This window comes from Cnephaeus nilssonii (assembly GCF_951640355.1).
Source record: "Cnephaeus nilssonii genome assembly, chromosome: 6".
Classification (NCBI taxonomy): domain Eukaryota; kingdom Metazoa; phylum Chordata; class Mammalia; order Chiroptera; family Vespertilionidae; genus Cnephaeus; species Cnephaeus nilssonii.
Genome location: NC_137077.1, coordinates 69,318,113 through 69,390,201, shown reverse-complemented (window position 1 = coordinate 69,390,201; position 72,089 = coordinate 69,318,113). Strand labels below are relative to the sequence as shown.

The following is a 72,089-nucleotide window of genomic DNA, read 5'->3' as shown; positions in this document are numbered from 1 at the left end:
ACCCACCTGAGGGTCGGGGTAGCAGAGGGACGTGGTGACCATATACAGACTTAGGAGTCACACAGACTCTGCCAGTTAGAGCTGTGTAACCTCTCTGAGCCTCGGTTTCTTCATCTATAAAATGGGTTTGATAAAGCACCAGCCTCATTGGAATGTTACTGGTGTGCATAAGATTATGCACGTAAGGCTCTCAGCCCGGTTCTTGACAGGTTCTAAGCGCTCACTGTGGCCACTGTGATTATCTGCCCTCTGCCCTCACTGGGCTTAGGAACCCCAGTGCTTAACTGGCAATGTAGGCAGGTGTGGAAATTGGCTGCTCTGTGTCCTGGAGCCCCTGGGAGAACTCGGATTCCGGATTCCGGATTCCCAGGCTAGATGGCTCTGCAATATGAATCCCCTGTGGGTCAAGAGTCCAGCCAGGTCCCAGCATGAGCTCCCTGGGTCTCCGGGGAAATAGCCGCTGCCTCCCTCTCTTCCTGGCACTGCCCTGTCCTGCCTCAGTTGTCACTCACATCGGGAATCTCTGTGTCATCTGTGTGCACATCTGTCCCCAGCAGCCCCCACTCCGTGTGCCTCCCAGCTCTGCCCTGCACTTGGGCAAATCACTTCACCACTCCTCGCCTTTGCTTTCTCATCTGAAAGCTGGGAATAATGGTGCCGGCCTCCTGGGGCTGTGGATCAAACCAGATCACCAGGTGAAGCACTTAGAAGAGTGCTGGGGCTGTTTTAAGTGGCCATTCAGTGTCAGCTGTTCTGTTACTACTGTTGAAAGGCTTGTCTCCTAGGAGTAGGGGTTCTGAGAGGTGCCCCTGTCCTGTGAAAACCCTGAATGACAATCTTCAGCCTCTTTCAGAAACTAGGAGCTCATTAGCATAAGAAACCACCTGTGAAGGACCTTTTGACTCCTATAAGCATTAACAACAAAGGGTAAAAAGCCTGAGGCCAGGGACTGGATGTCTCTCCTGTATACCAATAGGTTGCTGCTTAGGTTCCCTGTCAGGGCACATGCCCCAATTGTGGGCTCAATGTTTCTCTTTGTCTCTTTCTTCCTCTCTCTCTCTCTCAAATAAATGAAAACATATATTAAAAAATAAAGTGAGAAGTGAAGCCATTATGGTCCCATAGCTGCAAACTCTAGAAGAAAACATAACTCAACAAGAATAAGAGACTCTTAAAAAAGAAAATTATAGCAATAAAAATAACATAGACTTCCAACAAGGAAGAAAACGGGCATCTAAAGGAATCCATGTGGCTACAGGGGAAATCACTAGTGAGCCTAGATTTTAAAAGTCAAACTGGGAAAAATGTATTTGCAGCAAATAGTCAATAAATGGTTAGTATCTTTAACATATAAAGAGCTCACACAAATCCTATCTAATAAAAGCCTAATACGAAAAACAACCAAACTGTGGAACTATGGGTGGAACAACTGGTCACTATGACATGCACAACCACCAGGGGGCAGATGCTCAATTCAGGAGCTGCCCCCTGGTGGTCAGTGCCCTCCCACAGGGGGAGCACCGCTCAGCCAGAATCCAGGCTCACAGCTGGCACACGGAGGGGTGGTGGTGGAAGCCTCTCCTGCCTCTGTGGCAGCGCTAAGGAGCAGTGAGCTGAGAGGTAAGGAGCAGCGAGCAGGTGGACAGGAAGGAGTGAGGGGGTCCCGGACTGTGAGAGGGAACAGGCCGCGCTGAGGGACCCTCCCCCCACAGTGCACAAATTTCGTGCACTGGGCCTCCAGTATCTAATAAAAGAAGGAGAATGGAGGCAAATGCCAATAAACATTTCAACTAGTAGTTCTTTGTATAGCAGCAAATATCTACTGTATAGCAGCACACTGGATCACAGTTATACCTCACTTCCACCTGTCCTTTAGCCTCAGAGGGAAAATAATCAGTGAAGAAGGGAGGGATTATCTGAGTTTAAGTATGATTTATGACAAATAAGTTATATCATCATATACAGCAATGGAATCTTCTTCATAAATTCTCTATAAATTTGAGGGAAGCTAAATTTGAAAATTAATGAATTTATGGAAACTTTGCTCTCCAAATAGGAAGTTACAATTTACTTTTCCCTTTTTGCTTACTGCAGAGGTTGTTTTCACAAGTGTCTTCTTTTCCACACGTAGAGCAGGATGCTCCTTCAGTGTAAGGGCGGGCCCCTACATAATTTCCTCTGGAAAAAAGGGAAACATTGAGTAGCCAAATGGCTATTTACTCCTCTAATTTACTTATTTTATTGGTTGCTCATTAAGTCATGAATGTTGAAAGAAAAATGACTTTTGTCCCAATTTTATGCTAATTTCTTTTGTAAAAAGATAGTTTAAAACTGATCTCTACAGCGTGTTCTCAATATGTCAAAGTTAAATCTTTTAAAATAAAATTTTTATTAATTGTTTAGAGAGGAAGGAAGAGAGAGAGAAAGAGAGAGAGAGAGTGAGAGAGATTAATTTGCTGTTTTACTTATATATTCATTCCTTGGTTGGTTGATTCTTATATTAAAACTGCAACCTTGATGAGCAAGACCAACATTCTAACCAACTGAGCCACCCAGCCAAGGAGTTATATTCTTTAATATGTAATAAAACATAAATTAGATATGAAACCAGTGTAGTTATGTATGTAATAGCCAAAATTATTTTTTGCTTGTTGGTTGTTGAACACTAAAATTATCTTTTCATTTTGTAAATGGAATAAGCAAACTTTATTTATTTATTCATTCATTTATTTATTTATTTAATATATTTTATTGGTTTTTCACAGAGAGGAAGAGAGAGGGATAGAGAGTTAGAAACATCGATGAGAGAGAAATATTGATCAGCTGCCTCCTGCACACCCCCCTACTGGGGATGTGCCCGCAACCAAGGTACATGCCCCCAACCGGAATCAAACCTGCGACCCTTGAGTCCGCAGCCGACGCTCTATCCATCGAGCCAAACCGGTTTCGGCGGAATAAACAAACTTTAAATAGCAAATGGAAACATATGCTTATGGCTTATTTTAAAAGTATAAAGTCATCATCCTTATCTAGTCCTGCTTGATGATATACCAAAATAATGGTACCATTTGGACGACCATTTGACAAATATTATTATACCTGCTTTTTAATAATATAAGCTGATACATTCTAACAAACCTGCTTTTTTCCATCTCAGTGTTTGTGGTAGACTTTAAAAATGTTACTTAGAGTATCCAAAGAAAAAATTAATTACATTAAGTATTTCATTAAAGAATAAGCCACAATTCATTTATCCATGCATATGTTTATGGACTTTTGTGTTGTTCAAGTTTTTTACTATTACATATTAAATAACTATGCACATTTTGAACATTCATATATGTGTCTTTATGGGCATACATTTCCTTGACTACATTTCTAGGAGTGAAATAAATAGATTATATGGTCCGTGCATATTTAACTTTTTAAGAAAGTTCTACACTGTGTGCAAAATATTTGTGACACTTTATATTCCCACCAGCTGTGGTTGAGAACGCCAGTCCCTTCACATCTTCCTCTGGATTTAGAATGGCCAGTCTTTAGCCAAATTGTTGTGTAGCGATATTCATTGTGGTTTTCATTTGTATTTCCCTAATGATTAATGATACTGAGGTTTTTCTCATTGCTTTTCTGCCATCTGCAAATTTTCTTTATTAACCTTTTATTCATTTTTTATTGTTTTAAGTATTGTTGATATTGAATTGTAACAGCTCTCCCTATATTCTTGGTACAAATCTTTTATCTGATAGGTTTTGCAAAGACTTTCCTTTACTCTGTAGCTTCTTTTCATTCTCTTAACAATGTCTTTGAATAGTTGTAATTTTAATGCAATCCAACATGTCAATTTGTTCTTTTATGGATCATGCTTTTGGTGTGTTAGCTAAAAGGTGTTGGCTATGTTAAGGGTACAAAGTTTTTATAGTTTACATTTTACATTTAGGTCTTAGATTAGTTTTGAGTTATTTTTATAGGTTTTATTTTGTGCAGATTCAAGTTCACTATATATATATATATATATATATATATATATATATATATACACTAGAGGCCCGATGCATGAAATTTGTGCAAGGGGCTCGGCCCTCGCAGCCCCGGCTCCATCTGGAAGGTTGTCTGGATGGTTGTTTTGCTGTTCGGCTATTGGGGCAATTTGCATATTATGCTTTTATTATTATATATATACTAGAGGCCCGGTGCATGGAATTCATGCATGTGGGGGGTTCCCTCAGCTCAGCCTGCACCCTCTCCAATCTGAGAACCCTCAGGGGATGTCTGACCACCAGTTTAGGCCTGATCCTGGGGATCAGGCCTAAACCAGCAGTCGGACATCTTTCTCACAGTCCTGGACCACTGGCTCCTAACTGTTCACCTGCCTGCCTGCCTGATCGACCCTAACTGCTCCCCCTGCTGGCCTGGTCACCCTCTACTGCCCCCCGTTGGTCTAGTCACCCCCAACTGCCTCCCCCACCGCCAACCTGGTTGTCTCATATGCCCCCCCACTGGCCTGGTCAACACTTACTGCCCCCCATATCAGCCTGGTTGCCTCCAACTGCACGCCCCCCAGCCAGGTCACCCCTCAATTCTCCCCTCTGCCAGCCTGGTTGCCTCTCACTGCCCCCCTCCCCCTGCTGGCCTGGTCACCTCCAACTGCCTGCCCTGTAGGCTTGGTTACCCCACGCAGCTTGCTGCTCAGTTGTTTGGCCACCCAAGATAGTGGCACCCAATCCCCTCAGCCCCCCAGCCACCCAGGGCAGGCCCAAGGTTCAGGCAAGTCTTGGATGGTGGCTTCCCAGCTGCCCAGGGCCACCCGAGGCTCAGGTAACCAGGGCCTGCTGAGGCTTGGGTTGCCAGCAGTGGCAGCAGCAGAGGTGTGATGGGGCATCGCCTTCCCCTGATCGCCGGGTTGCCTCCCACCCCTGAGGGCTCCCAGACTGTGAGAGGGGGCAGGCCGGGCTGAGGAACCCCCCTCCAGTGCATGAATTTTCATGCACAAGGCCTCTAGTGTTTTTTTATTTAAAGTGGTAGAAGCCCGGTGCACAAATTCATGCACAGGAGTCCAGCTGGCCCACCCCTATTGAGGCTGATTGGGGCAGGCCAGCTTGGGGGAGGGGCCCCATGTGGTTGGTGGGCCGGCCCAGCCCCGATAGGGATGGGGCTGGCCCAGGGGAGGGGCTGCAGGTGGTTGGCCGGCTGGACCTGCCCCATATTGGGGTAGGGGGAGCCAATTGGGGTGTGGCTGGCTGGAGGGAGGCACCTGGGGCAGTTGGTGGGCTGTCCCCGCTCCCTGGTCAAACTCCCAGTCAAGGGGACAATTTTTATATTAGCATATATAGGATGCTTCTTGTAGGCAGCATACAATTGGTTCTTGTTTTTTTATCTAATCTCACAATCTCTGCCTTTTCATTTGGGTGTTTGTAGCATTTATATTTGATATAATTATTGACATAGTAAAGATTGAGGCTATCATCTTCTTATTTATTGTTGTTGCATCTGTCATTTGTTTTTCTTTTTAAGTTATGCATGTATCATACTCATTTCTGTTGGTAACTGAGAAGTAGTAGAATAAATACAGGAGGAGATATACACATTTGGCCTCTTCTTAGCAATTTTGACATATCGCAGCTTCTTTTTACCAATCCTGTATATTTATTCTATGCTTGGATTTTCATCTTTTGTATGTTTTATTTTAATATTTTTGTTAGTTAAATGGTTGGGTCTTGGGTAGATTTTAACTTCTTTCTTGTACAGATCAATGGGATTAGAGTTCCAGAATTTTATTTTTGTAGCCTTCCATTAGGCTTATGTTATATTTCCATTTAGATGAACAATAATAAAAAAGGCAATAAAACTTATGGTATTTTTTTCTCAGAAAGATGTGCTTTTCACTATCATTCAGAATCACTTGCTCATTCCAGATTTGTTCTGATATATTAGGAAAGCATCTGCCAGTCTATTTTGTGTTCTAGTACTTAGCGTGGCGATGCATTTTATGTTATCTGTTATTTTATTAAATAAAGAATGTCCAGCCCTGCCGAAACCGGTTTGGCTCAGTGGATAGAGCATCGGTCTGCGGACTGAAGGGTCCCAGGTTCGATTCTGGTCAGGGGCATGCACATTGGTTTCGGGCACATCCCCGGTGGGGGGTGTGCTGGAGGCAGCTGGTCGATGTTTCTCTCTCATCGATGTTTCTAGCTCTCTATCCCTCTCCCTTCCTCTCTGTAAAAAAAAAATCAATAATAAAAAAAAAAAGAATGTCCAGCCCTAACCAGTTTGACTCAGTAGATAGAGCGTCGGCCTGTGGACTGAAGGGTCTCAGGTTCGATTTCGGTCAAGGGCATGTACCTCTATTGTGGGCACATCCCCAGTAGGGGGTGTGCAAGAGGCAGCTGATCAATGTTTCTCTCTCATTGATGTCTCTAACTCTCTATCCCTCTCTCTTCCACTCTGTAAAAAAAAAAAAAAAAAGAATGTCCACCATTTTTAGTCTGAACTTTAAATATTTCATGGTAGGTATAATTCTTTAAACAAGGTAATATTCTCTCACCACTTTCTATTTTCATCTGTTTCTTTTATTATCATTATACAGGGAGACTTTGTTTAGTAAATATACTTCATTTATTAAATATATAAATAAATATAACGTTTATTTCAATATAAAATATTTTTAAAAGCAAAATAACTTACGCAGGTCCATAGTTACATACGAACATTACAGGGTCACCTTTCCCAAGTTTAGGACAAATTGTCATTGCACAACCAACTTTGTATGAATCAGCCCAAGCTACCTATAAGGAAAGGAATTCTTAATTAAAATATGCAAAACACCTCTATGCCACAATGCACTATGGGAATACCTATAATCTTAGTCATGTGATAAAAATGAATAGACATAAATTCTTATTGGCTATTTTAATTTGTAATATTTAGTTTAAAACAATTTTTTACATGAGTTCTTATTCCCCAAAAGGCTGCCTTCTTGAAGGCTACCTAACTAGATTTTCCTCTCTGATAATTCTCATAAATCAAAGAATATAATATATAGTCAAAATGATATTTTTTCTAGATGGTTTATGAAAAAAAATTATTTTCTCCATGGGTATATAATACATATAATATTAAAATCACAGTGTAAATACAAACAATTATAGACTTTTATTTCTTTTTCTCTAAAACCTTCTTTTAGTACTTAATTTATGATCACATTTTAAAAGTTGTGGTCTTAACCTTAATCTCACCTTTGTCAATTTATAAGACACAGAGACAGAGACTAAGAATATATTGAGTTTATTGCAAAAAAACAAACAAACCCATGCTTGCCATAGGATGGTGAATATTTTTGTTTCATTGTAAAGAAAAGCAGTGATTCAAAAGAAGAAGATTCCTATGGAAAACTAACCATGGGTTGGGGGGAGAAGAGAGACAAAGAAATAAAAAATAAAATCGGTATTCTTTTGTGACAATGATAGAGTGGAAATTTTTCCCATTTCCTAAATAAACGAAAAGGAAAATACTAATTTACTCCACTTGGAAAACAAAATAATGAAGGAAAATGGATATAGATAACACTAATAAATTTTCTAAACCCATTTATTTTACAATTCAATTAATACAATGTGTTGATACATTTTATAAACTTGTGTATTAGTTACTATTTCCCATGACCTGGGTATAGTAGCTGTAATCAACAGTTTTGCAAAATATGTTTTAATGGGTGTTTGCCTGAGAGGCAGCAAAGTGCAATGAAAGCACAGTGAACAGAAAAGATATGAGTTTTGGTTCTAACCATGTGTGTGTCTTTGGAGAGTGACAGATCAATTCTGACCTAGTTTACCACTTAATCAAATGAGATTAAGCTAGTTCCTTAAAATACCTATTCCTTTGGAATGTTTTAGAAAGTTAATCAACTATACAACTACAGGTATGTATATATTTAAAGAAATTCATGTCTAAAAATCCGGTTAATGAGTAACTGACTACACCATGAAATTTTATTTTCTTAATATATCTGAATTGTGACCTTTTTTGATTTTTGGAATGGTAAGGATAAATATTGAACATGTATAGTTTTTAAAATGTTTACTTTCATAAAGGAACTAAATGTAACATTAATATGAACATTGGTTGTAACTTCAGTACAAATATCTTCAGATGGTAACAGTAAGAACATTTTACCTTATTTTCTTTAGAACACTACGCAAGATACAGTTGTTGAGCCAATATGAAGAATGCACCTATTCCTAGCTTTTTACACATCTGTGTACATCATCCAATGTGGAGTGAGCTCACGGTTCTGCTGTGTAATGCTAAGGGACTAGGGGTATTTGAAAACAGGTTCCTTTCCCCTGACAGTAAAAGAGGAGACAAAGGATTGTGTAAAGGCTGTGACTCAGCCTTGATGCCATATTAGGAATATTGCATTCTTCTTGTTACCAGGACACCTGGCAATTGATCCCATTCTCTCAATTTTCCTAGCAGTAGCCAAACCATAATCATTGAATACAAAAGCTATTCTGAGAAGGATTTCTAAATTTATAGCATCCTGTTGTCAGACAAAGTTTAAATGGAGTAGGAGCATGAAAGCTGCTATTTTCTGTGTTCAGTGATCAGGAACAAGACAGGGATGCCCGCTTTCACCACTCCTGTTCAACATAGTACTGGAAGTGCTAGACAATGCAATCAGACAAGAAGAAGAAATAAAAGGTATCCAAATTGGAAAAGAAGTAAAATTGTCATTATTCGCAGATGACATGATACTGTACATAGAAAACCCTAAAGACTCCATCAAAAAATTATTAGACTTAATAAATGAATTCAGCAATGTAGCAACTTACAGAATTAATGCCAAGAAATCATAGGTAATGTTTATACACCAACAGTGACTTACAGAAAGAGAGATTAAAATAACAATCCCATTTAACATTGCACAAAAAATTAAGATACCTAGGAATAAACTTAATTAAGAGGTAAAAGACATCTACTCAGAAAAATACAGGATGTTGAAAAAAGAGCTAGAGGAAGACATAAACAGATGGAAGAACATACTGTGTTCATGGATTGGATGAATCAACATCATTAAAATGTCCATACTACCCAAAGAAATCTATAAATTCAATGCACTCCCCATTAAAATACCAAGGACATATTGCACAGATCTAGAACGAACTCTCCGAAAATTCATCTGGAATAAAAAAAGACCCCGAATAGCTGCAGCGATCCTGAGAATAAAGAACAAAGTAGGTGGGATCTCAATACCAGATTTCAAGCTGTATTACAAAGCCATTGTTTTCAAAACTGCCTGGTACTGACACAAGAACAGACATATAGACCAATGGAATAGGATAGAGAACCCAGATATCGACCCAAACCACTATGCTCAATTACTATTTGACAAAGGAGGCATGAACATACAATGGAGTCAAGACAGTCTCTTCAATAAATGGTGTTGGGAAAATTGGACAGATACATGCAAAAAAATGAAACTAGACCACCAACTTACACCATACACAAAAATAAACTCAAAATGTATAAAGGACTTAAATGTAAGATGGGAAACCATAAAAATACTAGAGGAATCCAAAGGCAACAAAATCTCGGACATAAGCAGCAGCAATTTATTTACCGATACATCTCCTAGGAGGCATTGGAAACTAAAGAAAAAATAAACAAATGGGACTACATCAAAATAAAAAGCTTTTGCACAGCAAAAGAAACCATCAACAAAACAACTAGAAAGCCCACTGCATGGGAGAACATATTTGACAATGTTATTACCAATAAGGGTTAATCTCCAACATTTACAGGGCACTCATACAACTTAACAAAAGGAAGATAAACAACCCAATCAAAAAATGAGCAACAAACTTAAATACTTTTCAAAAGAAGGCATAAGGAAGGCCAAGAGACATATGAAAACATGTTCAAAGTCACTATTCATCCGAGAAATGCAAATCGAAACGACAATGAGGTACCATCTCACATCTGTCAGAATGGCTGTCATCAACAAATCAACAAACGACAAGTGCTGGCGAGGATGCGGAGAAAAAGGAACCCTTGTGCGCTGCTGGTGGGAATGCAGACTGGTGCAGCCACTGTGGAGAACAGTGTGGAGTTTCCTCAAAAAGCTAAAAATGGAACTCCCTTTTGACTCAGCAATCCTCCTTCTAGGAATATATCCCAAGAAACTAGAAACACCAATGAGAAAGGATATATGCACCCCTATGTTCATAGCAGCACAATTTACCATAGCTAATATTTGGAATCAGTCTAAGTGCCCATCAGCAGACGAGTTGATTAGAAAACTATGGTACATCTACACAATGGAACACTACGCTGTGGTAAAAAAGAAGGAACTCCTACTATTTGCAACAGCTTGGATGGAGCTGGACAGCATTATACTAAGTGAAATAAGTCAGTCAGAGAAAGATAAATATCACATGATCTCACTCATTTGTGGATTATAATGAACAACATAAACTAATGAACAAAAACAGATCCAGAGACGGAGAAACATCGATCAGATGCTCAAACCTCAGAGGGAAGGAAAGGGAGGATAGGGGTACGGGGGCGGGGGGGGGGGCGGGGAGATCAACCAAGAGACTTGTATGCATGCATATAAGCCTAACCAATGGACACAGACAACAGAAGGTGAGGGTGAGGGCAGGATTGGGGGGGATGAAGGGACAATGAGGGGATAACCACACATTTGTAATACCTTAATCCATCATAATAATAAAAAAGACAGTGAGATATTACCTCACACCTGTAAGAATGGCTATCATAAAAAAATCAATAAACAACACGTGCTGATGAGGATGTAGAGAAAAGGGAACAGTAGTTCACTGCTGGTGGGTATGCAGATTGGTGTATCCACTATGGGAAACAGTATAGATTTTCCTCAAAAAATTAAAAAAGGAACTTCTGTTTGACCTAGTGATCCTATTTCTGGGAATATATCCTAAAAACCCCAAAACACCAATCAGAAAGAATCGATGCACCCCTATGTTTATAGTACCGTTATTTACAATAGCTAATATTTGGAAACATTCAAAATGCCCATCAGTAGATGAATGGATAAAAAATCTCTGGGACATATACACTATGGAACACTATGCAGCTGTATAAAAGAGGGATCCCTTGCCCTAACTGGTTTGGCTCAGTGTATACAGCGTCGGCCTTCGGACTGAAGGGTCCCAGGTTCCATTCCAGTCAAGGGCATGTACCTTGGTTGTAGGCACATCCCCAGTAGGGGGTGTGCAGGAGGCAGCCGACTGATGTTTCTCTCTCATTGATATTTCTAACTCTCTCTCCCTCTCACTTCCTCTCTTTAAAAAAATCAATAATTTTTTTTTTAAAAGAGGGATCTCTTACTCTTTGGGAGAGCATGAATGGACCTGAAAACTATTATGCTAAGTGAAATAAGCCAAATGGAGAAAGACAAGTATCACATGATCTCACTTATTTGTGGAATCTAATGAATAAAACGAACTGATCAACAAAATAATATCCGAAGCAGGGAGGCATGGAGTTGACTGACATACCTCGATGTGGGGTTGGGGGGCAACAGGAGATAAATCAAAGAATTTATATACTTATATGCATAGCCCATGGACATGGGCAATAGGGTAGAGAAGACCTGGGGGAGGTGGGTAGGGATTGGGAGGCTTGGGGGGGTGGAGGGAGAGAGGGAATTGGAGATATCTGTAATACTATCAACTATAAGAAATATGAAGCAAAAATAAAAATTATAAAGCTAATCAGAGAAACAAAAGCATATTACATACATGGGAATAAATACAAGGTTGATAGTAGATTTCTTATTGGAATTAATGCATTGAGATGACAGTAGAGTAACCATTAAAGTCCAGAAAACAAAAGATCTAGAGAATTCTATATCCAGTAAACCTATCTTCCAAATGAAATTGAGTTTTCAAGATACCCAAGAGTACCTCAAAGAAAATGCTAAAAAACATGTCTTGTGATTGAAATGTGCATAAATAAGAACTAATGAATAAAATATCAAATATTTACCTGTGTATAATGGCCACAAACTTTGGTACAACGTTGGCTGCTATAAGTATAAAATTGTCTTTCATTATACCAAGAACGAATAGCAATTGCTGGTTTAAATTGAAATACTCCACCTAACCAAATATTTTCTCCCACATATGCAAAAGTTGGATGACACCGATTTGCTGGACAGTTGTTGTGTTCAAATTTGCACTGGTTTGCCCATGATTTTGCGGTCTTCGCTAAACCTTCATCCCACGTCTGAAAGACAAAAATAATTTCAAATGCATTGTGCATATTCGTTTGCATTTAAGTTATTCTAATGATGGCAATCAGTGAAATTTTGTTTAAGTTTTTCATTGTAATAAAATACAGTTTTTCTTTGGCATTTATTATTTTCACCATTAGTCAGTTTTGTTTTTAAGTTGTGCTTCAGAAACAGTCTACGACCTAGTCTGTGGCCGTTCATATTTGTAGGTGGTCAAAATGTACAAACTTCCAGTTATAAGGTAAACAAGTTTTGGGCTGTAGAATACAGTATTGTGAGAATAGTTAACCATTCTGTATTGCATATTTGAAAGTTGTTCAGATATTAAAAATATTAAAAATTCTCATTAAAAAATGTAACTAAGAGGTAATGGATCTTAACTAAACTTATTGTGGTAATTATTTTGCAATATATACATATATCAAATACTTATCTTTTATATTTTAAACTATTGCAATATTATATATCAATACAACATTTTAAAAAGTTTGCTTGATTTCAGGGCTGATCTGTTAACACATCATGCTCTATCTTTTCTGACATTTATAGAAATTGACATGAGAAATGGGATGCCTGGTTTTTCAGGATTATGCAGTAGTGAATGATGGGAGAAACTCCAGTTGAAGTCTTAGCCAACAGTTGTCACTTCTACTTTTGGCCAAGATGGAGTAACTTTCTGACTTGAAACAATAAAAACAATATACGTATGTGTAAAAGCAAGACACCTGAAACCAGGCAACAAGGACCACGATCCCTGAAAGGAGGGAACCCAGTAAGGTGAGTCCTATCATGGCCTTACCTACTGCCTTGGGAGAATGTCCAGGCCATGAATGAATACCAGAAAGCACAGACGTGCACAGAGGCAGAGCTCTAAAGAGGGTTGATTAACACACACATATGAAGAACATATGCACCGCCAGGGAATGAATCACTCAAAATGATAGGAGAGCATATTACCTAATGCTTACACAGCACTGGGAATATTGCTTCTTCCTGCTAGTGAGATTGGAAAACCTCATAATCTTGGGAATTGTGTAGAGTAGTCAGGAGGATCTCTCCTTAATAGAGGGAGATAATTATCCCTAGCCTCAGTCACTTCTTTTGTTCTGCCTTACAAATCTTAAACACAAGACTCAAAAGGATCAAAATGCCAAGTAACATAACTCCATGCCAGAAAAAACTGTCAAGAATATTTACATAAATACAAAAATTACCATGACCCAACAAGCTAAAATGGACAGATTCAGATATCTGATACAAACTTATCTGCATACAAGGAATCATGATCTCTCTCTCTCTCTCTCTCTCTCTCTCTCTCTCTCTATATATATATATATATATATATATATATATATATATATATATGTATATACATATATATACATATAAAACCCTAATATGCAAATAGACTGAAAGGTGAAACAACCGAACAACTGAAAAACCAGTCGCTATGACGTGCACTGACCACCAGGGGCACGGATGGAACATGGTGGGAGTCGGCCACGGTGGGATGGTGGAGCAGGTGAGCAGGGCACCAGACCAAGGCAGGACTCAGGTTCACTGCATCAGGGTCAGCCTCTGGTGGTTACTAAAACCTCTTTGCTCCTGTGCACCGCAGTCTCACCTGGCGCTCATACCTGCTGCCGGCACCAGCCATGCTTGCACCCACTGCTGGCACCTGGCACTGGCCCCGATCCATCAGTGCCATCAGGGGGTGCAAGCAGCAGCTGCCAAACTTGATCACCCCTCAGGGTTTCTCCACATCCCTCACTCCTGAGGGGTGATTGGGGCAGCAGCCACTGTTCACATCCGCTGACAGCGTTGGCCATGCTCACACCAGCTGCTGGCCCTGGCCCCAACAGCTCTGTGTGGTCAACCGATGCGAGTGGGACCAGCACTATCAGCACAAGGGAGTGGCAGCAGCAAGAGCAGGGCTGCCAGCAGAGAGGGGATCAGGGGCCTCGTGGGAGGGGCTGGGCAGGGGCGGGGAGGATGGGCTGAGACCCACCACTGGGCTCACCACAGCCTCAGGGCCCACAGTTCCTTTCAAGGTGCACAAATTCATGCACTGGGCCCCTAGTAATACAAGAAAAAATGTGGAGAAAGGCCCTGGATGGGTAGCTCAGTTGGTTAGAGCATCATCAAGGTGAGCCAAGGTTGAGGACTCTCTGGTCAGGGCACATATGGGAATCAGCCAATTAATGTATTGAATAAGTGGAACAATAAATCTTTGTTTCTCTATCTCTGCCTCTTACTCTAAAATCAATAAATTAAAAAAAATTAATAAGGAGAAAAATAAACGAGTAGAAATTAAACCAGAAGTAACGCATCTATTAAAATTAGTAGAGAAAGCAAGAATCAGAAAAAAAAACCAAAACAAACTTTTACATGAAAAGAGCATCAGTAGGCTGTGAGATAACTTCCAATTTTATAAATAATATGCTTATAATTGGAGTCTTTAGTATTTGACTATACAGTGGCTAAAATTTTTCTAATTTGTTTAAACCTGTAGGTCTAAGAAGCTCAATGAACCCCAGGAAATTAGAACATTACTACATCATGGTACATTATAATCAAACTAGGGGCCCTGGGGAGGGTCCCAAAATTCGTGCACTGGGGAGGGTCCCTCAGTCCAGCCTGCCCCCTCTCACATACTGGGAGCCCTCAGGGGATGTCCTACAGATGGCTTAGGCCCGCACCCCATTGGGAGTGGACCTAAGCCGCAGTCTGGCCTCCCTTTGCTTGAGATAACTGGGCTGATAAGGAGAAGGTGCCAGCCCCATCACCCCTCTGCTGCAGCCACTGCCAGTCACCACAGCTGCCCAGATATTTTCATCAACACAGACCCCAGTCCCTTCACCATGAAAAAATGACAACTTTCTTTAAGCATTTTCAAGATGTGTCTTTCATAGGATATGACATTTCTTTCTTTCTTTTTCTTTTTATCCTCACCTGAGGATATCTTTCCATTGATATTTTCCCCTTCCCTCCGATCTCAAGCTCAGCCCCTTCCCAAGCCATAAGCCTCCTCCCCAGGTTTAGGCTTGGGAAGGGGATCCCCGCCCCTCAGATGGCAGGCTTGGCTCCTTCCTAAACCTAAAGCCTCCGCCTGATGGTCGGCTGGGAGTGACCTGGGTGCGGAGAAGGTTCCCCGGACCCAGGTATGTATGCAAATTAACCACCAGCTTGGTTGGGTTAATTTGCATACTCACTCTGATTGGCTGTGGGCATAGTGAAGGTATGGTCAATTTACATCTTTCTCTATTATTAGGTAAGATTATTAGGTAAGATTGCTCAAAACAAAGCATAGAGAGATTTCTTTAAAGCAGCCAGAGGAAAAATACTTCTGATATCCACGGGAACAAAGAAAATGATCCAGTAGATTTCTCATCACAAACAATGTTCAGGAAGATAGAAGTTACCAGGGCAACTTAGAATTCTGTGATTAATGATAATATGTATCATAACTTAAGGAGAAATAAACTCACAAACATACTAAGTTGATAGGATGAGTTACAACTGACACAGTGAATAACAAATATTAATAACCTTTAAGCCGAAGGAAAATGATACAAGGTGGATATTGATCTGAAAAAAGAAAGAAAGAAAGAGAAAGAAAGAAAGAAAGAAAGAAAGAAAGAAAGAAAGAAAGAAAGAAAGAAAGAAAGAAAGAAAGGAAGGAAGGAAGAAAAGCACCAGCTAGATCTTTAACGTAAAGTATTAATATAACAAAAAGGATTTCATGTTTACAAAGTTGAACTATATATAAAACAAAGTAAATTCAAAGGAGGTTCATGTTTCTTCTTCCTTATTCCTTTCTTCCTCCTCTTCTGCAGGTAGCTATGAAAATTTAAATTAATCTACACTTATCCTTTCATTTGGAAAATATAGCATAAGTATGTGTTTATATGGAATGTCCATATATACAGGGATGGGCAAAAGGAGGTTTACAAATAAATCATACAATAATTAAAAAATAAAATACAAGAATAAACTGATTCATGTCTTCACAGTTGTAAACTATATGTGAATAAACACACATATGTAACTCTAGCAAGTAACAGCTTCAAGATTTCCTTTCTCTTTCCCTTCTATCACAAATCACCCTGCAGGAGACAGCTCAGCCAAAGTATGATTTTTAACTGCATGCTGAAAGTCCAAACTGAATTCATACAAATGCGTCCATAAAATGAATAGCCAAGATCCCTTAGTATAATCCCAGCTCATTTTTTTGCTCACCATGTATTTCATGTTGGCCGCGGAGGGCTGGACTGTGCGACGCATTTCATTGTGAGCTGTGACACAGTCCTCTATGAAACTCTTGTCCTCGATGGAAGGTACGCTGGGAGATGATTGACTGGCTACCAGATAGAAACCTAAAGTCCATAAGAAATTTAATTTATTCCCATGAACCATGGCAAAATGCAGAGGATGCCCTGGCTGTGTGGACTGGTAATGGCCAAGCCAGTCAGTGCTCTGCACCTGGACCCAACTTTCTCTGCTGGCTTGAGCTCATAGAGGGTTGCACAGCAAGCTGGGCCCCAGGGGCGGGGCCAGCATGGACAGGCAACAGGCAGCAGGTGAAGCTGCCCAGAAAGCCCTGGGCTACAGGGGAAAGCCTCGAGTTGCCCCCTGGTGCAGGCATTAAACCATCCTGTGCACCTAATCTGGAATCACTGTGAAGGGTGTCTGGAGTGTAACTCAGATCGCAACATTCAAGGAGCACCATGTTATGCAAATGAACCACATGAATTAGATGCCAACAATGAACCAGGCCTATGCAAAACCCCACATGTTAGTTTCATAGACTCAGTTTCTGTGTATTGCTTTTTTGTTGTTTTAAATAAATTGTAACATCATATTGTTGGTTTCCTCAGAGACTGGGAATAAAGCTAGCATATACTGCATGATTTAATGTGATTCTCAATTATTTTGTAAAAGACTTAATTCAATGATTTGCCTGTTTCAGTAGTGAAAGACAATGACTGCCTAGAAAGATAAAAACAGACACATGGAGTGTGTAGCCAAGTACTCACTCTGGACAAAATCTGTTCTTCTTGACACTTGCCTTGGAACACACCTGCCTTTGTGGTGACTAGCGAATTTTAGAAAAAGGACTCATTTAGTTGGTATGCTGAGAATAGGGCAGAGTACATTTGATTAGTTATCTTTCTTATCCTATATAATAAAAGGCTAACATGCAAATTGTCCCCATGGGTGGGAGTTTGATAGACTGGGATTTAGATGTGTGCTGACCACCAGAGGGTGGCGAGGAACATGGCAGTTTTCGGCGACACAGCACTGCAGCGGGCAGCAGTGGAGGCGCTGCTGATCCCAGTGGGCCCTGACGAGTGCGGGACTGCAGTGGAATGGTGGATCAGGTGAGCAGGCGGCACCAGGCCATGGTGGGTGCAAGCAGGGGCCTCTGATCTCCCTGCCGGTCACCCCACAGATGGCTTTGGTGGCAGTGGCGGGGGGCGGGGCCAGCAAGTGGGGGGTACCAGGCCAAGGCGGCTGCTAGCGGGGGCCCCAATCGCCCTGCCAGTCACCCCACAGATTGGCCCTGATCGCCAGCCAGGCCTAGAGACCCTACCCGTGCATGAATTTTATGCACCGGGCCTCTAGTTGCAATATAAGTGAATTTCATTTGGATTAATGTTTAATACCCATTACATAAGTTATATTTTTATTCAATAATAAATCAGCACTTTTTCTGAGATATTTAATGACATTTTTATTATTGCTGTGCTTCAAATAAATATATATTTTTAAATATATGTTGTATTAAAATATATATTTTTTTAGATAGAGAGGAAAGGAGAGGGAGAGAAAAAACATCCTGCATGCCCCCTACTGGCAATTGATCCTGCTGCTGGGGATGGAGTCTCTTGCTGTGGTGACAACACTCAACCAACTGAACCACATAGGCCAAGGCTCAAATAATTGTCTTAATTTGATGATTTGAGGTTGTTTACAAGGCTAATTAACATAAGTTAGCAAATATTTACATCTACTGATATTCTAATCCATTAAGCTTGCCACCAAAAACTTTGATGCAACTAATCATTACTTGGTAATAAAATGCAGAAATTTATTATAAAATGGGTGAAAATGAAAATTCTACTCAGCAATACATATTTCTCTTCAATTATCTGCTAATGGAGATTGTCAATGTGTTACTTTAACATTACATACACAGTCTAAACTGAGCTTCTGTTACTCTACATCCCAAGTCTGACCTTTCCAGAATCTTCCCTATCTCAGTTAATGGCAGTTCTCTCTCTCTCTCTCTCTCGTTTGTTTCTTTGTTTGTTTGGTGTGTGTGTGTGTGTGTGTGTGTGTGTGTGTGTGTGTGTGTGTTTATCTATTGCTCAGGCCTCAAACTTTGGAGACTTTGGTTCTTTAGCAAATTTTGATGGCTTTGTCTTTATATTTTCAGACCTTCCTTTACCAGTCCTCACCAATTAAAATGGCATTTTCTCGAGGGAGAAACAAGATGGTGTCAAAGGTAAACACCTGTACTTGCTGCCTCCTACAACCACATCAAAATTACAACTAAAATGAACAGCAACCATCATCCAGAACCACCAGAAAGCTGGCTGAATGGAAGTCCTACAACTAGAGAGGTAAAGAAGAAAGCACACTGAGACTGGTAGGAGGGGCAGAACAGGCTGGTCCGGCACCTGGGTGTGCCGATATTTTAAACGGGAGAGAGGTCACCTCTGGGAGGCCACACAGAGGAGCAAGCGGGGGCGGGGGGGGGGGGGGGCGGGGGAGGGTCCTAGTCCCACACCAAACCCTTCGCCCAGGCTTCCAGAGCTTGGAAAAGGAGCCCCTACAGGCAGTAAGAACTACAGGCTGCAAAAACCAGTGGGGATTGGGGCTCAGTGACACAGGCTGCTGGAGACCCAGCTACTCCTCTTAAAAGGCCAGCACCATGAACTGAATTTACAAGGTCCCATTTCCTCCCAGGTGGGGCTCTCAGGAACCAAGACACATATGGGGAGTAACTGGCTGTCCGGCATCAGAGCAGGAAGTTGGGGGGTGGCTTTCTTTTAGACGGAGGTGCTCACGTTGTTCCTGTGCTGGGACCTCCCTTGGGGGAAGTGATTTTGAAAAAATTGGTTCACGCAATTGTGGGGGCTGGCAAACTGAAAATCTATAGGGCAAGCTGTCAGGCTGGAAGTCGTGCATGAGCTGATGTTTCAGACAAGTCTGTAGCTAGAAGCTCAGGCAGTTTCTCCATTGCACTTTGGAGGCAGGATCCTGTCTTCTTCAGGCAACTTCAGACTTTGCTCTTCAGGTCTTTTAACTAATTGGATGAGGTCCGTCCACACTAAGGAGAGTAATCTGCTGACCCAAAGTCTATTGATTTAAACATTAATCACATTTAAAATTTTCCTCAGGAAACATCTAGACTGGTATTTAAACAACTGCTCACCATTATCTAGCCAAGTTGACACATAGCATTAACCATCATGTCATCTTACTTCTCCAAACATTTCATGTGCCTATTTTATTACTTTATTTTTCTTTTCCCCTCGGACACTATACTCAATCAATTTACAAGTTGTGTTAGCTCTACCTTTACACTATATCCTGTATCCAGATACTGCTTCCCATTCTTGGGAAGGCCAAGGCCATCATCATCTCTTGCTGGAACAAAGGTAGCAGTATCCTTCTACTCAGCTTTTTTTGTGTCCATTCTTGGTTCATTACAATTTATATTCCATAGCACAACCAGTTTATTCCCTTTAAAACATAAGCCCCCCTCTTTTACAAGCCTCTAATGACTTTCTATCATACTTATAAATCTGAAGTCCAGGTATGACCTGCAAGGCACTACATAACCTTACCATGGCTCATCTCTGGTGCCCAACCCACATTCTTCCCTGACTCACGCTGCTTCAGCCACATCCATCAGCTTGACAAGGATGCTCTCTCCTCAGGCCTTTTGCCCTCGCTGTTCCATTTGTCCTTAGAATTCCCCTCAGTAAAGCCAAACCTGATCTCACCTCATTTTCTACCAGTCAATGTCTACCCATTAACTGTTGCTACCTGAACATCATATAATTTATCTCTTTAACATTTGTCACCTCTGTTAGATTGTAACCTTCACTAAAAGACTGGCTTTCTTTGCTTCACTGCTATATCTATAGCTCCTAGATCAGGTACTGAACCCTTAAGCCCTCAATAAAGATTTTTGAATGAGTTGCTGAAGAAATGAACACTCTAACTTTCCAATAATATGTATACAAATGTCAGCTTTTTAGAAGTTATATCTTATTTGTTATATACATACTATGACTCAATAACTTTTTTAGAATCAATTTAAAGGACAATAATAAGTAAGCTCATATGTTTTTACTCTTCATGACATTGGATATATTTGCAGATAGTAGGTGTTCAATGAATATTCATTGAGTTTCAAATGCAAATTATTTTGATACTGAAAATAATATACACTGAGTGGCCAGATTATTATGATCTCTGAACGCATAATAATCTGGCCACTCAGTGTATATCCTATATAATAAAAGGCTAATATGCGAATTGTCTCCTCGACCAGGAGTTCGATCAGCAGACAGGCCAGCCAACCGCCCATGTCCCCTCCCCCTGGCCAGGCTGGCTGGACCCCACCCATGCACGAATTCATGCACCAGGCCTCTAATATATATATACATACACACACACACACACACACACTGAGTGGCCAGATTATTATGCGTTCAGAGATCATAATAATCTGGCCACTCAATGTAGGTTAACATATAGTCAATTTAGTTTCATTTTGTGTATAGAGAAATTAATTGGCTGTAATAACAACAGAACTTTTGTAATGAATTTTATTGAAGAATGGCAAAAATGTATAATTTATATAATCAACACATAATCCAAGATTTTTGCTTTTTAAAATAGATGTTTTAACCCAATATCTAGATTAGAGAGATTTGTTTTAATTAGACCATGTTCCTAATGGCTTAGAGAATTATATTCAAAAATACTATACAGTTTAGGTATAGGAAGCCTAAGTTCCAGGAATAGACAAGGATATTTTATTTTCTTGAATATCTATCTGTTCAATGGGCAATGATAGTTGGGCATTAGCATTTTTAAGGTTTTTGATAAATTTTTAGAAGTTGAAGTTTAGCTTCAATTTCATTATTACTTTTTCAGTTTATTTTTGCTCTTCTTTCTGAGTGGGGATAATGGGTAAAAGTTTTATGGAGTGTAGGGAAGAAACAGAAGGCATGATTGCCTTTTACCCATTTTCTTCACTGCTTTTATTCTTCAAAAAAACATTTGTCTTTTTACTCCAAAATTTTCTCCAACTGGAAATGTAATGCAGATATTTAGAGGGGAGCCAGTTGTGAAAAGGCACTGCAGAGTAGAAAACACCTTGATTTTGTGGGAAGAGATTAGGCTTCAGAAGCTCTTAGTTATGGATTAGGCTTCAGAAGCTCTTAGTTCTAGTTTGGGTATCTGACTATTGCTTGTTCAGTTCAGGAAAGTCAGTCAGGCATCCTAGAGTGGAATGAAACCTTAGAAACATCTCAAATCAGACCTTTTATTTAATTGATGAGGAGGTGACATCCAAAGACATTGTATGTAGAGCAAAGAATAAAATGGAGGTTTCCTGATTCCTAAGCCTGTTCCTATTATAGCCACATTTTAATTATAATCATATATATGATATACAACAAGTGATCATATACATTTGTATGTGCACACATTTTTAAAGAAATATTTATGTCTATGTCTATATAGCTCTCTATAACATTATATTGCAATCTTGGCTTTTTCAATAATTGCAAGCTCCTTGAGAGCTTATACTTAACATTCTTCCCCATCAAAACATCATTCTGGGAGCTGACACCTGGTAAATGCTCCATAAAATATGTTCAATAGAATTCGCCTAAAGGAGGAATTATACAACTGCCATTGATCCAGACCAGGCTTTGGCTCTCTCCCTGCTCAAGAGAAGCACAGATGAGTGAGTCCGCTCCAGCTCCTCCCCAGGGTTTAGAGGCGTCACAGAGCTGGACAGGGGGTAAGGCTCTGGAGGCTGCTACCAGAAGTTCCCTTTTTGGGTGAGTACCTCTGAGAGGCCTGCGGGGTCACTTTAGGCACGACCCTGGAGGAGGAAAAACGACCCACACAGCTTGGGGGCAGCGGGAGATGGTGTGGACCCAGCTAGGGACTTGGGACTATGACCCTCTTTCCCCTGGAAGTGAGAGAAGGGTTGGAGGCCGAGGTGGAGACGCTGGTTGCCAGGCAACCTGCAGACGCTGGTCTGAGTTGGCTGGAGCCTTTGCTGGGAACTGCCCCTTTTCCTAGTCTGTCTGAAAGTGTCTCAAGAGGGTTCTTGGTGAAATCGCCCCAGCTGATACCTTCCCCAGCCCTCCCACTTTGGACCTGCTTTTTACCCAGCTTGTTGGATCAAGTCAGGTTGGCTGTCCTTGGGTCCCAACCCCCCCAGTCCATGAATCCCAGACGGGAAGAGGGTGGAGCATTCGTTCTGGTACATTGCAGGTACCATTGCCTTGATGTATTATCTCAACTTTTGGGGGAGGCATGTAGGGGAATTACTCTGCCTTGTTTGAAATGAACAATGGCCTCAGGTTCAATTAAGGTACCTGGGTCTGCCATTACCTGGGCTACAAGACAGACTTATTTGGTCCCTGCCTGCATGGAGCTTAAAATACTATTTCCAAATCTCATTCCTCTCTCTTGGATTATGTGCTGGATTTATTCTCTGCTCTCTGTTATGTTCTGATTTGGTATAAGCAACAGTATAACCACTAATATCACTAACCAAGAGAGACGTGATGATGATTAGAATTGGAAATGAACATCCTTTAAAAAATGAGAAAAGTGATTTAATTCATGTTGGTAGCACTAAGGATAATATGGTAAGACTCATGGCATGCTAGCAGTAACTTCTCATGAGTTATTTCAGTTTCAGAGAAGACAAGTCACTGAGGTGGACTTGGAAATTTGAAGGTATAAATTTTGTTATTTTTATTATTAGCAAATGAATTATAGTTATTTAAAGTGACCTACAGTTATTTGAAATGGCTATAGTAGCGACTAAGTTGTGTGGCTGACGTGTGGAGAAAAGTCACCTGGCTGATTAACACCCTTGTCTCAACTTGTGTTTGTTGGCCACCAATCAGTTTGGCAAATACCAACAGCTCTTGTGATGTGATGAGAAGCAAACAATAACCTCCCTCCCCCCACCAAACCAATAGCAACTTTAAAAAGCTCTTCTTTGAGAAATTGATCTGTGAAAAGCAAGCTGGCTGCTAGTACTATAGGAGCATTTTTAAATCTAATGATTTATGTTTTCAGAATATGTCTACTATTGCTTGGTAAGTCTTCCTGACTTCACTCTACCAGTAGAATTCCATGCTTAGGACATAGGGTTTTTAGGGGAGGGGGCTATAGCAATGGGGTGAAGGGGATCCTATAGACACATTATTAAAGAATTGGTGTATCTTTCAGGTAAGAGGACATGAAGTGAAACTATTTTAATAATAATAATGATGGTGGCTACCATGTATTGTATCATGTGGAACACCAATGTTAATGGTGTTCCACATGATACAAGAGAATGAGAAAGGTGCTAACATTAAGCTTATTTTATATGCTAGAAATATTGGCTCAGAAAAATTAAGTTCTTACCCAAGCTTACGTTATGGGAAAGTATAAAAAATAAGGATTTGAATGGCAGCCTATTTGACTTCAAGAACTATGCCATACTATCTTTCTTTAAAAACAAAACAAAAATATTTTGCTATTAAAATAAATCCAAGCCTTGACTGGTTTGGCTCAGTGGATAGAGCATCGGCTTGCAGACTGAAGGGTCCCAGGTTCGATTCTGCGATTTTGGTCAAGGACATGTACCTTGGTTGCGGGCACATCCCCAGTAGGGGGTGTGCAGGAGGCAGGTGATCAATGCTTCTCTCCCATCGATGTTTCTAACAGTCTATCCATCTCTTTTCCTCTATGTAAAAAAAAAAAAAATCAATAAAATACATTTAAAAAAATCCAAGTCTAATAGAAAAGGAAGGTATGAATGAATAATTAAACAAAAATTTATACTTGGTAATATAAGGCTGACGTATAAAGTAAAATATTCAGAATCTGGATGACTGAGATATTCATATGTTTTTTATTTTGTACATATTTGCAAGTTTATTATTTTCACATTCTTTTGCAAGCATTTTACCTATCACCTCAGAATTACCAGTTGGGTCATTCACTCCATTTTATTCTTTGTATTAGATAAATAATACTGCTCGCTACAAAAAAATTTCAGCAGTCTCCTCTGGCAAAAGTAACACTCAAAAAAAGTTCAGGAAAAGAGTAAAGAAAATAACACATCACTTTGTGGTAGAGAATAGGTACCTGCATTAGTTTCCTATTGCTGCTAAAAAGTTACCACAAACGTGGTGGTTTTAGACAATGTAAACTCGTTATTTTACAGTTCTGGAGGTCAGAGGCACAAAGTGAACTCTGCAGGTCTGAAGTCCAGGTGTCAGCCGGACTGGTGCCTTCAGGAGGCTCTGAGGGGGAACCCAGTTCTTGTCTCTTCTGCCCCCTAGAGGCTGCCTGTGACCTCTTCCTCCATTTTCAAAGCCAGCTGCAAGCACCTTGCTCCTCTAGGACCTGTGCTTCCATCCTTACATCTTCTCTTTCTCACTCTGTCTCCCTTTTTATAAGGACCTTGTGATTATATTGGACCCACCAGTTAAACCAGGATAATCTCCACATCTCAAAATCCTTAATCACATCTGAAAAGTCCTTTTTATCACATAAGGTAACATATTCACAGGATCTGGTGATTAGGATGTGGACATCTTTCGGGATGGGGGGCTATTATTCAGACTAGTATTGACCCCATAAATGTTGCCTAACATAATGGAATTGCTCCACAAATAGTTAATTTTGGTGAAAGAAGGAAAAGTGATTGACCACATGATTTTTTCCATATAATATTATTATGTAATTTTTATGATTTACTTAAAATTTGAGCAAGAATTAATACTTTTATATGATTATATATTTTACGTTTTCCAAAGTGTATTACACAATAAGTACGTGAACTTGAATGGATTTGGAGGTTAAAGGAGTTGCTGCTTCTCCTAGGAGTCCAACTCAGACATTCTCTGGAAGAAGGAAGCCACTACAAGTACGTGTGCTATATAATTTTCCTCTTGTAGAATGAGTCGTTAAATAAGTTTCTGACTCCTTTCTTGAGAAATTATGACTGCTCATACTCATAGATATTTAGGATCAATATTTCCCTGATTTGAGGAATTGAATCACTAACCTTGAAGATAATCATTACTTAAAAATTGGTCACTGTGTGAATTTACTTTTATTTTTAAATATTAAGCTTACTATTACTATTTTCTTATTGTTATTTTAAAAATTATCTGTGTATGTGTGCCTAAAATATAAAAAAGCAGAATAGGAGAAAGAAGAATAAGATACCTATGTATGCATTTTGTGTTCGCTAGGGAGGAAGAGAATCTGGGCTTCTGTTATTAGGAGTTTTATTCTTTTCAACTTTCATAATATCACTGTTGTGCATATCCTTAGGTAAGTACAAGTTTAAAACACATTGTTCCTGAACCCACTACCTAAACAGGTATACATAAAGTTTAGTTTAGAAACACAGAGAAGTTATGTATATTTCCTTGCTGTTCTTATTCCAGATATTGAGTGCCTACTGATTGTCAGTGACCTTGATAAATATTTTGATAGCTTACATCACTTAATCCTTACAATAAACCATTGAGGTAGGTTATATTTTTACCTGCTTTCAAATATGGAAGAACTCATGAATGGACCTGGAGAACATTATGCTAGGTGAAATAAGCCAGTCAGAGGAAGACAAAGTACCATACAATTTCACTCCTTTGTGGAATCTAATGAACAAAATGAACTGACAAGCATATAGAGAACAGGCTGACAGCTGTGTGGGGGCTGGGTTAGGTAAGGGGATAGATGGATTGAGCAAAAAAGAAAAAAAGAGAAGGAATTTATAGACATGGAAACAGTGTGGTGATTTCAGGTGGAGAGGGAAGAGGACATACAGGGGATAAAAGGTAATGGAAAAAATAAGTAGCTATTTAAAAAAAATCCTATATAATAAAATCCTAATACACAAATTAACCGAACTGCAGAACAATCAGTTGCTATGATGCACACTGACCACCAGGGGGCAGATGCTCAACACAGGAGCTGCCCCCTGGTGGTCAGTGTGCTCCTACAGGGGGAGCACTGCTCAGCCAGGAGTCGGCCTCATGGCTGGTGAGCGCAGCAGCGGTAGCAAGAGCCTCTCCCACCTCTGCAGCAGCAACAACCCCTCGGGGATGTCCGCCTGCAGGGAACGGGCCTAAGCTGGCAGGCAGACAGCCTCCGAGGGGTCCCGGACTGCAAGAGGGCACAGGCCAGGCTGAGGTACCCCCCACTCCAGTGCACAAATGTTGTGCATCAGGCCTCTAGTAAAAAAATAAAAATGAAAGAAGTGAGGCTCACAGACGCAAGTGACTTGTTAGGATTTTGAACTCCAGTTCTGACTTTAAGATCTGAGTTCTCTACTGTCTTCAGCCATCTCCCTTATAACAAGTTGGTGCTTTGGGATTCTAATGGTTCACAATATTGTGTTAAATTTGAAGTATTTGATAATTTTAATCAAATCAGCTCTTTTTATTAGTCAAAATAGCAAGTACAGTATTATAGTCTTTCATATTATGATTAAGCATATCATATTACAAACTTTTTTCCAAATTGCTAGGAAAAACTCATGGTTTAAGTTCTTAAAAAAAAGATTTATAAACCCACATTCTTTCTCCTCAAATAATATCTTCCTTTAATTTTAATGTCTTATCTCTCTATTAGAAAGGTCCAGCTCTGGTGTTGGATGTAGGGGACAAATTCATGTTTATCTTAGAACTCTAGATCCTTGAGAAAAGAAACAATAACCTCAGGTATCCAGTTATTGTTTAGAGTTTATCAGCAAAGTATTACCGTTGTATTTATCAGCTACCATTTCTGGAGTATTATAAAGGTAGAATTAAAAGTGAGAAATAATAATTGCCTGGCCAGTGTGCCTCAGTGATTGAGCCTCAACCTATGAACCAGGAGATCACAGTTTGATTCCCAGTCAGGGCATATGTCCAGGTTGCAAGTTCAATTCCTAGTGTGAGGCATGCAGGAGGCAGCCGATCAATGATTCTCTCTCATTGAGTGGCAATCAGGCAGCCAGGTGAGCAGTTAGGGGTGATCAGGCAGGCAGGCAGAGTGGTTAGGGGTGATCAGGCAGGCAGGCAGGCAAGAGGTTAGGAGCCAGTGGTATTGGATTGCGAGAGGGCGCAGGCCAGGCTGAGGGACGCCCCCCCCCCCTCTGTGCATGAATTTTGTGCACCGGGCCTCTAGTTGGTAAATAAATGAGCATGCCTGTGTTCCCATAAAACTTTCTTTACAAAAACAGAGCTGGGCCATAGTTTGCTGACTCTTGGCCCTGGGGTTTTATGAGCTATAATTTATTGTTATTCTGGATTGGCTAGCACCAAATTGGCTAGCACAAAAGAAAGATAACTGCTATTTAACAAATATTTATGCCTATGACTTCAGAAGACTCTAAGTCCATTAAAGCACTTTCTGAGAATAACAATTATGATGATCATGACTATAACAACCATGGCTATATTCTATTTAGATGTTCTTACTACTGTTAGATGATGTCATGATGTCTCCCAAACATGATAAAGAAAATCTTTGATGTGTGATGAAAATCTGCTGCTATTTTAGCCTGATATATATATATTAAATTATATTACTATATTAAAGTTAATTAAATGCAATTAATTAATGTATTATGTATTTATTTTTCTTTCATTATTATATATTAAATATATACTTCTATTTAAATAATCTTGTGATTTTATGTTTCTACATTTTAACTATTTGTTAGGATATTACTAAAAGAATATCATTTTTAAGCTGATACAGAGCTGGATTTGTTTTCTCTTACTCTGATGGTATATAATCTTATATATAATCTCTAAATTTGCTATCAGAATCACAAACATGACCAGTTAAGTAACATTTCAGAATAAGCTATAAGCACCAATGGGTGAATTATTTCCTGTTTTTATTAACTTTAACTTTTTCCAAGACTCACACATATTTCTTATCACAATGGCTAAGCTCACTGTACTTTTCTGGTCTTTGCACACTTTTTTTGGCAATATGACTGAACATTTACAAACATATACATGTATATATTTGTCACTTTTTTGCTTAAATTCTGCAGTATTTTCCCCATAACCTTTCAGACAAGGTCCAAGTTCCTTAACTTGTATTATAATATAACAATTCTGGCCATTACCTTCTCACTCTGTGGATTTCAACCCTTTCCACTGCTAACTTTTGCCTGTGGGCAGGTTCAGCACAAGTTGCTCCTCTTGGCTGAAGCAGTTTTCTCCCTTCTCTATCTGGCTAGCTCTCCTACACAGCCTTCAGAGATCCATTTAAACGTTACTTTTTTTTGTAAAACTTTGTCAAGTCCCTAGACTAGGTTGGATATACATGCTCTGTGTAGCTTCTCTGTCGTAGCATTTATTTTTCACATTATTGTTTTTATGAGTGAATGTTCTCTGCAACAGGCGGAGTGCCACATAGGTAGGAATTAAGTTGCTTATCAATCTCTCTCTGTTCTCAAACACAGTTGGGAAGGGTTCAATAAATAATTTTTATATAAAGTTTAGTGAGAAAAGTTGTAATTAGCCTTATTGCATTAATCCATTGTTTATCTTTTAATGTATAAATAAAGAGTATATGCACATTGATTCTATTTTTTTTTTTTAAATTAAAGCAAAGATGGACTTCCAAATCATGGGCCATACGGAATCCTTGCCCTCCTGTGTAAGTCACATTTTTTCACATTTGAACTGTTTACTGAGCAAATATTTATAATATACTAACAAAAAAGAAGGCAAAATTATATATACATGGCTGTGATTGTAAACCACAGAAAACTTTATATGCAGGTCGGTGGCCTAAAATTACTATGTCAAAATTAACTAAAATAGCTCTTCTATAGGATGGTAGGATTAAGGGTAATACTTCTCTTGTTTTTACTTTATTTAATATAGTTCTTCCATATTCCTGGAAAAATTTAAATATTGTTTTATTTAGAAAATTTAGCTAAGTTCATTTATTAAACAAATATATAAAATTTTTCATTTTATAACTAAGGTAGTCCAAATGAATTTGATGGAAACTCTATCTGTACTTGTATCTTGAGGAACATGATTTTATTTTGAACTAGAATACATTGACTTGTTTTATACTATATATTTTCCCCTTTTACAGTTTGAAAGTATATATATCCTTACAAGTATTTTAGACTACAGGGCATTCTGGAAAATAGAAATTAAACTTAATAATTATGAGACTGAGCCACATGAAATTGGCAAGTATCAGACATTTCTTGTGGTTCTACATAATAGTACCTGTATACTCATCTAGACAAGGAATGGAGTGGGGTGCAAACACTAGATACAAGATGTTGAGTATGTAACAACAGTCAATTGTGTGCTGGTAAATTTTTTAAAATATATTTTATTGATTTTTACAGAGAAGAAGGGAGAGGGATAGAGATTTAGAAACATTGCTGAGAGAGAAACATCGATCAGCTGCCTCCTGCACACCCCCTACTGGGGATGTGCCTGCAATCATGGTACATGCCCTTGACCCGAATCGAACCTGGGGCCCTTCGGTCCACAGGCTGACACTCTATCCACTGAGCCAAACCAGTTAGGGCTGGTAAATGTTTTTAACAACTGGTTTTCTGAAACTGTACTATAAGTTTAATGTAAAATTTAATTTTTAATTATAAAGAATCTTAAGTATATTTTAAGTTGATTATACATTTTACTGACATAAAGGATTTGTAGCAAGGAATTGACAAAAACTAATAAAACTTATAAGCCCTTTATTGTAAATTCTATATAGCCAATTGATTATCACAGAAATATATCTTTACATTTTGTTTTGTTTTTAAATTCTCAGCCGAGGATATTTTTTTCCATTGAAGTTTAGAGGGGATGGGAGGAAGAAGATGAGGGAGAGAGAAAAACATACCCAGGAGACAGACACATCCATTGGTTGCCTCCCTAACCTACCCCGACGAGGGCACCAGGATGGAGCCTGCAATGGAGGCACCCACCCTTGATTGGGAATTGAACCCACAACCCTTTGATCTTTGGGCCAATTCTCCAACCACTGAGCCACTCCAGCCAGGGCAAGATATCTTCGTTTTTTGCTGAATTCTTATATCTGTAGCCAACCTATGGTTGGAATTGATGAACCGTATAGTTCCAACATGAGTGTTGGTTGATATTTTTATTTATTGTAGGGTGACGTGAGTGATTTCTCTATTGAGTCAGGTGATACTGAAACAATATTTCTGTTTTTTGTTATTCACAGTGCTACAGAGAAGACATGATACACTTTTAATTTTTTCTGCATTATCTGCCATTTTCTCCACCACTTCTTAAAGTCTCAGAAATCAACGAAGTAATAAATCAAGTCCTGATTCATATTATTTTGCCAATTTCTGTGTAAATAATACCACTGTGCTTGATTTCAAGCTACCTAAAGAGTAATATCATTGAACACAGAGTTGGAAAGAAATGTCTACCATTATATTACTACACAGACAAAAATAACCTCTGGCATACAAATAATAGTGAAGGATAGTAAAATCATTAGGAAGTAAACCATTGGCATCCATGTACCATTTTATGTAAGATGCAGCATATATGATTGGCAACAACTAAAGTCTCTTTTTTAAAAGTTATGGGCTACATAGATTTTTTTTTTTCTTTCAGGGTCCCACGCCTTGATTTGGGAAGCCTTGTTGACTCTGATGATGAGGTAATTTTTACTTAGTATTTAGTATATCAAACATTTGAACACAATATTATATGTAGCAGATAATAAGTATCATTTAATTTTATTTTTAGGATGATTTTTCATATATTCCACTTAGAACAGCGCATATTCATTTTGACCCACCAAATTCATCTTCTGCTCTTGATTGGGTCACACCATGTCAAATACCATATACCCAGCAACATCTAAATGAACTGGTTAGTATTTAGTTCTTATAACCAACATTCTGAATTATAGTGTGCATTTTAGCACTGTATTTAATCCAGAAATTTTATTATGTTTAATCTATGTTTTGTTCAGTTTAAGGATTTAACATATTAATATCCCAAACAATAATGTTGGTGAAGTAATATTACTGTGCTTCATGTGTTTTTTTTTTCTCACAATGTTATTATTAAAGTGCCTTATAAAATTGGTAAAGCATAGGATTATCCTAATAGGAAATCAGGAATTTAAAATTATGGCAGAATATTAGGTCAGATCTTGCTCATTTAAAAATATAAGATTTGTTTCTTGGAAATTGACTCATTCTTTAGGCTACTAGTATATTATGGAATAAATAATTCCAAGGTATCTCCTTGGGACATATTTGTACTTCACACAGTATTCCGTGTTATGAACACAAATTCTGACCAATATTCTATGAGTAGAGGGCATGCCTTGCTGTCTTTGTTAGTCTTTCTCATGTAACTGGCTCTATTCATGTTCTCATCAGTCTTATTTTGGGTAAAATGCACCAATAGTACCCTAGTCTGTATCATGTTACAGTTTTGCTTGAAGCTTTGCCTCAGCCTTCTCCTCTGGGTTAGACTTGGATATTATCAATAATTTTCAAGGGTTGTGCTGGCTTTTAAAGCGACTGTCCCTCTTTGGGCCATTAAGTATGTCCTAGTGTTTGCCTATCACTTGTTTTAGGTGTCTCTTATCCACTGCCTCTGTTATGCCTCACTCCCATGGAAGTGTGGCCGGGCCCCAAATAATATCAGAAGATAAACATCTTAACACTCTGGAAATGGGAGCCATCTCAGTATTAGTGATTTGTAATTCCTATGGCCCTTCTGGAAGAAATGATTGACAGTGGAGTGTTTCTGGGGCAGGAAGAAAAGGTCTAAAAAGAAAGAAAAGTTGTTCATTGTCCTCTCAAATGATCTTAGCACCAGGGCTGATTATCACTGGGAAACAAGGTACGGGCTTACTGGTATTAAAGGCCGTGCCCGTTCTCAGCAGTTCTGTCTGCTCTGGTTGCTGTGATGCTGCACAGCTAAAGGTTCTACTATCACCTCTTTTAGGGTGTGGATATAATTGTCGTTTCTTAGGCATAAATGCTAAGGCAAGTGATAAACCTGTTCATGTTAGCCAGGCAATTAATAATGATTTTGATTTTTTTCCTGGTGGATAGCATACTTTTTCTATTTGTCTTAGGAGCAGGACATTATACCTGAAGATTTGCCAGCACCAACAGGCAAATATAAACTAAAATATCAGCAATACAAAACTGAAATGAAAGAGGGATATAAACAGTATAGTCAGAGAAATGCAGAAAAGACAAAATCAAATATCAGACATCAACCGTCTCCAAGAAACAAGATAGATGACAAGGTAATGTATGAGGCTTTATAAAATTCTAATGAAATTCTGAAAAAGAGTACACATATTATAGAAACATCTTCTTGTCTGATATATCTTGCTGTTAGTCATAATAAGTGTTCCCTGGGACCAGTTTAAGTATTTTACTCAGATTAACTAGTTTATTCTTCACAATTACCCTAAATGGTTATTGCTACCATTTTCAGCTGTGAAAAATCTAGCCATATGACAAGACCTTATCATCTTTTCTCAGTTAGAAATTTTTCACTTGCCTTCAATTGGAAATAAGACAGTATATCTGTTTTTTATGTAGCTGCCTTGAATTCTGTCTTCCAGTCTAAATATTAAAGTTGAAAAGTGGTTTCAGATTTTATAATGACTCTCTTTTTTTCTAAAACTACCATTACTCCATGATTGTATTCTGTCTCATTTTGGGAGATGTGTTTTAACAACATGAATTCCTTAAACTTTTATTTAATATTAATTAGGTGTGAATTCTGTAAGAGTAAAACTTAATGAATTTAATCGCTTTTCAGAAGCATACAGGAGAGGTCAATCTTGAATTTTGGAATAAAAGGTTTGGAAATAGTTTATGATGCAACTGGACATAAAGAAGAGAACAGTTGTATACAATTCTTAATTCAGTTAACTTTTTATAAAAGTAATGTATTTTCAGGGAAGTTTGATAGTTGTACTTGGTTAGTTGTATTTTTCTATAGGTAAAAACAATTAATTTATAAAAATGTGTGGCATATCAGCTAGTTTTTCTAATCCAGGTAGGAATTATCTAGAACTAACTAATTCACATGCTGTTTAGCTGAAAGCATAACAGAAAAAATTATGTAGCTATTAGGTGTCCTTTTTCTTAAAACAAAATTCCCAGATCCAAACAAGGCACACAAGTATAATAATTTAGTGTCTATAAACAGGCAGGATAATTTCACAATTTTTTCACATCTGATGAGAAGCCAGATTCTGGAGAGATTTTGAAGATTGTGCTGAGAAAACTTGCTAATGGATTTCTTGTAGGCTTGAGAGAAAGGAAAGATGAAGATTGGTGCTAAGGCTTTTGTTTTGAATGATTTAAAGGGTGGGGAAGACCACAAGGAAATCTGGTTTGAGGAGGTTAAATTTGAGATACCAAGTGGAAATGCTATGGTTTCCCCTGTGTAAAGGTTAAAAACAAGCTGAAACAAAACAAAATGCTTTTCAGTTTTTTTTCAACTTAAACATAATGTAGAATTTTATGTCTGAAAGAAAATCAGTCAAAGATATTAGCAGTAAATACGTAAAGGCATAAAATATCCTCATACATTGATTCCCGATAGTTAACACTTGAACAAGATTCATCATTCATTCGTTGAATAAATATTCATCAAGCGCATCCTCTATGTGTTCCTCTTCTGGCACCAGGGGAACTGCAACGAAAAGGACAGGCAAGGTTCCTGCCCTCCTGGAACATATAGCAGGAGAGGCAGGCAACGGATCACACATAGATGTGTAGTAAGATTTCCTGTAGCAATCAAGGCCATGACGACAGAGTAGGGTATGAAGATGGACCTTTCAAGAAAGATCTTGAAATCTATTAAGTTTTTCCAGTTGCAATCCTATTGGAACACTTTTGTTGTTGTTCAGGGAATATAGCACATCTTATATGCAGAGAAATAGTTAGTGTTTATCTCTTTAGGACCCCAAAGGATTTTTACCTCAAAGGACACACCCCTTCTTTTAGTACTTTACCTCCAAATTTAATTTTTATAAGGAGTGGGCATGCTTACATTTATTAACTTTACCTAGACTTAAATGGACAATAATAGTTATAGTAGTTGCTAGCTTTTATTTAATGCTTGCTGTATGTCAGGTACTTTTTTTTTTTAAAGTGTGGGACATGTGTCATCTCATTTAATCTTTTTCTGTGTGTGTTTGTGAAGTAGTTACTATTGTTAATTCCCATCTTCATGAGCAAACCAAGGCACAGAGAGTTCATCTAGCTAGAAAGCGGAAGAGCTGGATGCGAACAGGCAGTGTGATCTTCAGAGCCTAAGCTGTTAATCCCTCCACAAATACTCACTGACATGTTCAGTGGTTCTTTAACACTTTCTCCTTTTAAAAAAATATTCAAATTATGTGTATGAGAGTTCATTTATTGCTTTCATGTATAGTATGCCCAAGGGGAAGAAGCCATCACGGATGACCTTACAACTCTGGATAGGAAAGCCCTCTTACAGCAGCGTTATGCGGACAACCCTTACCATGCACAGCAGAGTACAAGAAAATCTAACGCTGTAAGTTACCAGTCTGTTTAATTATTATTTGATAAGCCAGTGAGATAATTTGCCCTGCAAGGTTTTACAGACTTATCATTGAATAAATAATTTCAGCAATTAAATTTGGACTGAGATGAACATTCATTAATGTGCACATTGAGTCCTCATTTTAATAAATGATTGATGTTTGGTCTATTCACTGTGGAGAAATTGTCTTGAATCTTGGAGAGTTTGTAAAAATTTTGTTTATAAAGTTCCTAATGTTAGTTGGCTACTCTTTGTCAGTGGGCTTATTTAGCATTGATTCTCCCGACAGTAGTCTGGTTATGTTTTTCAAAGTCAGAAGCTAAGAATGCTAGAGAAATTCATAGCTGTTAAAGAAAAGGATAGGAATTAAATAAAAGCTCTTTAGCAAAAGGGAAGTAAAACTTTAGACTCTCAATATTAACTATAATATAACTTTTTACAAAATCAATTAATATTGTTTAATGGGAATTGCTTAGACCAGTTCTGGTACAAATAGATAATTATACCATTTCTTTTTTTTTATAACATTAAAATAAATTTTTTTTCAATAGAAGTATTTTACTTAATGTTGTTTACTTTTTAAAAGTTAAATTAATTGGGGAGACATAAGCTAATAAAATTATATAGGTTTCAAGTGTGCAATTCTATGATATACCATCTGAACATTGCATTGCACCCACCACCCATCAGACCAAGCTGCTTGAAGTTGGAATCCAATGGCCACCCCAGACACTCCAGGGTGGTAAAAATCTTAGGGACACTTGTAATGGATTGATGGAAATCCACTGAGTATTGGCTCAAAAGTTGGAAAAATTCATATTTAGGTAAACTAAATAATAATAAAGTAATATGGATCTAGCCAGTTACATTTTCATTATCATTGAAGGGAAAATTAATGTATTTTTATTTTGGTCAAACTCATCCAGAATCACTGTCTTCTGACAGCAGTGTATAATCGGTCTCTGTCAGGCGGACTGGTTTTCTGTGGATGTCCCACGTTGCTAACTTATTGTAGTTCTTTTACTAAAACCACATAACATTATTTTCTATGCCTATTATTATTTAGATTATTTAGATATTGATGTTTAATAGAATATGGAGTATTAGCAGGATCATTCTAAAGATAAAGAAGCTACTTTATAAGGCAACATAATGTCTCAAATAAGGGTTCTTTGATATGTGTCTAAAGTTACACTTGAAATGCATGTCACCAATGCTTAAGGTCAGTTGGGTTTTGTTCTTGGTGTAATCGAAAGCCACCGGGTGTTAGTGGAATTCTTTTCCTTACAATTACTTTATTAGTGGCAATACATCTAAATTCACTATCAAGTACATTTCACTTGATTGTGGTAGCCCTCATTTATCTGTGCTTTTCAAGGAAATCTTTATGTAAGTAAACTTTGAACACTTCAAAATTAGTATTTATTTATTTTTAAAATGTAGGGGCAACTTTTTAATTTAATATTTAGCCACCTAACTGGATGACAGAAGCAGTGAGAGTGAGGCTTCTGTTTCATATCTTCTAGTTTGCTTGTCGTTTTTAAATGTTATCAGATTCTTTGCACCAGTGTGTCTTCTGCATCTAATCTGCTTTATGCTTACACAGACCTCTAAAACAGTGTGCCTCAGGGTGGTTCTGACCTTTCCGAAAAGTATAAGTCACCATAAATGTCAACAGTTACCGTGGGCTTTCTGCATGGCTCCATATTTATTAACCTCAGCTCTTTTGTTTGCTTGTTATTGGTGCAATTAGCTAGTTTTTTGATATTGATAATAGGAAGAGAGCAAAGGGGAGGCCAGACATGATAAGCATGGTCATCTGGGCAGCTTCACCCGGAAGCTGCAACATCACACTCCCCATGGGAACCATGGTCCATTCCCTGAAGATGACTGGGAGAAGGAATCAAATAAAAGTGTAGATGGATGCATGCACAGTGAAGTCGGGGTGACGTAGCAAAGGCGCTTGTCTGTCAGTCTAGCCTGGGGAACAATGGATTGGCTAGGGGGAGGATCCCATCAGATGCATGCAAAATCTGGGAAAGTTAAAATCTCCAGACACAATCTCTTGTTCATGTCGGCTCCCTCTTGCTCCGTGACCGGCACTGTTCTCTCTCCATAGCCACGTGGCCTTCAGCAGTGCATGGCCATGGCTGTACGAGCCTCACATGCAATGGACTGCAGCTGGGAACACAAGCTAAGCTAGCCAGAGGCTACACTGGACTGGACTTTAATGCGGAGCAGAAATTCTGGGCAGTGGCCTTTATTCTGGCCCCGCTGCAGACACAGTGGATTCTTTCAATGGTGGGATGGACAGAGATGAGACCTTGGAGGGGAACACCCTTAATTTTACATAATCAGTAAGGCTTTCTACTAACCCCCATCATCCCATGGGGTCTCGGGAAATTCTTTTCCTCATGCACCCCAAGAACTTCACTTCCACCAATAACACTTCTGGGTTTTACATCTCTGTTCTGGCTGATGTTTTTTCTATATAATTTCACATTTTAGACAGTATTCACTTTCTGAATCACCCTTGCATATAAAATGCTTTACCTGTAAGTTACACAATTCTTCTAACTTCTTAAAAATCATTATAAAGTGTCACAAGCTTAAGACCACAAGATGCAGTTATATATTAAACTAGAGGCCCGGTGCACAAAATTTGTGCATGGGGGAGTGTGTCCCTCAGCCCAGCCTGCACACTTTCCAATCTGGGACCCCTCGGAGGATGTCCAACTGTCAGTTTAGGCCCGATCTTGCGGGATCGGGCCTAAACCAGCAGTCGGACATCCCTCTCTCAATCTGGGACCGCTAGCTCCTAACCACTCACTTGCCTGCCAGCCTGATGCCCCTAACTGCTCCCCTGATGGCCTGATTGCCCCTAACTACCTCTGCCTGCTGGCTTGATCGCCCCCTAACTGCTCCCCTGCCAGCCTGATCACCCCCTAACTGCTCCCCTGCTGGCCAGATCACCCCTAACTGCCTTCCCCTGCCAGCCTGATTGCCCCTAACTGCCCTTCCCTGCTGGCCTGATCACCCCTAAGCACCTCTGCCTCAGCCCCCACCACCATGGCTTTGTCTGGAAGATGTCCAGTCTAATTAGCATATTACTGTCTTATTAGTATAGATGATATGAACTCCAATGAGGCATATTTGAATATGTAAAGCATACATCTTAAATTTCTACCAAACAAACATCTAAATTCAATTGCAGACTAATAATTAAATGATCGTGCCCAATGTTTTTTTTAATATACTTTTAGTTATTTAAATTCTGTGTCAGTTTCAAATAGCATGCTCTCTCTAAAGTTACAAAGCCTCTATCTTAAGCAACATTAAATACTTGATTTCACTTATTGGAGTGTTTATTGGAATGATCCATGGGGATGGATGACAATAATTTATATTCTGAAAATAGAACAAGTTTTATTTGATTTAATTTGTTCACCTTTTTGACTTTCCTTCAAAAGAAACATTTTAGTGATTATATTTACCTGATAATCTAATTGGACTTGAGTGATTAAAAATTAATTTATGAAACCTAAAATGCAGTAAAAATACTTTTGGAAAAGCAAAAAATAGTATGGAGATAGTTTAGTCAAAACACTAATTGAGAAAAGTTGATCAAGGATCATTAATGGATTATATGTGTCAAAAATATTATTATTTTAAAGATGGGAGTCTTTTGTTTGTTTTTTAGATTTTTGATATAGCATTAATGATTCCAATTTAATTTCAGCTTCAGGTACTGGGAATGGCTTATATTTTAGGACTCTTGTGTTAATTGTAGTATTATTCTGCTTTATGGACAGTGTGATTTTCTTTATTTTCTCTTCTCAGGAAATTGTGGCCGCTGAGAAGAAGAAACAGAGTGTTGCAGAGCAAGTGATGCTAGACCACCTATGCAGGTGAGAGTTAGTCACTGGTGACAGAAATCCATTCAGAAAGTTTTCATAGCAGCACAACTTACAATAGCTAAGACCTGGGAACAGCCCAAGTGCTCATCAGTAGATGAGTGGATAAAAAGGCTGTGGTACATTTATACCACGGAATATTATGCAGCTGTATAAAAGAAGGATCTCTTACCCTTTGCAACAGCATGGAGGGATCTGGAGAGTATTATGCTAAGCAAAATAAGCCAGTCAGAGAAAGATAAGTATCCCATGATCTCACTCATATATGGAATCTAATGAACAAAATAAACTCATGAACAAAATAGATCCAGAGACATAGACACATGGAACAGTCTAATGAATCACAGAGGAAAGGCGGGGGTGGGTAGGAAGAGATTAACCCCAAAGAACTTACATGCATATATGCATAACTCATGGACACTAGAGTGGGAGCATGGGGCAGCTAGAAGGAGCCAATGGGGGAGGGGAAGGACATCTAAAATACTTTCAATAATAAAAATAAATTTTAAAAATACAATTCTTTTTTATGCCTGATGACCCATATCCTTGGCCAATCAATAAGTTGCTAACTCAGACATTCCCAAACTTTCTCTGTTCAGTGCCCTCATAGTGTTTTAGTACTTTTTTCAAGCACTCCTAGGCTAATAGAAATACCCATTATTTCTATTTATTGAATATTTTTTTTGTCTAAACAACTGAATGAGTATGCACTTCCTAACTATTTAATGGCTTTGAAAAACAACACATGAATTAAAAGGAGACATATTTTTCTCATTCTTAAGTAGCCATAATTACTTGCTAATGGGAGGTATGTACCTTTTGGGGGCATTGCACAGTCTCTCCAACCTTGGACCTGTTTATGATGCTGCCACAGTCACTTTCTATTTCACGTGGCACTTGCTGTTTGCCACAGCACTGTAGGAAGCCCTGCTTTGCAAAGATGAGACTTCACTGAAGGAGTGTGTCTTATTGAAACTGTGAATTACGTTGAGCTAGTAGTTCATGTGGTGTCCGATAAACACAAAATACTGTGTTTCCCTCAAAAACTAAAAATATCCTGCAGTGTCCCTGGGCGTTCCCCAGGCACCTCAGAGTGACTTGGTGTAGAGTTTGGGAACAGTGGGAGTAACTATAGAATTGTAAAATGTAATCTAAGTTTCACAACCCTTAGAAAACTATATAAAGATTGAGCACCTGCTGTGCTCAATTGTATAAGAATGTGTAACTATTGCAAGATTTCAAAAGAAACAGGAATAGTCTAGGTCTAGGACATCTTCCAGAAGAGATAAGACAAGTTTAGCTTTAGAAAAAGTCTTTGATTAGGTGGTGGAGAGAAATAATAATATTCCACATGCATGTTTTTCAGTAAATTGTTTGAAATAAATAATTATACTTACAGTCATCAATGTATCTCCTTCCATTATCTCATGAACTCACTTTAGTAATGTTTCCGCCCTTACCATGCCACCACAGGGTGATTATCCATTTAATATCTGACAAATATATAATTCTGATAGCAGTATAAATTTGCATTCATATATGGGCTTTTTCGACTGCCTACAAATACGTGAATGCTGGCAGAATGGATTCTCCCCACTTCATTGTCAGATTTTGTGTTTTGTGGCTTAGGGCTGTAATCAGTGATCCAGAGCAAAATGTAACCACTGAGAAACAAGAAGGTGCTTGTGTCCTTCCAGATTCAAACATAACACCTCTTCGATTTAGGAAAAGAACACTACATGAAACCAAGTAAGAAGAGCTTACTAATATAAATTGAGCATGTGGTATTTATACATGTATTTTTAAAAATGTTATTTTGTGTCCAACTGAAAAGTTTTTTTGCTTTTTGCAATTGAAAAGGAAGTGGATTTTTGGAGTTTAGATTCTAGCCCTTCCACTTTAAGATACTGGGATAAAGTTTGCCCTTTAGGTTTTCTATCTGTAATTTAGGAACAACAGCCACAACCTTAGGAGAGAATAGAGATGTCCTTCTGTATAGAATATATGATACAGTAACTGAGACATTGGTATGTACGCAATATATATTGGCTGAATCTCATTGGTATGTATTACATTCAAAGTTAGTGTTGTTTAAAAATTATTATTTTGCATTTTACTTTGTAGCTTATAACAGCTTTCCACTGGAATGGGCTTCCACAGGCCTCTGGTGTATTTCACTTAAATTTCTCAACAACTTCACTGACTGCTGACATCTAGCCTCAGCTTTAAAAGACAGAAAAATCTACCAGTTCCACAGCAATTCTTTTATGTTTTCCAACTGTAATTGTCAGGCAGTTACTTATAACTTTTATCTTTTTGTCTTAGTCTTATTTTCTGGCAGCTTTAATTGTCATGACTTCAAACATTTGAATGTATCATGCATTAATTTCCTACTGCTGCTGTAACAAATGACCACAAACAGTATTGTAAAGCAACACAAATCTATCCTCTTTCCGTTCCAGAGCTCAGACCCGTGGGAGGTGCCTTGACAGGTGCATTCCTTCTGGAGGGTCAGGGAAGAGCCTGTTTTCTTGTCTTTTTCAGCTTCACTGCTTGGCTCGTGGCTCATGGCCCTTCTCCCCTGTTCAAAGCCAGCAATGGCTGGGCAAGCCTTCTCATGTTATCTCACTCTGACACTCTTCTGTCTCACATGTTCCTCTGCTTCCCTCCTATAAAGACCCATGTGATGGCACTGAGCCACGTGGATAATCCCGGGCAATCTCCTCATCCCCAGATCTTTAATCTGCCATCTTATGTAAATTAACATATTTACATGTCCTAATGAGGATTCATTAGGACCTGGACATCTTTAGGGGACCATCATTCAGCTATCACATATCTAAATCTCTCTCTCTTAAAGTTTTATTAAAATAAAATCCACTCTCACAAAGTATACACATTTTGGGTGTACGGCAAATGAATGTTCACAGCCTGAACAAGTTTCTAGATGAAGAAACAGAACAGTGCCTGTTCCCCAATACCCCTCCCTTGGTGCTGTCTCCCAGTTGCTGTCCACACCCTCTGCCACAGCAGGTCGACTTCTCTGTCCTACTATCAGAGGTTATGCACTTCAATGAAATCACAAAATGTAGACTCTGTATCTGGCTTATTTTGCTCAACATTATGTTTGTACATTTTATCCAAGTTATTATTAATAGGTGTCCATTTTCATTGCTGTACAGTACTTTATTGTATAAATGTACCACAATTTTCTTATATACACATGCTTATGGACATTTGACTCTTTATGAAGAGTGTTGCCATGAACTTCTGCATGCCTTTTTGTGAAAGTATGTACTCATTTCTGCTCAGAAGTGGAATCACTGGACCATTTAGTATGCATGTGTTCAACTTTAAAAAATATTGACAGCCTGGCTGGGATGACTCAGTGGTTGAGCCTCGACCCATGAACCAGATGTCACTGTTTCATTCCTGGTCAGGGCACATGCCTCGGTTGTGGGCTTGATCCCAAGTAGGGGCTTGCAGGAGGCAGCCAATGCATGATTCTCTCTCATCATTGATGTTTTTATCTCTCTCTCCCTCTACCTTTCTCTCCCTGGAATCTATATATTGTTACAGAAAACCAGAGAAGAACCAAGCAATGCTTATAGAGATGGAGTTACATTTATTATTATTATTATTATTATTATTACACGCGGGCCCAGAGGAAAATGTCTCTCAAATTCTGGGCGAAGTCACACAGGAAGTTTCCTATATTTATACCTTTTTACCTTCTTTGTCTCCCAAATATGGGGTGTTTCCGGCCCCCTTTGCAAGTTCTTAAAGAGCCCCTATGTGCTGGGGCTTTGAGATCTCAACCAAAAGCTTGGCCTGGTGCCAGCACTGATAATTTTGTCTGGGGAAGGTTTAATGCAGTGGTTCTCAACCTTCCTAGTGCCGTGACCCTTTAATACAGTTCCTCACGTTGTGGTGACCCCCAACCATAAAATTATTTTCGTTCCTACTTCATAACTGTAATTTTGCTACTGTTAATTAATCGTAATGTAAATATCTGTGTTTTCTGATGGTCTTAGGTTCTACAGCAGCGGTTCTCAACCTGTGAGAACCACTAGCAGGGTCACCTAAGACCATCGGAAAACACAGATATTTACATTACAATTCATAACAGTAGCAAAATTACATGAGGAACTGTATTAAAGGGTCGTGGCATTAGAAAGGTTGAGAACCACTGGTTTAATGGCCTCTCTGAAATGGGAGTAGTCTTATTTTCTTTATTATTTAAGCAAGCAAGCATTTACAGAAGCCAAAATATCAGGGTTAAAATTTCAAACAGCAGTTTTTATATAAGATGGATGCTTCAATATAACATATTTAAAAAAATATTTCCAAATAGTTTTCCAAAGTGATTGCAATTAACACTGTTACCAGTAACAGTAAGAGGATGCTAATTATACCATATATTTGCTCCTGCTTGGTATTATCTATATTTTTTATTTTAGTTCTTATGGGGATGTATTGGTAATTTTCATTTACATTTCACTAGAGAATAATGAAGTTTAGTACTTTTACATATGTATATTGGTCATCTAAATATATTCTTACATGAAACTTCCCTTCAAATCTATTGGGTTATCTTTTTCATATTGGCTGTGGAACTTATTTATACATTCTAGTTACAAGTCCCTTTTCAGTAGTATTTGCTGAACATATATTTTCCTACGCTGTGGTTGCCTTTACGTTCTCTTGATCAGAGTTCTTAATTTCAGTGCAGACCAGTTTGCCATTCGTTCCAGTTGTTGTTAGTGACCTTTGTATATTATTTTTTAAAATATATTTTTTATTGATTTGAGAGAGATAAGGGAATGGAGAGGGAGGGCAGGAGAGAGAATCATCCATGTAAGAGAGAAACATTGATTGGTTTCCTCCTGCACGCCTCTTTCTGGGGATTGAGTCTGCAACCTGGGCATGTGCCCTGACCAAGAATCAACCGGTGACCTCTTGGCTCATGAGACAATGCTCAACCAAATGAGCCACATCATCGGGGCTTCTCTATCTTCTTCAAGAAATTTCTGCCAACCATAAACTCATTATCTCTCTGACTTTTAATGCCATTTATCAAGTTGTTATAAATTCATGGTAGGCCTCTAGGCTTTTTCTTTGGTCTCATCTACCTGTAATATATTTTTGCACCAATATAATTTTATCTTTTTTTATTGTTGTTGTTTTAATTCTCACCCCAGGACATTTTCTTCCATTGATCTTTAGAGAGAGTGGGAGGGTGGACAGGGAGGGAGAGAGAGAAACATCGATGTGAGAGAGACACATCTATTGGTTGCCTTCTGCATGCACCCAGGCCAGGGATGGGGATCAAAGCCGCAACACAGGTATGTACCCTTGACCAGGAAGCAAACCCATGACCTTTTGGTGCGGGGCCCAAAGCTGTTTCCATTGAGCCACACTGACTAGGGATATAATTCCATCTTAATTAGTATTTCTTTATATTAAATACCTGCAGCTTGTTTATCTCCAATATTGTCTTAACATACTGGGCCCTTTACTCTTTAATAGAAATTTTGATTTAGTTTAGTTCTATGCAAAATCATATGGGGATATTGATTAGAATTATTGAATTTATGGACTTCACCCCTTCCCTTTTTTATTATTCCCAGTAGAAGAGGAGAAAAGTCTGCTTTATAGAGTTAGAAGCAGAGAATTGGCATGTCTTCTCGTCTTTTCCTTGGGAATCAGCTGCCTGCAGAAGTACACATTTTGTTCTATGCATTATGTTTTACAAGTACCTCCCCAATGGGAATGAGTGAATTAGTCTGTTAAATTCTAGCATCAAAGACTTAGCTTCCCATTGCTGCATTCCTAAACTCAATCAATGATAAAATTCATATTTTGATATTGATCTGCTTAATTCTTATTTCTGTATTGGTTAAGAACTTGGGTAGTTTATTGGTCCTGCTTATCAGATACCTAAAATCCCAACATGGAACTTTCCGTTAATAATATAGATACTTGTTTACTTCTTTTATGTTTTCAAGGAGACACTAGACTCCTTGAAGCTATTACTTCAACTTATCACAGTTATACTGAGTTCTGTTCACCTTTCAGAAGCAATATAATATAATGGTTATGAGCAAGATTTTTGCTAGCTTTGCCATGTACTAACTGTATGTCTATGTAGATTTATTTGTGAAATGGGGATAATAATACTTACTTCATGGAGTTATTGCAAGCATTAAATAAGCCAATACACATTAAAGTGATTTTAATAATAACTAGTATCTAGGAAGTTCTCAATAAATGGTAGCTATTATTAATGCTGTTATTTTCTCAGCATTTAGAATTCTTTGTGGCACATAATGGGCATTCAATAAGCACATTAATACTAATGGATTAAATTGAATTGAGATGATCAAGCTTTTATGGCTCTACCCTGTGTTCACAAACTCATTTGGTCCACTGCCTCTTGTTGGCTGTATCTTGTTTACCTTTCATAGAGACCTGGATTTTATAGAGATAAAACATTTGAAGATCTTTATGTCCCTTGCTATTTGCATTGTTGCAATGTTATTATACCTGCAGGATATATCATAAGACTATTTAGGAAGGCGATTAAAGATATATCACTGAATCTTAAGATTTCTTAACATAAAAGAGATTATTAGTAGTAGAGTGCCAAAGCGTGTACAGTGGTGCTTTGCTTCATATTATTAAATAGAACTTTAAGAAGAGCAATCTTTGTGAGATCATTCAGTGCTGTCTGAAGGCCATAAAGATTAAATGACTGATCTGAGGTCTCATAGACCAATTCCAAGGCTAAAACCTCATCAAATTCTCTTTTTCACTCTTCTGTTATTTTGGTAAGGGATGTTTTGAGCTACCCCTACTGAAAAGCTGACTGCTAGTGACTTAAACAAGTCAGCATTTATTTTTTATGTATAACTGGCTGCTGGACATTGTTGTTGGTTTTAGTTCAGTAGCTCAGAGCTGGCACAGTTCTGGGCTGACTCCTTCCAGGTTTTATTGATCTTTCTGAAATGGCTACTTGATGGCTAGAGTGGCTCCTAGAGTCATATCCCTGCCATGTTCACAGTGGGGCTCTTCCCATGCCACTCTCTTATCCGGACAAAACAAAGTCTTTCTTGGAAGTTTATTGGCAGAACTGGGTTGCTTAGTCACCTAAAATTGAGTAGGCTAAGAAAGCAAATTCTATGGTGGAAGGGAAACAAGGAGAATAGGGTTAGAAATGCCAGTCGGGTTAGCCCTGCAGCACTGCCAGTCACAAATATGCTATCTTAGTTGAATATTTACTTTTATAGCACTACTAGAGGCCCGTTGCATGAAATTCATGCTGGGTAGGGTCCCTAGGCCTGGCCAGCAATCAGGGCCAATTAGGTTCCCAGCTTCCCCGCCACCCCCCTCCTCCTTTCCTCGCTCCCTCAGCACCCCACCGCCGCTGGTCGCCTGCAATGTTCCACGCCGCCCCCTCGTGGTCTGTGCACATCATAGCGAGCAATCGAACTCCCAGTCTTCTGGTTGAACTCTGAGGGGACAATTTGCATATTAGCCTTTTATTATATAGGATGCTACTATACATTCTAACATAAAAGTTGTTCATGTCTTACGTCCCATATTTTAGGCTTATATCTTAGGTGTCTGCTGCAATTATCAATCTGGAAAAAAGAGGTTAAGCGGTCATGTTAATGCAATTTGTGTATTTCAAAACATTAACAACTTTTTTGGTACTTTTATTGTTTATATCAAATGTATGTAACTTTAAAATCATTGTTGACAAATGTGTTTCTTAACAGGATAAGAACACATTCTACATTAACCGAAAATATGCTTTCTCATAAAGTGCAATTTGACTGTAGGATCATATCAAGGTAATTATAATTTTATTAAACTTTTAAATCTTATGATTATAAAATGTATCCTATTTTCAAATAAAAATGACAATAATGAGATTAGTTAAATTTGTCACAAACAAGTGAAAATGTGAATTTAGAACAAACATTTTTAGGTAATATATATCAATCTGTTACAAAAATTATAGGAAATATGAACCTAACTAAAAGCATTTTAATCAGAAGTTATTTAAAATGTCTTTCAAAAAGAAATAGAGAAGTGAATTTTTAAAAGGTATATATTACTACCAGAAGATTCTAAGTCATTGAAAAAAATAAACTTTATGTAAGCTGCTTTATATAATTTCATGTTAATGACTTAAATTAGAGTAGATTATTGATAGATGCAAGAAGATGACAAAGTAGATGATTCTTAACTCTCTTTTCTCTGTATTATATACTTCCAGTAAAATGTAAATGCTACTTGATATTCTTTGTGTACACTAATGATAAAGCCTTTTTTTTAATTATCATATTTGTTTAATGATTTTGAACTTTCTCGGACAAAGGATAATAAATGCATATCCTTGATTGGGTTCTTGCAAGCTCAACATTTTTTAAAGATCTTTCACTTTACCTTACAAGTCTATATAAATTAGTAATCTATATATCCATGTTCATATCCGTGTAAGCTAAAGCTTTTCCTCCATCCAAATCTAACTAAAATGGGCACTGCACAAGCTGTGGCATGTTTTCCCGTGGCTTCCCCTAACCCCTGCTCATAGCCACACACTCCAGGGAGTTAGTATCATCCCTCTGACGTGATGATTTTAGCTTATTATTTAATTTGAAAATGATCTTATTTGAAAACCTTTGGTGTTATTCTCTTTTTCTAGAAATGGACGTGATGCTTGCAGAGAGCTGGTTGGGTTCTTTTTTATTCATGATCAGTCCCTTACAATTTACGAATATCGGCAATTTGGGAAAAATAGGTATGCCATAAAGCATTGTTACATCTCTCAAGATGACTACTTCTGAGAGAAGCTGACTAATTTCACATCCTTGTCATTTAACTTCTAGAACAAATGTGCTTCCTTTTATTAAAAAAAACACTTATAGTCATCAGCGTGGGCGAAGAAAAGGAAAACAATACCAACTTGGCGATTTTTATATTGTAAGTTTGAGTATGTGTACAAAGGTTTAATTCCAGATGTTGGATTTTGTGGGCTCCTGTGGGGCTGGAGGAGTGGGCTTCTCTTAGCTGATTCTCCTTCCTGAGCTGGGGCATTTATTTGTGTGAATGGCCAATGGTTGATGTTTCCCTGGAGGTTCTGCCTCTCAGACTCAGACCCCAGTGCTCTGAATGGAAGCATAGCTTTTATTCCCTGTCATATTACCTTCTGCCCCCACCCAAATCCCCAATGGAAGCCCCGAAGAGCTTGTTTCTTGGTACTTTTAAAGGCTTTCCGGGGCCCTAGCATTTTGCTCAGTGGTTAGAGCTTCTTCCTACAGAATGAAGGGTCTCAGGTTTGATTCCAGTCAAGGCCACCTACCTTGGTTGCAGGCTCAATGCCTGGCCCTGATTGGGGCACGTGCGAGATGCAACCAACTGATGTGTCTCTCTCACATGGATGTTTCTCTCTGTCTCTCCTTCTCCCTTCTACTCCTAAAAAAAAATCAATAGAAAAAATATCCTCAGGTGGTGATTAAACAAACAAACAACAAACAAACAAAGGTTTTACAGGGCTGTGCCATTGGGATAGGGGCAATGCTCCACCTAAAACAGGCTTATCTTCTGGGGACACATAGTTTTTCTCCACACAGAGGGGTAGTTGGCTCTGGAGCTGTCGTATATCTGATAGTCAGCTTATCCTTGTGATTTTCCCACCTCATGTAACTTCTGGCATATGTTGTATCACAAAGAATTCCTAGAATGGGTTGATAATCTCTAATAATAAGAGCATAATATGCTAGTTAGACCAGATGTCCTTCCAGATGAAGCCAGGGCTGCCAGCAAAGCCCGGGTGCCGGGTGCCAGAGGGAAGCCGGTGCCGGCAGCTGGGGGAAGGAAGGCCTACTCTTGCATGAATTTCATGCATCGGGCCTCTAGTAGATAATGTTATAATTTCTATAGTGCTCCTACATTTTAAATCATTATATTCACACTAGAGGTCTGGTGCACGAATTCATGCATGGGTGGGGTCCGGCCAGCCCACCCCAATTGGGGTGGGGGGAGGCAATTGAGGGTGTGGCTGGTTGGGGGGAGGGGCCTCAGGCAGTTGGCCAGCCAGCCTCATCCCCTGATAGAACTCTCGGTTGAGGGGACAATTTGCATATTAGCCTTTTATTATATAGGACTAGAAGCCTGGTATATGAAGTTTGTGCATGGGGGGTGTCCCTCATCCTGGCCTGCATCCTCTCCAATCTGGCTCCTAACCGCTCGCCTGCCTGCCTGCCTGATTGTCCCTAACTGCTTCTGCCTGCCAGCCTGATTGCCCCTAACTGCTCCCCTGCTGACTTGATTGATGCCTAACTGTTCCCCTGCCAGCCTGATCACCCACAACTGCCCTCCCCTGCTGGCCTGATTGCCCCCAACTGCCCTACCCTGCTGTGACCCGCGTTCTCTGCCAGGACCCGCCTCCTCCGCACAAAGTGGCGGAGCCGCCAGGACCGACCTCCTCTGCACAGCTAGGAGCCGCTGGACCCCCCAGGCCTTACTGTGTGGAGCGACCGCCAGTCCCTGCCTCCGCTGTGCACGTGGCCATCTTGTGGCGACGTTGTGCACGAGGGCACGAGGACCACCTAAACTTTTACTAGTATAGATGTTATCTCATTATTACAATGCAGCACTATCCACCGTGATCATTCATGTAACAAATACTGTGTATTCATAGGCTAAGCATTAGAGAGAACACAGTGGGTAAGTTAGACCCATTCCCTGCTTTTGTTGAGTTTAGAATAATGGGAAACATTGTCAGACAGGAGGGGTAATAATTTAGATTTGTGGAGCCAAAGAAGGCTTCATGAAGAAAGTGCTATCTAAATTTCAATAGAGGAGGAGTTAGCTAGATTGGATAGGGAGATTGGAGAGGGGAGTGAAAGTCTGTCTGGAGTATAGAGTTCAGGGTTGGTGTTATCAAGAATGAGTCAGAGCTTATTAAGAGCAGCCTCTGTTAAAGAGTTATCTAAAATGTGTTGGGTTTGATTCTGGGTCAGGACACATGCCTGGGTTGTGTACTGAAGGTAACCGATCAATGTTTTACTCTCTCTCCCTTCCCCTCTCTAAAAATCAATAAAAAACACACATATCCTCCAATGAGGATTTAAAAATAAATAAATAAATAAAATGTGTTGGGGAATCATTGAGAGATAAGATGTGGACGGAATGTGTAGAGGTGACATCAGGTTCGTGATTTAGAAAGACCTCCTAGTTACTATGTGGGAAAGAGATATATTAAAGACTAGGTATAAAGAACCAGATTGGATTGAAATATATATATTTAGGAAGGAGGTTATGACAACCTGAAGTAGCAGGTGGCTGTGTCTGTGAAGCTAATCCTATCTAATAAAGAGGGAATATGCTAATTGACCCTCGCACTGTCACAAAGATGGCGGCGCCCACAGCCAATAAGGAGGGAACATGCTAACTGACTGCCCCGCCCTCAAAGATGGTGGCACCCACAGCCAATAAGGAGATAATATGCTAATTGACTGCCACGCCATCAAAGATGGTGGTGCTCACAGCCACAAGATGGTGGTGCCCAGTCCCCTTAGCCTCACTGGGGCAGCAGGCATGTGGCAAGGCTGGGCCTGCCCCCAGGTGGGCCTGGCCACTCCGTGCACCTGCCTCCAGAGTCACCCAGTCCCCTCAGCCCCGCAGCCGCCCAGGGCCACCTGAGACTCAGGTAACCAGGACCAGCTGAGGCTTGTGCTGCCGGCAGTGGCAACAGCAGAGGTGTGATGGGACGTCGCCTTTCCCTGATCGCTGAGTTGCCTCCCACATCTGAGGGCTCCCGGACTGTGAGAGGGGGCAGGCCGGGCTAAGGGACCCCCCCTCCTCCAGTGCATGAATTTTCATGCACCGGGCCTCTAGTTAGAAAAATAAAATTAAAAATCCTCTTTAGGAGGTAGAATCAGTAAGATGTAGTAACTATTAGGTGAGGACAAACTTTACATCTTAAGCTGGGATTAAATAGAATATACATGTGTCACTCAAGTCTGCTTCTTGAGATCTGGAGAAAATCAGCTCCGACTCCAACTTCACTACCTGCAGAAAAGATGTCTAATGCCTACCCCACGATTTAAGCTACCTCTAGCTCTGAGTGCTGTCTCTAATAACTTAGTGTGGTTTATGATTTATTCTACTATTCCTGTTCTCTGTCACTTGAAGCAGATGTGGAACTGTGTGCCCTTTTATGATTTCCATCAAGGAAAAGAAGAGAAGAAGGGAGAGAGCTGGGAAAATTTGCACACAAACCATGTACATGATGCTTTGGGTGTATGGCAGACATTTTGAAAGAGACCTGGAGGAAGGTTAATATTGCAGCAGTGTCAGCAGCTTACAATTTATCAGACATTCTTATTCTTAGAAATATGTCCCTTGAGTATTTCCCATAGTAAAGGCGCCTCCTCTTCAATATTCTATTTTTGACTCCTCCCATCTTTTTCTCCTCCCTTCAATATTCCATTTATTTATGCAGAAATATTCTACCTTGTCCTTCTTTAATTTTGGGGTGGGGATGATTCTTCTGATTTCCAGATGTTACTCTGGAACTTTTCCATATGCCCCACCAAGGTCTTTTCCTAAACACTTGCTAAAAGAAATTTTAGTGCCAGCTATTAAGATAATAATCAAATAAACACACACACATGCCCAGAGGCACACATGCATAAAAAGTGCACCCACATATGTTCACTCATATGCATGAATGTATAACTTCGGATGCACTGACACAGATCACATGGATGTAACCTATGCACACAAGAATATATACACACATTCGCTTTTATGTACATTCTTATACGTATAACCCTACTACACAACCCACATAGTTTCTTCAACTGCTTATTATTATGATTTGAAAAGAATTTATGTACATTTCAAATGAAGGAGGAAGCACTTAGAGCTACAAGTTTTCTTATGTAAATGCTACAGGAAAAAGGAGAGGAGAGAAATCTCTTCCATTATTTCTAATAAAGTATTTTTTAAAATATATTCTATTGATTTTTTTACAGAGAAGAAAGGAGAGGGATAGAGTTAGAAACATCGATGAGCTGCCTCCTACATGCCCCCTACTTGGGATGTGCCCACAACCAAGGTACATGCCCTTGACTGGAATCGAACCTGGGAACCTTCAGTCCACAGGCTGACACTCTATCCACTGAGCCAAACCGGTTAGGGCTCTTACATTATTTTTAAGAGAGAAAATTAAACTTCCTATCTGACCATATTTATATGAGTAACTTAGAGATCAAAATAATAACAATTTTCTGAGTATATTAAGTATAGTTGATAGGAATACTTTATTGAAGCCTTTAAGTTCAAATTAGGTTAAAAGTAGGTTTTATGTTTATGTGATTTTTGTTATCAAAAGACTAGTTGAAAAAGTGTGATTGATCTATCACAGTTCATCAATTTGCAGTACATCTTTCTGTGCATCAATAGCTCTATTTTCATTTGAATAATTTGTCATTTCTTCCTAAGATTCTTATGAAGATGGAGTTCTTATATTATTTTTCTACATGGATTGTTAAATAGATGATTATTCTAATTCAGAGATTGATTGGAAGATTAGTTCCTTTATTTTCCTATATTATTAGTTGAAGCCTGTGTGACTTCTAAATGGTCTCTAAAATGCTTTTTAAAAATCATTATAAAAGTATACCATGTCACATAGTTAAAATTGAATATTTAAAATTAGTATTAGTTGTATTTTACTTCTTCTAGACATTATAAGCTTTAAATAATTCATCTGTTAATTTTTTTAGGGTGCAAATTTGACATTTTTAAGTTCTGATCATCACAGACTTCCAGAAAGCATAAAAGAAAACACATTACTTATCCTTCGAATCACAAATATTGATCCGGTAGCTTCAGATTATCTCAGGTAAGTCAAACATGCATTTGTCATTTTGAAGGAAAGTGAAAACACTGTTATTTATTATCTTAAAATTAAATTAAATCCCAAAGCATTTTGACTTTAGTTAGATTTATATTTTTTAAAACAAAGCATAGCTATATTTGTCTATTTTATGTGCTACCTCACAGTCCATGTGTGGAAACAGTTACAATCAAGCGAAGAACAAAAATGTCCCATTTTATGTTAAAGAAACTGTATTAATTGGCCTTTGCTATAACACTTTTATTTTATAAAATGCTAACAAAGAAATAACATTTAAAAGATGAGATACAGTACAATATTAATAATTTTCCCCACATTGTAGTGTGATGTTTTGTTTTTATAGCATTAAAAGTGTCTTGGGTCCTACGTGTTACTAGTGTTCATTGATTGCTAATATCCATAATGTAAAAATAATGCTATGAATAAAAAAGGCTTTTAAATGAATTGGACTTATGTTAATTATTTTTATATATGCTATTGTTATTGCTGAGTGCTTCTTAGTGGTAAATATATGCTATTCTGTGTTTCTTAGTGATAAATCTAATTCATTTTATTTTATGGCTCAAAGTGAATGCATTTTTCATTTTCCAAAATAGCACTTTATACTTTGCAAGGTAACACTGCTTGCTTTTAAATTTAATAGTTTTAATTATTTTAAAAGAACACTGAAATGGCCACAAAAACGAATATAATGCTTGAAGATAGTTCTTGGAAAGTTTTAAGGATTTTAGCCCTTGATTTAGCATATTTAATCCTCCCAGGGCTTAAATCAGCAGGCGGAAGGTGGGACTTGATTAATGTATTTTTATCATTGTGAACATGTCAATTGCAGAACTGATTCTGTGGAACATGAGGATGATACAGCCAGGCAGGAAGCCAATGATAGGCTGATCTTCAAAGCCATTCAAGGTCTGTATCATTTTAGTATACTCTCAATTATTTTAAATTTTTAACAATTTTCTTTGTAAGTAGTAAAGCAGTATTTTTCAGGTATTTCTTAATTTTATGGCACTTGACTTATATTTTCTATTTGCTTATCTTTTTATAAGTTAATTACGTACACATACATATATAGGGTGTCCCAAAAAATGTATACACATACTTTGAATAATTATAAAGGCAGTTTTTATTAAAATACATTTCATTTTCAAAATTGAGCTGTCAGCTGTTAAAGGGTATATACAGTTTTGGGGGGACACTGTATATGTTTACAAATATTTTAAAGATTTCTTCTACTTTAATAATCCTATCTAACTGAATAACTAGTATTATCTGAATTATGAATTTAACACTTAGAAAGAACTAGGCAATATGGGTTTATTCATGAACTGAATCAAGTAGCTAATTTTGTAATATAATACTTGTCTTATGCATTAGATGACATCAGAAAGAGATTTATAGTAGCTTAGTGAAAAGAAAAGATGCGAGATTGGAAGCTAGATGTGTTTGGACGCTGTCATTCAATAGACATATTATTGTGTAATCTCTTGTACCTCTTTCTTCATCTCTAAAATGGGGAAAATAATCGGTTTTATTAACTTTACATATTTGATGTAGGCTGTGGACACTAACACATATTACAAATTTTACTTCTAGAGTTTAATCTTCTACTACAGTATACTAGGCTCAGACAATTCTTTTGTTGAATTTCATAGCTTAGAAGTAATCATAGAGGATCATCATATAATTTATGAATTTTGATAAATCCTGATTTATAATTTAGAGATGATCACGGAGTAAGAAGACTAGAAACATTTTAAAGTTGTCGGAATTGGTATTTGAAGTCTCAAATATTCTTGATGCCATTGTTTGTAAATTGTTTATTCTATCATAGTCAATATATTATTTGTCACTATTGTGTCTAGTGACCTTTACTTCCTCTATATATTTTATTTAGTAACTATGTTATCAGTAAAGTTCCCTATATTTTCTTGAGATGGCACATAATGCACTAAGTGAAATCGCTGATCCACAAAGAATACTAGGGGCCTAAGAATATAACTTCTTATGAATTCCTGGAAGAAAGGATTCCTTTCAATGTATCAGTACAGAATAACACTCCAAGCCTTGATGCTATTTCACATGGAAGTTTTAATTTGAAAATTGCAAACTGTTTTAGACATTTTGAACTGAGTGTTTGGGATTCCATTGCTTTGAGTGACTTGCCTGGTGTCAATTTTGTAATTCATTTGAATAACAAAAACAGAGGAAGGAGATGAAAAAATGTGGGATTGTTAGATGAAGAGGATTCCTAGAAAACAAAATTTTACTTGCAACATTTAGGTTATTTTCATGCTGATAAAGTGAAACATTGTTTTCCTATATTTAAAAAATAACACTTTCACCACACAGTGGTGCTATAGTTCTGGTATATTTGCACGTAATTTGATATATAACCTTCTTTATTAAAAGGATTCTATTTTTCAAAGTTTTTTGTCAGTCATACATACAATTTGGTTGAGATTACTCATATCAGTTACATCAACTTTAATTTTCTTACATGAGAGACAATTGCAATCTGATAAATTTGTGAACAGGAAGTATTAGTTTACTTCTTTCCTCTTCCTAAACAGATAAGCTAAAAGAACAGCTACACAAAAGAGGTGTCCGTATTTTGACTGCAATGGGAAAATACTTTCGACAACTGGACAAGGAAGGAAATGGACTTTTAGATAAAGCAGATTTTAAGCAAGCCCTAAAAGTCTTTCACTTAGAAATGTCTGAAAAGGTATGCATACAGACACTTCACTGCGTGAATGATCTATTATTCTTAGGTGATATTCTTCACTTCTCTACTGAAATTTTAGTAGTTCATTTGTCTCCTTCTTCTTCTTTATGCCCTGTTATTAGTATTAAGCCACCAGGTAATAAGCCCTGTTAATTTTTTAAAAATTTCAACATTCATTCCTCTACCGCAGGGGTCCTCAAACTTTTTAAACAGGGGGCAAGTTCACTGTCCCTCAGACTGTTGGAGAGCCGGACTATAGTTTAAAAAAAAACTATGAACAAATTCCTATGCACACTGCACATATCTTATTTTGAAGTAAAAAAACAAAATGGCAAAAACACCTGCAATGTGGCCCGCGGGCCGTAGTTTGAGGACGCCTACTCTACCATGGGGTCCCCCCCCGTAAATGTATACACACTTTAACAGCTGATAACTCAGTTTTCACTCCTTCTCAGGTTTAACAGATTGAAATAATGGGTGAAGCTAGACTAAGCTTTGAACAAAGAAAATTTATCCTAAAGCATCTCTAGACTTTTTTTATGGGGATACATAAAATATAAAGTTAATGGTACAAAACCGGCAATAGTCGATGAATTGAGGGCACATAAATACTTAACAAAATGATTCTTGATGTTTGGGATTCCATTGCTTTGAGTTATCAGCAGTGCCTGGACCAGAACAGTCATCAGTTTGAAAACAGGCATTGACAAAAATAAAAAAATTTATTCATTTCTCTAGATTCTTTTAAATTTTGAAAATGAACTATATATTAATAAACACTGACTTTATAATAATTCAAAGAGTGTATACATTTTGGGGGGACGCTGTATATTAAGAGCATATTAACTAGCCATTATCCAAAGCTCTGAAAAGATATGCTCTGTCCTCAAAGGTCTTCATAAAAAAAGGATAGAAAGATATAAATGATTACAAAATGGTATCTGTTAAGTAGAACATGCTTTCAGAACACATGGGATAAATTTCAAATCAGGTTATAGGGAAGATCATAGAAGGATTCCTGGAGGAGGACATATCCCAACTGAATTTTAAACATGAGGAATTAAGCAGACAAGAGGGGAGGGGTGTGGATCAGACAATGGATCATTCACAGAAAGGAGAAGCGCATGTGAAGGCATGGAGGGGAGAGGGAGTGTGGCCTGTCCAGGAATTACAAATTGTTCATGCCCTCAGTCCCCACCCCCAGAGCCTTTGCACATGCTGTTCCTCTGCTGTGGAGTAACCTTCCTCTACCAGTGGTCGGCAAACTCATTAGTCAACAGAGCCAAATATCAACAGTACAACGATTGAAATTTCTTTTGAGAGCTGAAAACAGACTTCTGCGCATGGGCCACGAAGTTTCAATCGCACTGTACATGCGCGCCCGCACGTGGTATTTTGTGGAAGAGCCACACTCAAGGGGCCAAAGAGCCACATGTGGCTTGTGAGCCGCGGTTTGCTGACCACTGCTCTAGACCTTTGCATGCTGGATTTTCTCATCATTCAGACATAGTTTTCTCTACAGAGAGTACGGCCCTGACACTTCTGGCTATAGGAGCACCCATCTGGTCCCGGGATCCCTGGTCTTCTCTCTATCATTTACTCATTTTCTTTTCTTTATGCTACTTTTTAAGTATTGTCAGGCTGTGCCTGCAAATGGAATGTAAATCCCATTAGGGCAGAGGCAGGGCACTTCATATTTCCTGCTCTATTTCTTTCTTTATTTTTAGTGATATTAGAGAGAGAGAGAGAGATCTTGACCATGGACTGGTTGCCTCCTGTATGCGAGCCCAACTGGGGGCAGGAGTCCCAACAAGAGGCAGGGAGTGAAGTTGCAAACCAGGTGCACGCCTTGACCGGGAATCGAACCCGAGACCCTGGGGTGCATGAGCTGACACTCTAACCACTGTACTACCGGCCAGGGCAACCTTGGTGTCTTTATCCACAATTACACCAGTAATTAATAAGTGAGATAAAACTAGAACTAGATAATTCAGGCCAGTCTAGTACTCTTTCTTTATATATGTGTATATATATAAAGAGAGAGATAGAGGGATAGAAACATCAATGAAGAGAGATAATCATTGATCAGCTGCCTTCTGCATGCTCCCCACTGAGGATCAAGCCCCCAAACTGGGCATGTGTCCTGACTGGGAATTGAACCATGACCTCCTGGTTCATAGGTCGAAGTTCAACCACTGAGCCACACCAGACAGGCAGTCTAGTACTCTTTCCGCATCACCACAATAGTTCCCTTTTTGGCTGATTTGCTAAATTTTTATGATTAGATTCAGGAATAAAAACAAAAAAATTGCATAAGGCATCTAACAGAGAGAGAAATTTTTATTAGAATATGAGTAAACTTTCCCTTTTTCTCATATATTTTTAAACTAGAGGCCCGGTGCATGAAACTCATGCACGGGGTGTAAGTCCCTCAGCCCAGCCTGCACCTTCTCCAATCTGGGACCCCTCGAAGGATGTCCGACTGCCCATTTAGGCCCAATCCTAAATAAATCCCAGATACCAGGGCCTCCGCTTGGGTTGCCAAGGGGTGTGGCCGGCTTACAAAACACCACAGGCCCCTCACCCAGGCCACCCCACATCCCAGTAGGATCAGGCCTAAATGGGCAGTCGGACATCCCTCTCACAATCCAGGACTGCTGGCTCCCAACTGCTCGCCTGCCTGCCTTCCTGATCACCTCCTAACCACTCACCTGACAGCCTGATTGATGCCTAACTGCTCCCCTGCCAGCCTGATTGCCCCTAACTGCCCTACCCTGCAGGCCTGGTCACCCCTAACTGCCCTCCCCTGCAGGCCTGGTCCCCTCCAACTGCCCTCCCCTGCAGGCCTGGTCCCCCCAACTGCCCTTCCCTGCTGGCCTGGTCACACCTAACTGCCCTCCCCTGCAGGCTTGATTGCCCCCAACTGCCCTCTCTTGCAGGCCTGGTCCCTCCCAACTGCCCTCCCCTGCTGGCCATTTTGTGGCAGCCATCTTGTGTCTACATGGGGGCAGCCATTTTTGATCACATGGGGGCAGCCATCTTGTGTGTTGGAGTGATGGTCAATCTGCATATTACTCTTTTATTAGATAGGATAGAGGCCTGGTGCACGGGTGGGGTCCGGCTGGTTTGCCCTGAAGGGTGTCCTGGATCAGGGTGGGGGTTCCCTTTGGGCGTGGGGCGGCCTGGGTGAGGGGCCTGTGGTGTTTTGCAGGCCGGCCCAAACAGAGGCCCTGGTATCTGGGTGACCCAAACAGAGGCCCTGGTATCTGGGATTTATTTATCTTCCATGGCCGCAGCCATCTTGGTTGAGTTAATTTGCATACTCGCTCCTGATTGGCTTCTGGGCGTGGCTTGTTGGCATGACAGAGGTACAGTCAATTTGCATGTTTCTCTTTTATTAGTGTAGATAATATTTCCTATCTCGTCCCCCCCCCCCCCCACACACACACACCACATCACTGAGATTGGCCATGCAATGATAAGCAAAATTAAGTGGCTATAAAATAAGAATATAAACAGAGGCATGGACATATAGAACAGACTGACAGCTCTTAGGGGGAGGTGGGGACTGGATGAAAGAAGGCGAAGGGATTAGCCAAAGAACATATATGCATAGCCCATAGACACAGACAACAGCATGGAGATGGCCAGAGGGAAGGGGGCAGGGGTGGTGGAAGTGGGCAAAGGGGGAACATCTGTAATACTGTAAGATAAAAATAAAGTTAAAAAATCTTAATATTAGAATAATATATAAATACTTAACATATAGAAAATAACCTTTTCTTTTAAAACTTGCTTTACTAACCACTTTTCTATGGGTTATTTCCAGTTTATAATTATTACAATAAATGCTGCAATACATATCTTTATGCAGCCATCTTTGCACAAATAAGTAAATGTATATATGAATCACGTAGAAAAAAATTGGTATGCACCATAAATAGCTTAATTTCTATAGAGATACTATCATTGAATAAACCTCAGTTTTCTTCAACTAATTATCATTTTTCATTCTGTACCATATTTTGGGGGTTATATAAATTTGTTGCCACTTTTGGTAACTTATTCAAGTTTTGAGAATTGTTTATTTTAAGTGTCAAGCATTGTCTCTTAAATCTAGTATTCCATGAGTTGGGTCAGCAAATTCATTCTTTCCTATCCATATTAGTTATGAGTTCACACTTAAAAGCTCATTTTACAGACACTTAAAGTCTGTATCATGTATAGGCCATTAAGGCAGACAAAAACATGTATGGGTTGTTGAGAGTTAGGTTTTCTTACTAAAGTTTTATTTGAAAAATTAGGAGAAAGTAGAAGAGAGTATTTTTTGAGGACCTGTTATTACTGGAAAGGGGACCTGGCCCGAGCGGATCTGCCTCAGGGCCAGCAGATAGTGTGTGGGTTCTTAATTTCGTGCAGGAAAGATTTTACAACACAAGTCCAGGTGATTCTGAGAGTACATTTGCTACCGCTGGGGGCAGTGAAACAAGGAAGAGCCTAGGATAGAAGAAGCAACAGGAGACTAGGCAGGGCTGCTTTGGCTCACTGGGGAGTCAGAGGAAGGGGCCTTGGACACAGGTTCAGGGGGTGAGCCCTGGATGAGCTGGTGCTGCTGCCCATTGCTCCCCCTGGTTGCAGGTCTCCTCAGGACCCTTCAAATTTAGGAGATGCAAGTCTGAGAGGGAAGAAGGGTGGGGGGAAGCAAAGGTGAGGGCATGCTCCCAGGAGAGAGGGGGTATTCTGGGCCCTTTGTTTTGAGGTTTTTTTTAAAGGCTGGGAATTTAGGGGAGATCTCAATAGACTAGTCATCAGCTTTTCCAGGTGTGTCCTTTCAGAGTCACAGTCTCTCTAATGATTGGTCAGGGCCAGGGCAGGGGGTCATTAGTCATTGCAGCTGGTCCTGGCATCACCTGCCTGGATTTGCTGCTTTTCTGGGACTGGAGCTGAAATACAATTATTTCTAGGGAGAGGTCAAAAGGTCTAAATCACATGCCCAGCCATTTGCCAGGGGAGGAAAGGCCACCCTGGGGGTGAGATCTAGCACTAGTTCTGTTCATTGCTAGGCACGCACCTGGGTTTCCTTCTGTATCTGGCTGTAAATTGCTTGGCCAGTTTGTTCAGCTGTCTGTCTCAGTTTCCCCGGCCCACTTGCCAAGCAATTTTCTTCACTTCTTACTATCCTGCTTCACTATTATTTGTCAGTCACCTTGTCAGATGTTTTATTTACATTCTCATTTAACAACTGAAACCTGAATTTAAGAAAATCTCATGGCGTGATTCCTTTGTTATTAGGAACTCTGGAAATAGAATATTCTATTAAGTAGTGCATTTATCAAAGCAATAAGTGGCAATGGTAAAATGAACAAACTAGCATAACAGATTTACTCAAAACAACACCTTATGCTGTAAATTATGGAATAGTATTAGAATCATTCAAATATTATGCTTTATACTTTCAAGCCTGAAGACCAGCAGAAATGCAATTACTGGTTCTCTTGCTATTGGAGGCATTCCAGAACCCGAAGTGATTTTTTAATTGTCACAGATATAATATATAAAAATAATTAAATGTCCAAAACCAAGTAAAAAATAAGCACTTTTTATTTTTGTATGGAAAGAAAATGAATTTAAAAAGACAATTTGTGTCTTATTGTCATTCCTAAATGATTATTACATTTACAGGACTGTTCACCACAGAGTTTCTTTAAATAGCTTTCTGAGTGCCTTTGATTGGATTTGAATATAATTTGGGGGGGGATTTTCTTAAGTCCTCTCCCTTGTTTAGGACTATAAAAGATGTAACAAAATACTATTACCTTGTGGTCATGCACAACTGTAAGGTGTAAGAGTCATTGGCCTCTGTGTTATTTCTAGGATTTTGAGTCTTCATGGCTAATTCTGAATGACAATGGCAATGGCAAGGTTGACTATGGAGAATTCAGACGTGCCATCATTGGTGAAATGAATGAATACAGGAAATCATTTGTTCGAAAGGTAACTTTATTAAGTAATCTTTTAAACAGTTACTTTTAAAAATATGTTTTTATTGATTTCAGATAGAGGAAGGGAGAGGGAGAGATATAGAAACATTGATGAGAGAGAAACATTGAGCGGCTGCCTCCTGCATGCCCCCTAGTGGGGAGTGAGCCTGCAGCCCAGGCATATGCCCTGACCAAGAATTGAATTGGCAACCTCCTAGTGCATGGGACAGTGCTCAGCCAACTGAACCACACATGCTGGGCTTTAAATAGTTACTTTTAATAGATTGTTAAGTTCCTTATTTAAGACTTGAATGAATTACCTTGAAAATGTTCTAAATCCCTTTATCTGTAATGTATCTTGATTTTAATAAAACACAAACACATACAAATACAACTCTCCCAGGATAAATCTAAATAATTTATGCATATGTTTTAGAAAAATAACATAAAAGGAAAATAAAATCTGAATCGAATTTTGGTTCGCAAATTACTAGTTCCATAAATTGCTGTCTCCATAAACTACTACCTATGTGACTATATGTGTTTTTAAATATCCTGAACCTCAGTTCCTTATCTCACAGAGTTGGTATAAGGATTGAATGAGATAATACATGTAAAATTCTTCTTGTTTGGTTTTCCCATGGTCAAGATGCAATATGTGTTACCTTAGGATGACTAAGATGGTTCTCTGTTTTTTTTATAATAAGTGTACTAAATGTTAAAATGAAGATTAAAATGATCATGTTAAATTGGAATTAAAAAACAGGAGTACTGATTTTTATAGGGAACTACGTATTACTCCAGTTCTGGTAGCATTCTAGAACATACTTTTGAGCAATGTAGTTTTCTTCTGTTTACATACTTAATATCAAATGTCTATGTACCTAATACTGAACAAAGCTATTGTATATAAAGTAGTATAGACATTACATCAAGTGTCAATCTCAAATAGAAAAATATCAAATCTCTGCTGGTCAAAAACACAATAAAAGCCTTAAGCCAAACAAATTCTCCTCATAGTATTTATACGTTTGCATTTATTTGTGCTTCACATATCCTGGTGATAGGTTTGAGTATCAGAAGTACAAACTGGAGAGTTGTCTCCGACATCTTGGTTCTGGGAATAGAGGACAAAAGTAGAGTTTTAAAGTACTATATTAGTTTGCTAAGGCTGTCATGACAAGTACCATAGATTGGGGGGCTTAAACAACAGACATCTATTGTCTGTAAGTCCTGGAGGCTACAAGTGCAAGATCAAGGTGTCAGCAGGTTTGGCTTCTCCTGAAGTTTCTTTTCTTGGCTTGTAATAGGCTTCTCCCAGGGCGTTCACATGGCCATCTGTCAGTCTGCGTTCTCTTTGTCCTAATCTCTTCTTTTTACTAGTGTAAGGGCACCAGTCATATTGGATTAGAGCCCACCTGAATCATTCCATTTTAACTGAATTACCTCTTTGATTTTAGTGATGGAATATTTGGAAGTCACTTTTAAATCAAGATAATTCTGGTAACTTGTCTTAGCCACTTATCAGTTCCCTGCGAACCTTACGCTGGAAGTTACCTGAGAGGTGTTTTCCCTAACTTGTGTGCAGAGGAGGAAAGCCGGGGCAACGGAGGTTAGGTTACTTGATCAAAGCCAAGGTGCTGGAAAGTGGTAGAACTAATACTTGAGTGCAGGTTACCTATCTCGACCCCGAGAAAGAAGATCCCTTCCAAGAAGGGATCCTGGTGGCTAATTGGTCTCAAATTTATAAACAGAGCCTAGCAGCCCTTTCTAAACTGCGCCCTCCCACAGACCGTGCTTCAGGGAGAAGCCCGCACTGAACTGCCTGCCTGCCTGCACTGTGTTCCTGCTGTGTGAGCCTGCCCTTACAGAGGAGTTCCTGAAATTGTGTTTCAGCCAATAGGACTGAGACTTCCCCTGTTCAATTGGAACTGTGCAGCTATATCCTCATTAGCATCTTATTGACCAATCAGATCAGCTCACTGACCAATCAGGACAGTGATTTTTGGACCAGCCAAACTTCAAGGATTTGGAGATCTCTATTGCATGAGGATGGACTAATTAAGGTCCAGGGTCAGAGACTTCTCTCTCTGTAAGTCAGCCTTCCTCTGGCTCAGGGAGTACACCGTCCCTTTCTAAAGGCTGTTTTCCCCGGCTGGAGCGGAAACACTGAAGATATCGCCTCAGATAGAATGAAGCAGAGCTCAGAGCGGAGCAGAGCAGGCAGACCGGACAGGAGCAGAGCTTTGTGAGAGGGGCCACCTCTGAGGACCATCTTGCAGCCATGCTGTTTCACACTTGAGCTCTTTGCACTGGATAAAGTTTCCTTTTTCACTGTACCCCAAATTGGGGATTCCTGTTGATAGTGAATTGGTGCCAACAATCATCATTTGGCACCTTATATCTTGCTCCAATGCCTTCCTTTCTTGCATTCATGATGCTTCCTTCATATATCAATTTAGTAGTATTTTTAAATTGTCTTGTTTAAGGCTTATAACTAACTACTGCAGAATAAAAAATGAGGTTTGCGTGTCTAATGATTTCATAGGAAAAAAAATAACATTTCTCTTATTATTTAGGCCTTTATGAAACTAGATTTCAACAAAACTGGCAGTGTGCCTATCATAGACATAAGAAAATGTTACTGTGCAAAGAAGCACCCTCAAGTAATTTCAGGTAATTATTATGAGGTAAAATCCATTCGATTTCTAAAATGTTAGTTAATGAAAGTAATATCTTCAAATAATATTAGTTTATAATGTAGACCTGAGGCCATTAGGGGAGGAATAAATAATTATATTTTAAACTAGAAAAGTGAGAGCTCTTTGACCTTCATTTAAAAATTCTCAGGTTTATTGTCTACTTATTTTTTCTTCAATGTTTATAATCAAGATTGAACTTTTATTTCCTATTCAGCTACTGAAGAATTTGAGTTTAAAATAACAAAATAGAGATAGATAATAATTACATGTGTGAGTTCTCTGAATTAGTTTTACGGAATGTGCTTATACTTGAAGATTTAAGGCAGAATGAGGGAATGTCTTTTTCTAAGGGTAAAGCTACACATATAATTTGAATATATAGAGAAAATCTCGAAGTAATTCTAGAGATTCATTACCTACTATATTTCTTCTGACTTTATATAATAAAAATTCACTCATAAATACATAATTGATTTATAAGTGACTTTTTATTATATAGAAAGCATTTGGCCACTTAACATTGCATTTCCCTTTAAAGGGGTAGCAATTACTATTATTTAATCTCTATATATAAAAGCCTAAGTGATTGTTATGACCAAACAACCGAAAAGACCAGCTGGTAGCTATGAACCTGACAGCACCGAATCTGGTTCACCTGCACCCCAGACCCAGACAGGAGGTAGGAGAGAGCCCAATTCCTCATGGAATTGGCCATTGGTTAGCTTGTTGCTGGGGCCAACCTCCCGCGGTACCTCCCCCCGGCTGGCCAGGCCAAGGGACCCCACCCATGCACAAATTCATGCACTGGGCTTCTAATATCCTATATAATAATAGAGTAATATGCAAATTAGCGTCACTCTGCGACAAAAATGGCGGCCCCCATACCCACAAGATGGCGGCGCCCAGTCCCCTCAGCCCCGCTGCTGGAGTGTCTGGCCTGTCCCACCAGCAAACAGAGCACTGAGAACAGGGCATGGCGGCTTCCTTAGTGCTGCGGCAGCGGGAAACCGCCAGGCCCTGCGCACACGGAGCCTGCGGAGGCACGGGGCCTGGGGCCTTCCTGATGGTCGCCATGGCGATCGGGAGGACACCAGGCCCTGCGCACACGCGCACACGGAGCCAGCGCAGGAGCGGGGCCTGGGGCCTTCCTGATGATCGCTATGGCGATCGGGAGGACGCCAGGCCCTGCACACATGGAGCCGGCGGAGGAGCAGGGCCTGGGGCCTTCCAGATGGTTGCCACGGCGATCGGGAGGACGCCAGGCCCTGCACACACGGAGCCTGCGGAGGCACGGGGCCTGGGGCCTTCCTGATGGTCGCCACAGCGATCGGGAGGACGCCAGGCCCTGTGCACACGCTCACACGGAGCCGGCGCAGGAGCGGGGCCTGGGGCCTTCCTGAGGGTCGCCACAGCGATTGGGAGGAAGCCAGGCCCTGCGCACACGAGCACACGGAGCCGGCGCAGGAGCGGGGCCTGGGGCCTTCCAGATGGTCGCCACGGCGATCAGGAGGACACCAGGCCCTGCACACATGGAGCCTGCGGAGGCACGGGGCCTGGGGCCTTCCTGATGATCGCTATGGCGATCGGGAGGACGCCAGGCCCTGCGCACATGTGCACACGGAGCCGGCGCAGGAGCGGGGCCTGGGGCCTTCCTGATGGTCGCTGTGGCGATTGGGAGGACGCCAGGCCCTGCACACACGGAGCCGGTGGAGGAGCGGGGCCTGGGGCCTTCCTGATGGTCACCATGGCGATCGGGAGGACGCCAGGCTCTGCACACACGGAGCCGGTGGGTCATAGGGAAGACTCCAGTGCCAGCAGAGCAGGGCATGGCGGCTTCCCGATCTCTGCAGCCGGGAAGCCGCCAGGCCCTGCATGCTGGGCATGGCAGCTTCCTTAGTGGGGCAGTGGCAGGGAAGTCCCCAGACATGGCAGACAGAGCCCAGACAGCAGGGCTTGGGGGCTTCCTTAGTGGGCAGTGGCGGTGGGAACACCCCCAGGCCCCGCAGACAGAGCCTGGACAACAGGGCATGGGGGCTTCCTTAGTGTGTCCGTGTCTGGGAAGCCCCTAGGCCCAGCAGACAGAGCACACTGCAGGGCATTGGGGCTTCCTTCACATGGCACATGGCGGCAGCAGGCAGAGAGCGACAGCAGGGCATGGGGGCTTCATCTCCATGGCTGCAGGGAAACCTCCAGGCCCCACAGAGAGCAGAGAACCATGGGGAGTGGACCTCAGCCATCAGTAGGATATCCTCTGAGAGCTCCTGGATTGTAGAGGGTGCAGGTTGGGCTGAGGTTCCCCCCCGTGCATGAATTTCGTGCACCGGGCCTCTAGTGTACATATATTTCAGTCCTTTCTTTATAGAATTTCATAGTTTATATGTACTATAAGTATCTAATAATTTTAGAAGTTTTTTCATGAATGGTTCACTAAACATATTGCTGTGTAGTTTGCTATCTTATTCAACAATTAGAGGCCCAGTGCACAAAATTCATGCACTGGGGGGGGGTGTCCCTCAGCCTGGATTGCGAGAGGGCGCAGGCCAGGCCAAGGGACCCCACCAGTGCACAATCGGGCTGGGGATGGATGCAGGAGGTTGGCCAGCTGAGGAGGGGCTCCTGGAGGGCTCCAGGGCATGTCTGGCCCATCTCGCTCAGTCCCGATTGGCTGGACCCCAGAAGCAAGCTAACCTGCCAGTCTGAGTGTCTTCCCCCTGGTGGTTAGTGTACGTCATAGCAAGCAGTTGAGCGGCCTTAGCATAACATTAGCATATTACGCTTTGATTGATTGGCTGACCGGATGACCAGACACTTAGCATATTAGGCTTTTATTATAAAGGATATGTTTTAGAGCTGTTTCTAAGTTAATCCATGTTGAGCTATCTTATTTTTATCTGCTGCATGTTATTCTTTTAAAAAGTCAATCTATTATAATGGAGTGCAGGTTACCTATTTCTTAGCAAAAAATAGTGTGAAAACTTATCTACCTGGCTAGTCTTCTATTAGAAGACTTTTAATTTCTACTTATTATGTGCAACCAATAAATTAATGAGTTTGTTTATTTGGCCTATTTTCTTGGGGTAATAGCAAGACCTAGAATATCAACATTTCAAGTTTTAATTGATACTTCCAAAATGCTTTGTAAGACAGCTATACCAGATTATACTGCCATTAGTTGGAGATTTTATTTTACCTCAGATTTTTGCCAATCTAATAGGCTATATTTTTTAAATTTGCATTTCCCTGATTATTAGGGAGCTTGAACATATTTTTGTATGTATATTGATCATTCATAATTTATATTAAATGAATAATCTCTTTCTAATTCATAATTTTGATTATGTACTGATAAATACTATAGAAGGCTATTGTTCTAGAATATTCCTTTTTTAATATTAAAAAGATACACTGTAATTACTTTGGTTTATTTCTGTTCTTAACCCTTGCAAATAGTTTATTTATTACTTTTAATTGTGAAGTGAAAAAACCCCACAGCATTTGTATGAAGATTAAAGCTAATAATCACCACTGATTCCCAATTTTTAATAATGTATTTCAGGTCAAAATAGCTTAATTTGCTTATCAATGACTTTAAATGAACTACAGTTGCTGAAAGAGAATTTCTAATATTATTTAGTTATCTGTAGTATATATGTTTTTCCCTTAAAACCCATGCCATCCCCTGATTTTTTGTCCTTTAAATTGTCATACTAAAGATAAAAACAAGATAGTTTATGTTTTTCAAAATTAGGTGCTTTCAACACCATGTATTTTTCTCTTTGTCTTCTCCCCTCTAATAATCTTAATTAAATTGCTTAAGTAGCTCTAGATTTTTTATTTATTTTTTATGTGTTGGTGAATTCTTGGTGAGGGTTTTGTTTTGTTGTTGGATAAACCTTTGTTAGTTTAAGTAATTACATACCTTGTTTTTGCATTCACATTGAAGAAGACAAGCTAGCAAACCAAACAATCTTAAAAAGAGGAAAGTCTGTTACTGTTTTAAAAAAACTTTTTTGTTAAATCTATCATTAAAAATTATAATTGATTCACATGCCCATCTTTAGGATATATATTGTTTATAATTTAATTTCAAATTAAGGCTTTTAGATCAGACAATTTAATTTAACTACAGAAAATATTTTCTTTTTAGTTTAAATAATTTATTTTAAAAAGTATTTTCAGCTTTAATAGAAATGGAATTTATCAAGTGTTTTCTATGCACTAGTATTAGAAATCTAATGCTGTTTATTAAAATACTAAGAGAAGCAAAAGAAAGGTTACAAACGATAGAGTGGATATTTCCTGGGTGGGAATACAAAGGAGGTATACATTGATTGACTATTTGAAACAAATTTAAATAAAAATGTTTTCCTTAAAAAAATATAATGTGAAAACTTAATTGTTAAAAATATGGATGATAAACAGAGAAATCTCTTCTGCCAATATGTATATATTTTTATATAGATTAGATCTTGATTATCCTTGATTAACATTCAATCACAAATTTACTTTATTGTTTTATATTACCATCTCTGTATGGCACAATTATTCAGTCCTTATTTATTCAACCTGTTCTTTAAAAAATAATCACTGTTCTTTATTTCTTATACATGTTTTTAAAATACATTAAGCATTTTGCTATTCAAAGCAGATTTTATTATTTTAGTTTGAATGAACTGTTATCTAAGTCCATTATAGAACCTCTAGTGCTTGAAAAAGATCCAACTCTGACCATAATTTTGCCTGTCCTATTAGACAAACAATTAAGGAGGCATTCTCATTTAATTTTGTTATTTTAAATGAGGCTTAAAATGATTTATATCAACTATCCTTAAATAAAACAATAAATTTAAAAAAATGATTTATAGAGTCACAGATTTTTTCTAACCCTTTTTTACTTTTATATATGGGCTTCTGTTTATTTTCTGTGTATTACCTGACCATCTATAGCTTCCTTTCATCTCTTAATTCTTATTTTTTTATCAAAAAATTAATGAATGTCTTTTTTCCTGCTCTATTCTCAGATCCTCAGGGTAGATCAGTGCCAGGAGGGTAGGGAATGAAGGGGTGGCAAGTTAGTGAGCAGAGTTCTCTGATGGAACACCTACATTGGGTGATCAGTGGAAGCTTCCCAAGAAAATGGTATTAAAGAGAGATCAATCTCCCCCTCTAAATGACCATAATATGATCAAAGTTACTTATTTAAATAGCTTATTGTTCTTTCTGAATTAAAAAAAATATCAAATGAATTTTAAGAAGGATAAATCAGATATTTTATGTTCTCTTTTTAAATAATATACTAAAGAATTAAAATTTTTTAACATATATGATTCTCAATAGCATCTTCTTATAGGATAAAGTCAATCTTATTTAATACTAGAGGCCCGGTGCACAAAATTTGAGCATGGGGGGCGGCGGGGGGGGAGGTCCCTCAGCCCAGCCTGCACCCTCTCCAATCTGGGACCCCTCGAGGGCAGTCGGACATCCCTCTCACAATCCAGGACTGCTGGCTCCCAACTGCTCGCCTGCCTGCCTTCCTGATTGCCCCTAACTCTTCTGCCTGCCAGCCTGATCACCCCCTAACCACTCCCCTGCCAGCCTGATCGATGCCTAACTGCTCCCTGGCTGGCCCGATTGCCCCTAACTGCCCTCCCCTGCTGGCCTGGTCACCCCTAATTGCCCTCCCTTGCCAGTCTGGTCACCCCTAACTGTCCTCCCCTGCAGGCCTGGTCGCCCCCAACTGCCCTCCCCTGCTGGCCCAGTCACCCCTAACTGCCCTTCCCTGTGGGCCTGGTTCCCCCCAACTTCCCTCCCCTGCAGGCCTAGTCACCCCCAACTGCCCTCCCCTGCAGTCCTGGTCCCCCCCAATTGCCCTTCCCTGCAGGCTTGGTCCCCTCCAACTGCTCTCCTCTGCTGGCCTGGTCACCCCTAACTGCCCACAACTGCCCTCCCATGCTGGCCTTCTTGTGGCAACCATCTTGTGTCCACATGGGGGCAGCCATCTTTAACCACATGGGGGCAGCCATCTTGTGTGTTGGAGTGATGGTCAATTTGCATATCACTCTTTTATTAGATAGAATAACCCAATGGAAATAGCCTACTTAATGTCAGAGATTAAAATATAATGATTTAATTAAGTGTAAGGTCTTCCACAAACATTTCCATCGGCCTTTGAATCTTGTGTTTGCAGCAATGCTTTTCTAGCTGCAGTCATGAGTAACTGATTGACAAAATAACTAATGCTTGAATGGGACATGCCTTTCACACATTACATCACTGTTAACAGCATGTAAATCTTTGAAATGATTTGAAATGATTCCTTAATGAGAATGAAGAAAATATTTAAATAAATTACAGGGTAGTTTGCCATAAGATTTCAAATTTTTGAAAGGTTTTACAAGGTGATTATGTATTTCTTTACCATCAAGAGTCATTTTCCTGTACTTTTATGGAGATTGTTACATCATCAATACTATTTTGCAGGCCATTCCACAGAGGAAGAAATCAAATTATCTTTTCTGGAAACATTAAAAGATGCCTGCAGCAAGTCTGATGAAGTGTCATATGGTGAATTTGAAGATTACTATGAAGGTCTAAGTATAGGAGTAGTAGATGATGAAGATTTTGTTACTATTTTACGTACTCCATGGGGGATTTAGTTTTTCGAAGTTAGTCCTAAGCATTTTAAAGGAGAGATGAATTCAATGTAAAGTATGACCAAACACTGCAATATAATTTTCTAAAGGTCTATTCTTTTTTTCCCCCTTTTTTTCTCAAAAAAGTTGAGTCTAGAGAGAGAAATATTCAGAAAGACAGATGTAGGGGTATGTGTATTTTCATTTGCAGGTATGAGTGTTCACTTGTCTCTAAGTTTAAAAAGACTCTGTTTGAATATATTTCAGAGATTTTTTTTTTAATTAGACTTCATAGGAAAGTAACATCTGTATCAAACTATATGAGATCATCTATGTAGTAACCAAGTTTCTTGTCCAATTTTTTCCCTATTCATTTCTCAAAATAAAATTGCTCTCTTTTCAATTTGATAAATGGGAATTGGACTTAAAATTTATGAGACTGAAATAGTTCAAACTGTTTCAAACGTATGAAAATGTTCAAGGAATTAAAGGACATGCAAGATAAATTTTCCATGCAGTGTGATTATGGATGTTTTCTGTAACATCAGTATTTTGAATGATAGAGGCCTACCCCTAAAATGCTTATTTAAACACAGACTTGTGAATTCTTGTCTTCAACATTGTGTGTTGTTGTTTTTCAATAGAACACAATGTAATTATTTAGTAACCAGTTCTATTCGTCTTTTTATTTTATTTTTAACTGCAGACATTATAGCCTGCACAGAATTATTATTTCGCTAGAAACAATACAAAATAGGAGACGGAATGTTTTCTTAGATTATTGAATAAACACCTCAGAAAGGGCATTGTCACATACATGGACTGAGGGATAATTTGATAATTCTTAACTAAAATGTAAAAAGATATTTTGTGTCCTAAGATGAATATAAATTATTCTATACATCTCTTTGTTGTTGTTATATAAATAACTGAAACAGTTTCTTCTAAATAGATATTACTTCTAAATAGTGGTTAGAAGTGTTGTAATCATTTTTTCTAAATTCTCCTATGTTCTTCACTTCTCCTTGGAAATACAAAGAGGGAAGTTTATAGAGTTGTTCCC

General features: G+C 39.2%; 1 protein-coding gene across 1 annotated transcript; it reads left to right on the top strand.

Annotated features, from left to right (window-relative positions):
- Nucleotides 1-22,333: 22,333 nt before the first annotated feature.
- On the top strand, nt 22,334-71,104 carry CAPS2 (calcyphosine 2). Its single transcript, XM_079773757.1, has 18 exons — nt 22,334-22,365; nt 25,360-25,469; nt 29,166-29,215; nt 31,186-31,231; nt 31,321-31,446; nt 32,672-32,848; nt 34,999-35,121; nt 38,971-39,038; nt 40,674-40,793; nt 46,826-46,900; nt 47,758-47,853; nt 47,942-48,035; nt 52,850-52,968; nt 53,816-53,892; nt 55,557-55,711; nt 61,586-61,705; nt 64,272-64,368; nt 70,875-71,104. The coding sequence occupies exons 2-18, from the start codon at nt 25,389-25,391 to the stop codon at nt 71,048-71,050; spliced, it is 1,800 nt and encodes a 599-aa protein (XP_079629883.1). The 5' UTR covers nt 22,334-22,365; nt 25,360-25,388; the 3' UTR covers nt 71,051-71,104.
- The last annotated feature ends 985 nt before the right edge of the window (nt 71,105-72,089 follow it).

Bases quoted from the DNA above. Each gene is read 5' to 3' on its own strand.
- CAPS2 (XM_079773757.1), top strand. From the start codon at position 25,389: ATGGATTTGGAGGTTAAAGGAGTTGCTGCTTCTCCTAGGAGTCCAACT. The intron at 52,969-53,815 runs GTAAGTCAAACA...TGTCAATTGCAG, and splicing joins GTAGCTTCAGATTATCTCAG to AACTGATTCTGTGGAACATG. The intron at 61,706-64,271 runs GTAACTTTATTA...CTTATTATTTAG, and splicing joins GGAAATCATTTGTTCGAAAG to GCCTTTATGAAACTAGATTT.